This window comes from Pelophylax lessonae, assembly GCF_965119305.1.
Source record: "Pelophylax lessonae genome assembly, chromosome: 5".
NCBI classification, from domain to species: domain Eukaryota; kingdom Metazoa; phylum Chordata; class Amphibia; order Anura; family Ranidae; genus Pelophylax; species Pelophylax lessonae.
In genome coordinates this window covers 439,012,758-439,084,846 of record NC_138772.1, presented here as the reverse complement: position 1 = coordinate 439,084,846, position 72,089 = coordinate 439,012,758, and the positions used below count along the sequence as shown (strand labels likewise).

Genomic DNA, 72,089 nt, shown 5'->3' with positions numbered 1-72,089 from the left:
CCATACCACAATGCGTGGTATAGTTGGGGGATTATATATGCACTAAGAGCACTTTTCTGATATGCACTTTTTGATATGCACAATTAAGTATATATATAGAATTTATGATATATTGATATTAACTATAGTTTTTGTATTTGGTATTTAATTTATATTGTATTGTATTATATATTATTAATAATTACACGAACTCATCACTTTATAAGGTAATTACTTTTGCACACTGAGTTTTGTACATCATTTGTTGCACTACATATTTGGCACGTTTCAATATTAGGCAGCGCCATCACCCTACCTTTTTTATACCAACATCTCTTGCTTGTTTGAGATCGCGATGATATCATGATCACTCCTCGTGCTTCCCACAGCTTGCTGTGTGCTTGCAGGGAGGAAGAGGGACAGGAAAGGAGCCGACTTAATACAACTACTTGTAAATGGACACTGGCAGCCAATTAAGACAGGAAGTACCCCTCTATATAACAATAAGTGAGGAGCGGGGGAAGAGGAGCGCTTGGGGTTAAGGCTCTCTGATCATGAGCAGCATAGGGTTAGTGATAAACCATAATAAGCATTAGTCTGTAATACTCAACTGTAGGATGTTAAAATCAGTACTTTAAAAAGACTAAGAGAAGGAAGGGGGAAGGCAGGGGTTAAAACCATCATACAACCAGCAGAACTCAGTGGCTATAAGGCACAGCCTATGTACTTGCTTGTGGTTCCCGCAGCAGTCAGATCACAGGGAGGTGTTGAACAGGGAAGCCTCCTAGGCCACACATGCTAGCCAGCCAAAAGACAACTTTGTACTGCATCTGTGTGCCTGGTAGGGAAAGCCGTGTTCAGACCAGCATGAAACACAGTATGCCGATGTGGTCGCAGGTGATGACGTCAGTCACATGCACCTGAAAGCCGGCTAGAAGACCGCTGGTCAGAGGAATGCACGCCAGGAAGAAAATGCTCCCATCACCATGACGACATGTTTCGCACTACTGCGCCTTGTCAAAGTCAGGTCCTATTCACGCTGGGCGCCGAGGTTTTCGTGTTGTTCTTTTGCCGCTCTATATAACCCCTCCTATACAGGAAGCACCTCAGTTTTTTCGCCAGGGTCTTAAAGGTGATGATGGTCACGAATTGGAGAAGCTCTCCTTTTTTTTTTTTTAATGTTTTTTTCAGAGAAGAAAGAGGATTATGCTACAAACCCCAATCAAGATCTTTGAATCTAAGGGGATTAGCAATCAGATCCATCCCAAAGTGGAAGACTAAAAAGGATGGTACCTGAGCCTCGGTAAAGGAGAAACAAGGTTTTAACTGTAATGTGACTTTTTTCGGCACTGGATCCTGGGATCCAGGCCGTTGGTATAAAAACCAACCCCAAAGGCGTTTGGGCAGGGTGCTCTACAGCAGTGGTCCTCAGGGCCCACTAACAGGGCAGATTTTAAGTATTACCTTGGGGAGATGCAGACTAGAGTACTGCAATCACTGAGCAGCAAATTATATCACCTGGGATGTATTTCAGTTATCTTGCAAATCTGGCCTGTTAGTGGGCCCTGTAGGCCAGGGTTGAGGACGACTGCTCTACAGGTCCAAGGGAGTGGCCTCTCAAAAACAAGGGGACCCAGTCCTTGATGGTCCGCAAGTGACAGAAACCCGCCGTGATGGGTGAAGATTGGGTTGTTTTAAGCAGGATCCTGCAGCAGGAATGGTAAGTCCACTTTAAAAATATTTGTTATTTTGAGGACAGTACTTGAAATATTTTTTACAGATACCGAGTGCCAGGTTTAGGTCTCCACCAGAGACAGTAGGTATATCAGCTATGACAAAGCACCACCTTATTTTGCTTAAACATTTTTACCTCACCCTAGGTTGTTCACCTGAGACAGTAGGTATCCGCTGTGACAAAGTGCATTGCTTAAACATTCTGCTCTCACCCCATGTTTGGCGTGCAGGTTTTCGCCTGGGCACACAAGCGCCCGTGCATTAGTCCCCTCTGTGGCTCCAGGTCAGGGAGTGACCTTGTTGGCTTCCCTATGAAGGATCATACGTGCACGAATAGTCGCCATTTACAGGCACAAGCGTGCACGTGGAGCCGGGAGGGGGCATGGCATGACACGATTGGCATGCACGTGGATGTGGTCGTGCACGCCGCACATGCGCAGTAAAAAGAGCAAACGGCAAGACTTTTAAGGAACTGTTCCGAGTGCGTGAGCTTCTGTCAGAGGCTGGAGGAGATGCAGAGCAGCAGCTGGGTGCATGTTTACATGCACAGACAGGTACTGTTACTTTGGGATAATCAGTGCTGCGTGTGATAACCTGTAAAGCTTGGCACAAGCCTTGAGTACAATAAAGTTAGTACCTCATTTTCTTGCCTAGAGCAATGTCCTCCCGAAAGAGGAGTGGGGGCACAGCTGGAAGGGACACTATGGTGACACCGTCAGGATGAGAAGATCCTAGCCGTGCTTCCTCTGTGTTTACCTCCCCTGAAGGGCCAGAGGCATCTAGCCACTCTGAGCCAATACAGTTGTCAGGCAATGTAGGCGCATCCAGTGCTTCTGTCTCAGCCTACGTCACTAAGGACGATTTGGCATCGGCGTTAGCCAGCCTTGAGGGTAAAATTGCTGGCATGATTACCGCATCACAAGGAGGGAGAAAATGGAGTATACCTACTGTGGATGCTGCCATTTCTTCTGTTAGCAAAAGCTTAAACTTGTCCTGTGCATAATGCCCTGGCTTTTAAAGATCCAGCTGCTAAGAAGTTGGAATCTTTGCTAAAGCTTCCTTTGCTATTGCAGGGTCTGCAATACAACCGGCAGTGGCAGGTTTAGGAGTTTGCCAGTCTTTAAAAGACCTTATTAAACGAGTTTCCAGGACGGTTCCTTCTCTAGGAGTCTGTGGAAGACTTGGCAGATCTACCTCGAACTTTGTGTTTTGCAGTAGATGCTCTTAAAGACTCCATACAACAAATGTCACGGTTTGGGCAGTAAATGTGCGCAGAATCCTGTGACTAAAAAGCTGGTCTGCGGAATTACCATGTAAAAAGTTGCTGGCTGGCTTTCCCTTTCATGGGCAATGCCTATTTAGTGATTATCTGGATAAATATATCCAAAAGATTTCGGGGGGAAGGGGGGAGAGTGCGTTGCTTGCAGTTAAAAAAAGGACGTTTGCTTTTCCATTTAAGGTTTCCACTCAGACACTCAATCCCAGGCAGTTGCAATGGCCCCAGCCGTCTGGTCTTAGAACCAAACCTTCAGGTCAGTCAAGGGCAGAAGAAACCCAGGGCCCTAGTCTAGCTTCTAAATCTGCCTTGTGAAGGGGCACCCCCCACTCAGTCGGATGGGGGGAGAAAGCTGCTATGGTTCTCGGAGGTCTGGGTAGAAATAATTCAGGACAACTGGGTTTTTCTACTATCTCGCAGGAGTACAAACTAGAATTTTAGGGGTTTCCTCATCCTTTGTAAAGTAAAAAATAGCTGCAGCTCTTCTAAAAAGATCTCTCTATCTGGCTCTGGACCATTTATGGTCTCAAAGAGTGATTAAAAAAGTTCCGGAGGATGAAGGGGTTTTCACGCAAGCATTTTTAGTCCCCAAGCCAAACAGACGTGAAACCTATTCTGGATCTCAAAGCTTTGAACTAGTTTCTAAACATTTGCACTTACCACTCTATAATTTAAGGGTCATTTTCCTCTGGTTAGCAGGTTTTCCTCCTGACACAGTGGTGAAGTGTGCTTTCAAGAGTTACGACATTTGGCACTGCACCCCATTGTTTATTGCTTCTGTACGTCTTTCTATGAGGTTATTGGGGAAGATGGTGTCCTCATTTGAAGCAGTGCTCAATTCCATGCCAGACCTTTACAGAACAACATTCTATCAGCCTGGAGCAGAAAGATTCAGGCCTTAGATTGGTGCATGACTCTGGTACCGAGGGTACGTCAGAGTCTAAGTTGGTGGTTGATGGCCAGTCATTTGGAAAGAGGGAAATCCTTTCTTCCAGTAGTCTGGAAGGTAATGACTACAGATGCCAGTCTCTCCGGCTGGGGAGCGGTTCTGGAGGAAGCCACTGTCCAAGGAAAGGGGTCTTGGGTAGAAAAGTCTTCCCATTAATATCCTGGAAATCCGAGCAGTTTGGAAGGCTTTAAAGTACTGGACACTCGGGGGTAATACGGATGGACGCTCCTGATGGCGTCAAATGACGAAACGCATAGAGCATCCTTCCGTCACTTCCGCTTGCTGTACCTGTGAACCGCATTTCCGGTGTTTGGAGCGCATCGTGTTCCGGAATTAACCTGGGAACGGACCCACGATACCTGTATTACGTTCTGCTTACTTTTCATCACTAACTTGATCTCCATCTCATGTATGACTGTTATTCCATGAGGGTTAATGGAACAAAGGACATGATGCATATTCCATATTGATGCTGTCCGAGGAGATTTACCCTTAATATTTACCACGCGAGTTACCCCTGTAGGGGTACCAGTTTCTGGTGAGTGCGCAATTCATTAGGGGGACACAGGATTCACCTGCACGCGTCACCTTCAGAAGATTGTCACCTTATTCCATAATTGGGGCCCGGATGGTGGTCACCCTCTTCATTTTTGTGAACTCTTTATTTCTACACGGATTCACCTATACAGTTACCTTTTTGTTACGTGACACATATCATTGTATACAAGTGTCACTGGACTTCACCTGCTTTTGAACTGCTGTTTTAGTTTTATTTTCATTTTAATTTTTTATTATCTTTGTATTACTTTTTTGTTATACTCTATTTTGTGGCTATTATCAAATTTGTATTTGCCTTCATCTTTGTCCATTTTTTGGGGACATACTTCACTTTTTATACTTAGCTCACCTTATCACTTTATGTGATTTGCTATAATTCACTATTTGGCACATTTTTTTTCTATTTGCCATCTCGGGGGACGCCCCCACATTCTCTTCTCCGTCTAGGAGCACCGTCACTTTAATTTCTCCCATATGCTATAACAATTTTTAGCACAAGTCACTTTAATTTTACCCCACCTGCTATATCTTTTAGCACCTACTCACTTTATATTATTGCACATATCACTATTGCACTTTATCGATCAAGTTGGGGATATTGTGTATTATTTATTTATTTGTTTACATATGTATTTATTGTGCATTCCTCTTTAGGACACTTTTCAGTTCATTGCATCATATCGCATTCAGCACTTTATCAGTTATACCACTCCTTTGAGAGATATCTATACCTTTTTATCAATCCCCTATATTTATTTACACCCCACCATTTTGGCAGCGCCCAGTACCTCCCCCCCCCCCCCTTTTCTGTAAAGTGAAACTTGGTAAAGAGAAGCACCTTGAATGCAAAAGCAGAGTCAGACAGCTTCTGGACTATGGCATTCAAACCAGAGTCTGGAGAGTCTGAAATTAGTTCTGGACACAGCTTCATAGCAGTTTGTTTTCCAGAGAAATAGTCCTAGGGACTCAAAAGTGCATATTCGGTTCAGGATCCATCCAAACTGCTGTAAGATCCAGACAGTGAAAGACAGGTTGGCAGTATCCCCGATGACTGTTCCCCTAAACAGGAGGTCTTCTGAGTATCCCACAATGGAAATGCAGCAGGGCTAATATTGGGGCCCTGCACCTATGCATGGACATGAGACATAAAATTACCTTCTTCCAGCAAACTGCTACTGCTGAGACTTAATACAGCCATCTGCTCCACCAGTTCAAAAAAAAAAAAAAAAGGGATCAACCCCAATGGTGATCAGATCCCTTTCCTTTTAAGAGATTTTGAAGTCAGTTTTATTTGACAAAGTATTGTCACAGGCAGGGTTGGGTAAAGGGCAGGACCTGCCAGAAAAGTTCTAGAAAGAGTTGAGTCCTTGAAGACAAGGGCGTCTTCTGCCAGAACTATAAGCCCCTTTTCAAGAGAAGACATGGCTGAATCTGCAGTGGGAAAGGGCCAGGTCTGCACAAAATCTTCATTGAATAGATAGGCGGCTAAAAAGTACTTATGGGGCGTAAACAACTTATCAGGATGCTTCCAATTCTCACAGAGGAAAATAGAAAAGCGGGAGAAAAAAGGAAAGTCTTTGCGACCCTGGGTATTTTAAACAATTCAGGATTGGAAACAGCACTAGTAGACACAACAGGCTAATCCTCTTATTAATGCAGTGCACCACACTCAAAATAGAGTCAAAACAATTTTAAATTTGTAAGTATTGGCAATCAATCTCAAAAAAGATTCTGTCTTATTGTGGCCAAATAAGACCGAATCGGCAGGGGAGGACCCCTGTAGCATCTGTGCAAAACAGAAGGATTTTGGCCATAACGTTTTGCATGGTTGTGGCAAAATTGGTGAAAACCTCAGCCAAAAAGAGAAAGGATTCAGCCACACCCAATAGCACTAAAGAGGACTCCCAAGGAGTAGAGGACCACAGTACTTGGCAATATTGAAAGCCTGTTCTATTAGCAGACAGACATGTTTAGAGATGCTCCTCTACTTTCCTTGGATTTTTTTTTTGCTAAAAAAAAAAAAAAAAGCCTTATGTATGAAATTATGAGTTATGATTATGCATAGGTTATAGATTGGTACAAGGATGAACAAATTCATGAATCTAAATTCAATTACTAATTGTTTGGACAATTTTTTTTTCTCAACGAACTTGTGGATTCATTTTGGCACCCCATATCTCTACCACAAATTCCCTTTAGAGTGGTTCTAAGACTTTTTTTTTTTATTTCAAAACAACAAACATGTTACACTTACCTGCTCTGTGCAGTTGGTTTTCCACAGAGCCGTCCAGATCCCTCTCTTCTCGGGCCCCTCTTTGGCCCTCCTGGCCCCACCCTCCATGTGTTCATGAAGCCCCCGTTCACATCGGCGTTATTTGACAGGTCAAATCGCAGCCCATATCCGGCAATGAGTCTCAAATTGTGCGCCGCTAATATGGCGCCGCACCAATTTCCAAAAGTAGTTCCTGCACTACTTTTGCCCACTTCAGGGGCGATTGTAGTGGATATCTGAGCGTGAGCCCGCACAGATGTCTTTCAAGTCGCCCCCGAAGTTAGACTGAAATGCAGCTTTAAATTCTTGCAAGTTCAGATGAACTCGCAGGATTACAAAGTTGCGTTGATGTGAACAAGGGCTCGGACATGGAGCCACAGCCTGGCCCCCCTCTCTTTCTCCTTGGCTCACTGGCTTTGACAGCAACGGGAGCCAATGGCGCTTGCTGCTGTCTGAGCCAATGAGGAGGGAAGAGTCCAGGACAGCCGAGGAGGCTCTCGTGCAACATCGCTGCATAGAGATAGGCTCAGGTATTAGGGGGCTGCTGCACACAGAAGGCTTACCTGAATGCATTAAAATAAAAAACCTTCTGCCTTCAAAACCACTTTAATTTTAGCAATAGCAATTTTTAAACAGGAACAATCAGTTTCTACATATCTATATCATAGACACAAAAAGTGGCAACAATGTAAATGAGTAACTTGTTTATTGTTTGAAAATCCATTAGTGAACGGCACACAATGCATACAACTATTTTGTTCGGCCTTCCAACTTTTCAGACTTCTAAATTATACATTACAAATAAAACTAAATATACATATTATATTAAGTTACCAATCCAAAATAATATACAGAACCACCTTGTGTTCCAGTTTTGTTTGCCATTGGTAAAACGGCAAATACAATTTAAAAAAATGCAATATCTAAACTAAAATAAAAGCAGTCACATGCATTTATAGTAAAGCTCCAATTTGGTTGAGAAACGACAATAAATATACCCTAATTGACAAGATTTTACCAAGCTACTGCAGATTTTCTGCAGTTAAAACTCAGCAAAAATGAGTGCTAGGCAGGAGGGTTTGCCTGCTAGTCACATGGGCAGTCTGTGTTATAAGAAACATGGTATCCCTTTATACATGCAGCATATTTATGAATACATCACCATCAGATGAAACTCTAAAATAATGCCAGAAATTTCTCCTTAAGAACACCTGTTATGAGAAAAGTTTGGGGGCTGTTGAGGCTGACTTCTTGAAAATGCCAGTTGTCTGCCTGCAAGTAGTTTGAGATCTTTAACGTGTACACTTTAAAGTCACAGAATTTTGTATCTCTAGACTCATTTCAAGTTAATGACTCAAAACAAAGGCATTCTCAAAAGAAGTCAGCAGTAGCAGCTTACGCAGTTCACTCATGACAGGTGAAGTCTAAGCTGAGAGCAGACTTCTATGAAAAACAGAGAGCAACAAAATTTATGAAGTTTGGGAAACCCTGCCTACAAGCCAAGTGCTGCTGATATAGTTACAGAAAAAATAAGTTTTGATAGTTATGGAAAAATTTCTTGTCAGAGTAGAAGGGAAAAATGCAGAAAACTATTTAACCAGATCTGCTAAAATTGGGGGAAAAATTATATTGTTTGCTGCAGGCTTACAGTCTATTCCTGACATTTAGGATATTGCTGAACCACTATTTAAATACTGCCATTTAGTAATACATACTGCAGAGGCTGCAAGTTCATTTTGACCTATTTATGGTGGTCCAGCAATGTTCACTTTATAGTCTGCACCTACCTGCGGCACAGTATTTAGAAGATGCATTCTACTACTAGCAGCAATACCTCGATAAACGGGAGCAATGAGATAGGGAGCTAGGTGCTGGGGTATATGACATTTCACCTCTCCCAATGCTTTATCAACACTTGCAATAATGTGTTGCTACCCACAAGTGTAAAAAGGGCCTGACACAGGGCTCAACAAATCCCAAGTTGCCACGGCAACAAGAAATTGCGTCCTGGCACCTGAGCTGCCACCCCAATGCTTCCACCCCTGCATGAAGTAAAAAATATGTTTTGGGGATTTTATGTAATCTAAAATGGTTAAAGAATACATTCACCTTGGAGAGCATGGAACATGTTCTACCCGTAAGCTTTGTTATGCAACATAAAACCTGGCTCCTAACATTTTTAGCTGGCTTTTAGATTGAAGGCAAAATTTGTCAAGACCTAAACTAACATATTGAAAATGGCAGGTGCACTCCTACTCTTTAGTAAGGCAATAAGCACGGTTAGGCCCCTCTCACAATTCCATTCAGGTACGCCTGTCAGTTTTTCAGGAGGACCTGATCGGATGCTCCATGCACCCCTATGGAGCAGTGGATATTAGTGGTGACATGTCTTCTGACACCCACTGCTATCCGATCTTGTCCATGAAATCCAGACGGATGGTAACCCTATTTTCCATCCGTCTAAAGAATCGGATGAAAACAGACAGGCGGCCCGTTTTCATCTGATCTCCCATAGAGTAGAGGGGAGATGGACCTGTCATCCTCCTGCTAAGCGGGGGATCAGCAGATCGATCCCCACTGAGCAAAATCAGGGTCTGTCAGGCAGAAAGTCCGTGTGAAAGGACCCTAAATGCACTTCCTAGTGCCATTATGTCAGATAGGTCTGGTATAGACCAGTAATTTCTATAAACCAATGTATAGTGGTCCTCAGGATTCTACATAGCTTTTCATTTTTTTTTTTTAAATAAGTGCTGCAATGTTGTTTTCGAACATACAGGTTCATATGCGCTGGGAGGCAATAAAAAAAAAAAAAGTATGCAGGGTTTAGTGCCCCGTACACACGTGCAGATTATCTGAAGACTTTTGTCTGCAGACTTACCAAAACCATATAATATGAGGTCAAACCTAAACACTTTCAATTTGTATGCAATCCGGCAGGCCCTTGCACTACATAGAAAAGGTAAGTCTGCAGACAAAAGTCTTCAGATAATCTGCACGTGTGTACGGGGCATAAGGAGTTCTGCAGTTATATACAGCAAGTTCTGGCATTCATTTTTAAAATACAAAGCAAGACATACCCTTAATCACTTGGCCAATGACTTGTGTCTTGAATGAAATTCAAAATCTAGGGTGTCACACGGAGGAAAAGAAGCTATTCTATTCCTCTGTGACATCACAAAGTATCTTCCAATAAGACATCACTTAAAACATTGAGGCAAAAAATTCTACCAAAACTAGTAACAGTTTTACCTCGGTCACAAAGCATAAACTTGTGCACAATATCAGACTGAAACATGCATATGATGTCCCTTCTCACATGCACAATCAAAGTAATTTTGGCACACTTGAAGGCTTAGGCATTGCAAACTGGGTAATGCACTGGCTTTTAGATAAGGAAAGGAAGAGCATGTTAACCAGAGAGACACTATCACCTCCCCTTTCTGTTCCTTCTGATATAGCCCCATCCCATGATAATGTACTCCTGTATACTATGATCCACACTTCCCACTGTAGGATACCACCCTGGTGTTGGAGTTTACCTTGATGGATGACATCATAGCCCCATTTACATGACAGTATGTGGCCCAGATTGGAGAGGTCACATGATCTACCAAAGCATATTCTGTTAAGAGATGCAGAACAAGCGCTCTGACGAGGAAACGGCTGAGAGAGTATACCTCACTGGGGGGTATTGGTATAATGCAATCAGCTGCACATTGCCAAAATAACACACAAATAAACCTACGTATGAGATTACTTTGCTTTCTGTAACTTGTGCTTTAGGCACCACTGTTAAAGTGTTACTAACCCCACAACAGTAAAATCAGTCTGTATATGCAGTAAAGCATGCTTGTTATAATCACTGTGGAACCTAAGGTGTTAATCCTGTGAATTGTGTAAAAAGGCTGTTTGATCCGGTCTTTTTTCAATCCTCCCCTTTTTCCACTGTCCCCAATCCATCTGTTGATAGTACAGAGCCCAATTAGGCACTCTTCACATGTTCAGTTTGGGGTGTATTGCTTGAGTTTTTCTTTTTTGGGGAGGGTGCATGTGATCAGCCAATCAGAACTGTCAAGAAGGTCAGGGGTCATATAGTCCCATAAGACAGTAAGAGAATGAAAACTACTCTTTACAAGCTTTAACCAGTGCTCGGCCTGACATGGATAGAAGTCAGAAGACTGGTATATACTGCTATGAGAAGGTATTTAGCAGTTTATATTTACTAAAATAATTAGATTTCCATGTTCTGTGTACTTTTGGATATCCAATATAGAGAATGCAGAGTCCTGGGTTTAGTAACACTTTAAGATGGATCGATCTCACTTTATATAGACACAATAAATTTATGATTTAAAACCCTGAAATATTCCACCTTCTTGAAATTACCAATTACAGTTTTACACACTATTTTAATGCAGACCATAACATCATTATAGTACCAGCTATATACATCATCCCTGTTACAAACCGAACATCTAGCTAAACATCCGTTACTCTTCTGCTAACATTCTGATCCTTCCACTTAACACTTATGCTCAACTCCAGGAATATAAAAAAAAAATGAATTCTTGCAATGGCCTCCCCCCCCCACTGCAAGGGTTAAAGGTTAACTGAAGCCAAAAATGCTTACCAATCATTGGACGCTGTGGCTTCATATTCTTTTTCCAAGTGTTTTTATTCCTTTATTTTCATTTGGTGATCGGCCAGTAAAGAGGGCAATGAAAAAATAAATAAATAAAAAAAAGCTGAACGAATTTTCCTATCTACACACTCAAGGTGGATAGTTAAATCCTGCCCGCTGCGTCTTGGTATTCTGACAGTGGGACCCTTCTGTCATCAGAACACACTGATCAGTACTGAAACCAATTGGCTGCATGCGCTGACTAAATGCTGTTTTTCCAGCAGGACTATTTGACAAAAGTTGGCTTCTATTGAACAGACAGGGCTACACAGGGATTGAAATTTGGCCGGTTTCTGCTCAAGCGGACAAATTTTGACCCATATATGGCCAGCCTAACACCTCCTGTCTTAGAACCGCTACATCCTCTAACCACTGTATAAATAAAGGAACAACATAGCCACCCTTGGGACAGTAGCATTGACACTCACTTCCCACTGTATCTATAAAGAAGCAATGTAGCCACCCTTGGACAGTAGCATTGGATGGACTAGTAGATTGAGATGGACTTTACATAAGTGACTAACAATTTAAAGTTGAACTCCAGGTAACACTTACTAGGGAGTTACAGCAAAAGTTTCATACAGGGACATTAACCCTGTATTGTACTTTGAGGGGGCTGGAGTGTGACCACATCCCGGCTTACAGCAGCCAAGGAGGACTGGTCACAGCACTTGTGGGGGCCTGCTAGAGTGAGGAATAAGGCAAGCATGTCTCCTTACTATGCTCCCCCTTGCCATAATAAATATTTAACTCTTGCAGTTGGAGGAGGGCACTGCAAGGGTGGATTTTTCCATATTCCTGGATTTGGCATTAAAAGTGCCAGAGAACCACAACAACCTTTACATCAGGGTTTTTCAATAACCATTTATTAAACAATTGGCAAATATGCCAAACTATGTCTAGTTTTCACAAACAGCTGCTCTTCTTTCATAGTAGTTATTCTAAATGTGTTTGCATGGCTATACTTGCCGTTTTATAATGGATTATGCAGAATATAACTCAAAATCAGCCCTTACAAAGTAAACCTGTCACACCTGAGAAATTCAAGTTGAGATCATAAGGCATTTATGCATAAGTATAGGTCATCTTAAGTAAAACCTACAAGCCAACATAGTCAGTAAATCCAAACATACAAGCAGTGGCAGCTAAAGGTTTATGCAGATCTCAAGTTTTCCTGTAAATGTCCAACTTGCACCTACTCCTTCCCACACTATTTTTTCATTAATGTGATCGGTAGCCTCAATGACCAGCAGTAAAGCTGCCCATACACTACATTTTAAAATGAAGGTATGTATAAAAAATTCCCAGTACATTCAAAGAATGTGAGAAATGAATTCAAAAAATGTTATTTACTTTTTATATTCAATTTTGAAATCAAATGTAATTTACTGAAAGAAAACCACAAACACAGTTTAGAAATTTGAGAACAACATTTATATCCTGCTCCTTTGACCTACCAGAGCAGATTTGTAAAACAGCTTGGTCAGAAATGGGTGACTCAATTTTAAAAAGTATAAATTAAAAAAGTTAGAACCATGGTGACTAGGCTCACATATAAATCCATAGAAGATGCCATCAATCAATCTCCGGTACCTGTAGTACATACTATGACTGCAGAACAAGGACTTTAATAGCAGTGGGCTGCATTATTCATATGGGGGGGGGGGGGGCAAGGTCAGCTTTAGCTGCCTTGATCTCAGGGTGTAAATAACATAATTGCAACTTGAATGTGATGACTATTTCTTCTACACTCCACTGTACTGACACTGGGGGTATGTATTAATGTAATAGAGATTTAAATACTGGCCAACTCTATGCATGTGCCAACACTTCCGTTAAAATAGAATTTTGGTCAGAAAATTAAGTCCTGCTAGATCACTTCAGGCTGGCCCATTTTGCAGGTATAGCTATGTAAAATATTACAAAGAGTGTATACTGTTTAAAATCCAGTAAAAATACTGTCTTACCCTGCTCTGCACATGCTCAGCATTTTAAGGCACTGGTGAGATTAGAGGCCGATCTGCTGACAGTCTTAAAGTGAAATAAAACTCTTAACCTTTACAGCCATGGAAGCTGGTTCGGTTTAATCTGCAACTGCCATGTTGCTTCACGTGATCAGTTAGGACACCAGCCATTTGATGACACTTAAGGAAACAATCAAATGTGATAGGTAGCAGCTTTCCAAAAATGCAACTTTTTTTTAAACTCTTAGTTCCGCTGTATGATATACTTCCGCTTTAAGTTTCCCACTTGCAGGGCCATCTTAGCTGTCCTTATTATACTTATGCTTTGCTGACCTCCAATTAGAGACCTTGCGTCTAGTAGAAACGGAACTGCACAGTATAAAAAAAAGGGTAACTATCCAACTAAATAAAATCAGGGGCACAACAAGAGTAGCAGGGGTGTAACTGTATGCACTCTAAAACCCAGTGGGCTAACACAGTACTAGTATTTGTGTTCACTTTAGGACTTGACCAACACAAAGCAGTACAGCCAACCAGATTAGTAGTTAATGCATATTTCCATTTTTGCAGTCAAATTTTGGGAAACCCCACTATACAGGTGTTTGTGATGCATTTAAATTTACTCATCATACTAGAAATATATAATACACTCCCTGAACAAATTTTTTTCATGAGTTGAACTCATAGATCTATGACTCTGCAGTTTTATCCCCGATGGGGACGACAGGCATGCAGATGAGCTTCCCTAAGACGGTTTCTGACAGTTTGTGCAGAAATTCTTTGGTTATGTAAACCGATTGTTGCAGCAGCTGTCCAGATGGCTGGTCTCAGACGATCTTGGAGGTGAAGATGCTGGCTGTGGAGGTCCTGGGCTGGTTTGGTTACACGCAGTCTGCGGTTGTGAGGGTGGATGGTGTACTGCCAAATTCTCTAAAACTCCTTTGGAGACGGCTTATGGTAGAGAAATGAACTTTCAATTCATGGGAAACAGCTCTGGTGGACATTCCTGCAGTCAGCATGCCAAATGCACGCTCCCTCAAAACTTGCGACATCTGTGGCGTTGTGCTGTGTGATAAAACTTCACATTTTAGAGTGGCCATTATTGTGGCCAGCCTAAGGCACCCCTGTGCAATAATCATGCTGTCTAATGAGCATCTTGATATGCCACACCTGTGAGGTGGATGGATTATCTCAGCAATGGAGAAGTGCTCACTAACAGATTTAGACAGATTTGTGAACAATATTTGAGAGAAATAGGCTTTTTGTACACAGAAAAAGTCTTAGATCTTAGAGTTCAGCTCATGAAAAATGGGGGCAAAAAAAAAAGTGTTGCGTTTATAATTTTGTTCGGTGTATATGAACTTTTAGATGTTTCTAATTAGTTGTCATGGCTAATTCTAAGAAATTCTGGACAGTTCCAAGTGTCTTAAAATGGTAACTAAGATTTTAAGTTATGCAATGTTCATGGGAACATCCAGTATAAATATAAAAGTAGGCATTATGCCATTTTGGCTGCCAAAGTTTTTCATACATGCATTGCTGTAGTGCACAAGGCCAAAGCTTGTTTTGTTGGTACAAAAAAAAAAAAAAAAAAAAAAAAACACCTGCTTGTGAATTAGGAAACACACTGGCTTCCGATTACCTAATGTGATTGTTCTATAAAAAACAAAAAAAATGAACCTGTACAAACAGGTCATACTTACCTGCTCTGTGCAATGGTTTTGCAGAGAGCTGCCCCAAATCTCTTCTGGGGTCCCCTGTAAGAGTTCCTGGCTCCTCCTCCCTTTCTAATGCCCCCATAGGAAGCTGCTTGGAATAGGAATAAAAAAGATGGACGGCAGAAGAAAATATCCACAAAGGAAAGTGAAAGAGTATAGATCGCAGGAAATCAAGAAAGAAAGGGTAGAAGCAGGAAATTTACAGAGATTCCTATAAATACAGTTCATATAACGGTCTTAAAGGGATAGTAAACCAAGAAGTGTTAAATGCCGTAATTCAAAAAGAAAACCGTTCTAGAAAAGCAATTTAAATTAGATTATAAATATCAATTAACCATTTTAAAGCTCCCAATAATTCTTTATTGAACATCAAATGTGTACTTTTTGTGCAATAATATGGTGCGGGCACAGTCAAAGATGGCTGACACTACCTTTCATTTTGTTCAAATGGCATCTGCATCCAAGGGTCTTTTTTTTTTTTTTACTTTACACAAATTAGTAATTGCATTTGATATATTTAATACCCATTTATATTAAAATAAGCTTTTTGTGAGTTTTAGTGAATGTACTCTATCAGCATATTATATACCACCCCCATAGTGTTCCGCAATAGGACAACATTGAGAAGGGAGGAGAGTATAATTTACCACTGTGTATACACCCCTATGTGGTATAACAAACCTAGGTATAAAGTTGGCAGTAAAATAATGTCAGTCGCGGAAAATGTACATATAATTGACGTTGATGACATTTCCTTGGTTGAATATGTACATAATAATAAACAAGAGCAGCATATTCATACTTCAAAATGTATGGATCTGCAAGTGAAATCCAAAAAAATGCCATCTACAAGATTAGATGGGTATTTCATAGCTTAAAATTTGGTGGACATATTTTCTATGTTTTGGGATGTTGAGCTTTTATTCAACTTGACTCAACTGCAGCAGCAATTTTAAAAAGGGGACTCTCACTTTTCAAATTGTAATTATAGTATACTATAAGTTATGGAGTATGAACCATGAAAGAGTATGTAGTATGTTTGGAAATCCCTCTTACACAATCAAAAATATGTCAAAGACTTTATCTACCGACATTGTACCTGAATAGTTGAAAAGTACAAAAACACTATAAAATATATTGAAACCTGAGAAAATCATCATACTGCAAATTACCAATCCTTCGATGGTGGCTTTATTGGTTTCACCCCCCCCCCCCCTTCATTTTTTGTCTTAGAGTGGCTACACTCACTTCTCTACTGTAAGAAGCAACATATCCACCCTTGGACAGCAGCACTGTCAACCTCTTGAGAGGGTAGTGTTAGATGAACTTTACACAAATGACTAACAAAAAGATACATTTTTCTTCCTTTTGGGATGAAGATTTTGACTATATCAAAAAAGTGGATCACTTAAACACCCCCGTCAGTGTTAAATGGTTTGTCCCAGCCACCTCACTGTCATTTTTACTTGACATTTTGGCATGTTAAAGGAAATCAACAGACTTGTAGGTAGGATCAACAAGTAATACAACATTTTTCCCCTTAATCTAAAGACTGCTGTGTTAATGCCTGTGATAGACTGGCATTATATGTAATATATGTAATTTCTGATTTTGCCAAAGTACCTTTTTAATTTCTCAGAACCATATACTGGCAAGCTGAAACTTTACACAAAAGAAAAGAACAGCTCAGAAAATATATCTTACAGTATTATGAAATACATTTCACAGACTGTCCATGTGTACCTGTATTAAAGCTAAAACAAATACATTCCTAGGATTCATGTTATACTAGAAAAAAGTAGCCCATTTCCTAATTGATGAATTCTATGCAACAATAAATACAGACGATTCCTGTAACATAACTGGCAAGATATGACATAATATTTATGGTCAGTATTACAGAATGAAAAGACAATTCTGGTAGATTAAATGGATGGTACAAAGGAAACTATTCCTAAAACAATCTGCTGCACAAATATAAGTTGGTGCCTACATAATCTGAGTTATCTGTTGGAGATTTGGGCAAGCATAGCTAACAGAATGTAAGGCACCCCATCAGAACATGCTTTTTAACTCAGATGGTCATTCAAAGTCAGTGATGGAGAAGGGAACTGGTCATCTCTACTACACCAACTCCTAATGCCTGGTTGTAATGTGCAGCTCATACTAAGTATTTCATAAAAAACGTCAAACACTCTTTAGAATTCTATTGCTTCTTTGCGTGGCAAAAGATGGCGAGGGCAATGATTTGTGTACCCGTTGGAAACGGATAGCTAAATCTATCACAAGGAGGGAGGCACACTGAGGCTGGAGTGGCCATACTGCCATCCTCTGTGCATCTCCAACTCATTTTTCACTGGGATACTGTCGGCTTGGTTACCAAGCCGACATCGAATGTAACCGAAAAAGGGGGGTGAGGATGCTGGTGACAAATATGGCCATTGCGCTTGCAGAACTGTACAGCCGTCTGCCTGCCACTGATTTTCGCAGGATGCCTCCATGGAACACCAAGACGACCCTTTGCACAGAACAGTATGCTTGTGTGAATGAGGTGTAAGTAAGCAGTACCTGAATCTGGTGCACATGTCAGTACTGGCACACACCTTTCATAAGATTGGAACAGGCCATGTTAAAGAAATCATACTGGGAACATAATGTCCTGATTACTGAATTCCCCCATAGTCTTTTGCAGATCTAAAGAACCCCAAAGAAATATCTAATGGAGGAAAAATTTCTCCCTATTCTGAACACCTATCTAACTGCTATCTGGAAGGGGGGGGAGAGAAATAATGGGTGTGGCCAGGCAAGGAACATCTAAACAACCCGTCCAACAATTTAGGGAACTGAAAAAAAATGTGTACATTTTATAGCCAATAGTATGGGCTGCAATATGACTGGTTACAAACAAACAGAACACCACCATTGGGTGGAGATGGACACCAGGAAGGTGAGCTATAAATAACCACCCCAACAGTTACAGAACATGATAGCATAGGATAAGGGGTGCATGCTCAGGGGAAACGCTGCTATTTAGATACCTCTATGAGCTCTGGAGTGAATCATAAGCAAAGTAGGCTTAAAAGAACACTCCCGTATACATATCTTTAAAATTCTACCAACAGTTAAACTCTCAAAGCTCCCACCAATGTAATGAGCTTCAAGGAAGTAAAGTGTGGTTACTAACAAATACTTGCTAATCAATTCAATTATAAATATGCATAAAGCTGCTTTACAGAACATTTCCTGAGTTCTAAGAATGCTTAAAAGCACTTAAAAGTCTTAAAAAATTAAGGAACTTGTAAATTCCTATATTTGGCAAAATAAAAAGATCTACTATATATCTCCTGAACACTTCATAAAGTGCCATATCAAAAATGAAGGGGGAGTCCACCCCTCAAAGTACCAAACACCTTGTAGCATTGTATAGTATTGCTAAAACTAGAATAACTACTTTACTTTGTCATTAGTATTGTATATTCAAGCCATTGCTCGTTATCTACCACAATCTGGCACTGCAAGATTTAGTGTTATATGGATTGTGATCAAGTCACAAGATCCCTTTAGAAGAAAATACATTGCACATCTCGTTTTGATCCTTCAAGCCCTAGTTAAAAAACAGGAATCAGAGAAGAGTCATGTATTTCAGGAATGTGCCGATTGGATGAGGGTCTTCATTTTTCCTGTCGATTTCAGCATGTGAGGTCCAAACTGAAAAACAAATAGTTGTTACAAAGATAATTATTTATTCTCACTAGGCTTAAAAAGACACTCCCACTTCACCCATTGACATGATAGGAGGCAGCAATGTCTCTGCTTCCCTTTGCGTTGAATAATGCCAACACCCATCTTAGGCCTCATGCACACTGTATGCTCAACAGCAGCAAAAACATGGTAAAAAGCTGCGTTATGCATGGGCAATAATGCGCGTTAGCACAAGTTCCTGCATCTGGCATTAATACATTCTATTGGGCAGAACTCTAGCTATTTTAATGCATTAACGAGGGAACGTGCCTAGAGTTAAAGTGTTGCTAACCCTAGGACTGCGTGTATTATATCTGGTCTCCCACAGTACATGGAAATGTAATTGTTTTAGTACATATAAACTGCTAAACACCTGTTATCATAAGCAGTGTATAGCAGGCTTGTGACTTCCATCAGCGTCTGGCCGAGCACTGGTTAAAAGTAGGAGTTTTCATTCCTCTGACTGTCCTATGAGGCTGCAGGACCCCTGACTGTCTGGAGAGATCAGATTGGACCTGTGATGATCACATGCATCCTCAAAAAAACAAACAAAAAAAAAAAAAAACACAAACAGGACAGAACGTGTACGGGGGAAACCACATGACCCGCAGCCATCTTGTTACACACATATATATATATATATATATATATATACATATATATATATATATATATATATATATATATTTTTTTTTTTTTTTTTTAAATCTCATTTTTGGCCAAAATTTCCATTCAGTGCACCTTTATTTATCGCATACGATTTTACTGTTGAGGGTTAAGTAACATTAATAAACATTAAAGAGCTTTTTTTATGCTCAAAAGTTCCTCTCCTAAATGCACAAGTACATTTTATGCCAATAAACTACTGAATATGCCTATAGTGTGCATGGACAAAAAGCCTAACAAGGAGGGGAGTTTACGGGGAAAAAAAAAAAAATCAAACACTCAAAGAAACATCTTCTTTAAGCTGCTTTGTACTTGAGGCATTAAAATAATTCTAGTGATATTTACATACATAAAAAAATAAAACAAAAATTATCACATACCAATGGTGTTTCTGCACCCTTCTTTGGCTCGGTTTTTGGAAGAGGTTTGTCTGACTCCCCTTGACTGTCACTTCGATATCTGTATGCAAACTTCTTCTTTAGAGCTTCAGCAATAAGAGTTCCTGGGTCAGCTGGGTCACATGGCTTAGGTTTTGACTCTTCAGGTATTCTGCAAGTAAGATTTTATAAAATGTCTTAGGCTCTGTTTGTGCGAGTGCCAGTAACCTTCTCTTTGACAATACAACCACCACAGCCAAGGTCTGAATGTTTTAGTAGACATGGATGTGTTATCCAGTAACCATTTTAGCAAAATGAACGTGCCCAAATAAATATGTACGAGATAAACGAAACAGCACAAACTACATCCAGACAGTGAGAAATCTCCTATTGAACACCGAACACAAAAGCACAGCAAGATGATGTCCTGGTAAAAGGAAGGAAAGAGGGGATAGGATTTAAAAAAAAAACACCCGATTTTTGACTTACTGTAAAATCTAATTCTCTGATGTTCACTGAGGGACACAGCTCCTGATCTTCATAACCATTGGGTTATACTGCCCCTACAGGAGTAGGACACTAGGCAGAAAAAAAATCTGGCTACACCTATGGGCAGTCCCAGGGGGTATACTCCCTCTCTCTGCTATAGGTACTCTGTTTTGTTACAAGCAGTGTCAGAAGAATTACAACTCCACAGAGGGATGGGTGCTGTGTCCATCAATGAACATCAGAGAAATGGATTTCACGTTAATTTAAAAATCCCATTTTCTCTTTTGTGTGAGGGACACAGCTCCTGATCTTCATAACCACTGGGATGTCCCAAAACAGTGTTAAACATGAGGGGTGGGAACAGCAAAAAAATTCCCAAAGCTAAACCCTAGCCAACCAGGCAACAGGAGTTCAACCAAAACAACTGGAGCCCACCTGAAAAAAACAATACACCCTCGAAGAGGATCAAGTCCTCTAAAACAGCAGCTTGCAAAATGGTCAAAAGAAGCATCCGCAGATGCCAACACATCCGCTTTATGAAATTTTGTGAAAGTGTGCAACGACAACCAGGTGGCCGCCTTACAAACCTGCGTCACTGACGCCTGATGAAGAAAGGCCCAGGAGGGACTAAGCACCCGAGTAGAGTGCACCTTAACAGGGAGAGGAGGAACCTAACCCTTGATAGAATAGGCCTGAATTACAATCTGTCTGATCCATCTGGAAATGGTCGCAGGGGTGGTAACAGCAGATCAAACTCTCCCAAGGCTAAACATAGCCAAACAGGTAACATGGAGCTCACCAGAAAAAAAAAAAAAACACCCTCAAAGAGGACAAATCCTCTAAACCGCAGCCTGCAAATCTTTGCGGCCAAAAGCAGCATCCGCAGATGCCAAGACATCCACTTTATAAAACTTTATAAATGTGTGCACCGACGACCAAGTGGCCGCCTTGCAAACATGCATCACTGACGCCTGATGACGAAGGCCCAGGAGGCACTAAGCGCCCGAATTGAGTGCACGCTGACAGGGAAAGAAGGAACCTGACCCTTAATAGAATAAGCCTGAACCACAGTCTGTGATCCATCTGGAAATGGTCGCAGCCGAAGGAGCCAGCCCTTTGCAAGGTCCATCCTTAAGGACAAAAAGTGAATCTGACTTCCTAAACGACTCTGTAGCTGCCAGGTACACCCTGATAGCCCGAACCACATCCAGGGAATGCAAGGCAGCTTCCTTAGGATGCAAAGGCTTAGGACACAGGGAGGGAAACACAATGCCCTCAAATGAAAATCGGAGACTACCTTTGGAAGGGAGGCTTTTTTCCAGGTAAACATGCATAATGTTATATGTAGTTGTAACATTTTAAAGGAAGATTTTTTTTGTTAAAATGAATGGTCTGACGACAGGGTTTCTAAGTTTTCATTTACAAATAGTGAACATTTTTAAAGATGAAAACACTTCTGAGTAGCAACATTCTTTATCACGCTGAATGTCACTAATAGAAGAAGCAAACACAGTGAAGCACACCACTATAAAACAATCACAATCCTTTCTGGAAGCGGATATAAAGGTTTTTCCAATGATATAGTTTTAATGAATCAAATGACTGTTTGTTTCAGTAGAAGATTTCTAATCACAAATTTTTACCCACTAATATTCCTCGATAGTTTTGCTTCCAGAAAGTATATTTATTCACAGCAACACAACTTCTGCCTTGGATAGTAAGAGGTGTTAGATAACAAAAAAAAAACCCAAGTCAAACAGAGAACCAATGCAAAGGATAAGATACCTGACAAGCCAGCACCGTGCTACTGATTCAACAGCAAGAGAAAAGAAGCCTGAACTGCTTAAAAAAAAAAAAAAAAAAAAAGGGGGTCTGTCAAAAAAAAAAAAAAAAAACTCCAGGCCAAAACTGTGACCAACTATGCCAAGAGATTTTACAGCATCCTCTGACAGAATATGCATGTTCACATAATCTACTTCAAATTATTCACAATGTACTTCCCAGTTCCAGAATTTTACATAACTGATCAGCAGATGGAAAGAGGGGAACAGAGAAACGCAATTTACACATTCAGCTTACTCCTCTGCAGACACCAACTATAAAAATGTTAAATAATAAGCACACACAGGAGAATAAAGGGGCATAGACAGGAATAAGTAGACTATTGTACTTTCTCTATTAAAGTATGCTGTCAGCATGTGTTACCTTTTCACAGAGCGTAACTTCACTTGGTTCATGTCTTTTAGAACATCCAACATGCTTGGCATTTCTGGCTTCTTTGGTGCGCTGTCTACCACAGTTGTTTCTATATTGTTCTTCTTGTTCTTTCTCTCCTTAATGAGGTCAATTGCAGAGATACTTCTGTGAAGACCAGGAGGAGGTGGTGGTGGTGGAGGTGGAGGAGGAGGAGGGGGCAGAGGTGCTGTGCAAGGTGAAAGAGGTGGTGGAACAGAACCTATAAATTTGTGTAAAAAAAAAAAAAAAAGAAGACATATTACATACGCAATGTAAAAGTGAGAATTTTGACTTCCGTGGAAACGACATACCTTGCAGTACAGCACAGGAAAGACCAGACTTGTTTTGAGATAGACCCTGTGTTATATATGCTGCTACCTTCTTTAGGCAATTGGACACTTAAAGCGGTTGTATACTCATAAATAAAATAAAAAAACAATCCCTATAAGACAAAAGGCATAATGAGCTAGTATGCATCGCATACTAGCTCATTATGAAATACTTACCTTAGAACGAAGCCCCGGCACGGTTGTCTGGACAACGCTGAGGGAGCCGACATGCTCCCTCGGCGTCTCTTCCTGGTTCGGCGGCTCAGACGCTGCGAGTGGCCGGAGCCGCGATGACATCACTCCCGCGCATGCGCACAGGAGTTTCACTTTCCGGCAAGGAGCCGGACCTTCAGAGCGCATGCGCCGCAGACGTCAGTGGCTGCATGCAGGTTTAATATCTCCTAAACCGTGCAGAAACATGAACAGAGGGGAGGGATGTGTGTCCTGTGCTGTACGCCAAAATATGGAATTTACTGCAAGTCAAAAACCTGCATATGTAAAATTTTTCACACAACAGGAATTAAGAAATGTATCATGAATGTAACTTTTTTCTATGTACACTGTAATTTTTGGTAAAAGGTGTTACAAAAATTAAACGCATCAAATTTTTTTAGGGCTTTACTAGACAGGAATTAAACTGTACCCCCGTTTTCTTAAAGTATAACTACAGGTAAAACATTTTTCTTCGTTTCAGATAGAGTGGAGAGGGATTAGAACACCTGTCAGTTTTAATTGTGGTCGGTGCCCCCATTAGGGTGATTCACTCTTTCCATTTGTGTTGTTTACCGTTAACAATGAAAGTGAAAGTAAAAGAAAATCCCATATTTTGGGTTTTCCCTAGAAAAGTCATTGATGGGAAATCTTCCAATGGGAACACTAGTTTTGGTGACCTGTTGGTCCCCAAGGAATTTTCTCAATTTGAAGGGATTTCTTCTCACTTACTGTTTGGCTATGGGACAGGAAGTGAAGGGAAATCTCTGCAGATGGAGGAGAAAAAAAAAAAAATCTGATAGGGACCCTTCCCTTGATCTATCCAAAATTAAAAAAGATTTGCCTATAGTTCCATTTTAATAGTACAGTACAGGACTTGTACTTATAGACCAAGGAATGTCCCCAAAGAAAAGGGGTGAGCAACAGCAGCAAAAAGGCCCATGCAAAACAAAGGTCAACAGATCAAAAACAACCAGATAATGGCCTGAAATACCTTGTGGTCAAGTTCATATCAACCAAGACGTGGAGATCCACTCGGCAAAATTGTGAAAACATATCCAAGTGTCAGCTTTACACACCCAGGAAACAGATGTGTGATGCTGAAAGGCCCAGGAAACTGCAACAGCTCTGGTGGAGTGGGTTCTAATAGGGAAGAGGGGCACATGCAAAGGACCTGGAAATGAGCTGCAGATCGCACTACATTCGATTCCATGTGATGTTTTAAATGTCGCTTCTGGATCAGCAAGAGGGTGAAAAGCGGACCCATATCTGCTCAGCTTCCTCCTCTCCACCTGATGGCACCTGCCATGCCAGGGCCGGGCCAACAGATGGGCAAGCGGAGTCCATGATACATATGGTGGCAGCGCCCGTTACTGGGGGAGTTTGGAAGCAATCCGGCGCTTCTGCATTCACCAGATTGCTTCCAAACTTGGCTTGTCAGATATACACCCATTTCTTCAATGTGGGGGGGGGGGGGGGGGTTTAGGGACAGCTAAGATACCAGCCTAATACCCGGAATCTATAAATAGCCAGCCCATGTAACATACAGTGCATTCAGAAAGTAGTCACATCGCTTCACTTTGACATTTTGTTATGTTACAGCCTTATTCCAAAATGGGTTAAATGGGTTTTCCTCAAATTTCTCAATCCAATACCCCACAATGACAACGTGAAAGAAGTTTAGCTGAAATCTTTGCAAATTTATTTAAAAAATCACGTGTACCTAACTATTCACAGCCTTTGCCATGACACTCAAAATTGAGCTCAGGCGCATCCCGTTTCCTCGGATCATCCTTGAGATGTTTCTACAATTTGGAGTCCACCTGTGATATATTCAGTTGATTGGACATGATTTGGAAAGGCACACACCTCTCTATACAAGTCCCACAGTTAACAGTGCATGCCAGAGCAGAGACCAAGCCATGGAGTCCAAGGAATTGTCTGTAGATCTTCGAGACAGGATTGTATCAATCCACAGATCTGGAGAAGGGTACAGAAAATTTTCTGCAGCATTGAAGGGGGAGGAAAGGGGGGTGAGATGGGAGGGTAAGACAATACTGTGCCAGATGTCCAAAAGATTCTCTTGATTTAATGCCTCCTTTTCTTGACCTCGGTCAGATCTCCCTCTCCAGGTGATGATCTCTCTCCTAACGCTGCACCCACCTTTGGTCGGAAGCAGACAGTGGAGGGAGAAAAGTGCAGGGAAAGGAAGAGAAAAAGTATGGCAGAACTTAAATTTTTAACATACATTAGAGGCCTAAACAGCCCAGTAGAAAGACAAAATCTTAAAAGAAATTAAATTAGATTCTCTGCTAGTATAGTTTTTCTACAAGAGACACATATAGGCCAAGATACTAATGTCAAATTGTATTCAAAACACCATCCGATATGGTATTATGGGGACTCGCTAACAAAAAAGCAAAGGGAGTAGCAATATGAATGGCTAGGGAACTGAAGTTATTATTAGAGGATAGAAAAGTAGATCCTGAAGGTCGATATATTTTTTTGAGGGGGAAATTACAGGATATGGATTGCACATTAGCCAATATATACTGCCAAAACAAGAATCCGACAGGCTACTTCAGAGTCCTGGTAAAATTGATGGAATATAGAAAGGGGTCAGCTAATTTTAGCTGGAGATTTAAACTTCTGTATGGAACCGGAGGTGGACAGTTCGTCACATGCACTGGGGACTAGAGATTATCAGGTAAAAAATAAACTATACCAATGTCAACTAGTATATGTATGAAGAGCTCAACATCCTGGAGCGAAGGATTATACTTTCTACTCCCAAGTGCATGGTCATACTCTAGGCTGAATAATATAATAGAGCACAGACTGCTAGTATCAATAGGAAAAACATCAATAGAAATAACGTCAATATCAGACCATGCCCCAGTATTAATGAATTTGAAAATAAGAGGGACTCATGAGAAAAGGAGCACCTGGAGATTAAACGAAAATCTGATACAGGAGAAAGAGGTGGTAGATTAAATAGAATAAGAATTAGAACAATATTTTCTGTTAAATGAAACCCCAGGAGTGGCAGAGGCCACAATTTGGGAAGTTCATTAGGCTTATATTAGGGGAGCACTGATCTCTATAGGGGCAAGGAGGAGGGAAAAAAAAAAGCTAGGGAATATGGAAAGGTCAATAACGGAAATATATGAGCTAGAACATATAAAAAAAAAAAAAGTGGATAAATAGATACAGTGTGTACAAGTATTAAAGAGGAATAAACTAAAAGATAATGGAACAAGAAACAAGACAGTCTAATAGAGAGTGGCCCTTTAAATAAACGGGGAATAAACCAGGAAAACATCTAGCAAAAACTCCAGCCAACACCTTTCTGAAGACCCTAGGAGCAGAGGCGAGAGCAAAGGGTAACTCCACAAACTGATAGTGATCCTCTCCCACGGCAAAACGCAGAAACCGTTGATGTCCTGCACATATTGGGATGTGAAGGTAGGCATCTTAGATGTCTATGGAGGCCATGAAATCCCCCTGATGTAGGGAAGCCACCACCGTGCGAACAGACTCCATCTTGAATTTTTTAAACTCACACAAAGCAATTTAGTGCCTTTAGGTCCAGAATCGGATGCACCTTGCCTTCCTTCCTGGGGACTATAAACAGGTTTTAGTAAAAGCCCCGAAAGCGTTCCGAACATTGAACCGGAACTATTACTCCTTTTTGTAACAGGTCCTGTACCGCCACAGAGAGAGCTGGAAGCGATCCGGGGACAGTCGCACATTAGAAGGGAAGAACATTACCGGAGGGACGGATCGAAACTCGATCTTGTAACTGGACCGCATGACCTTGTGAACCCACTTGTCTTGTATCCGGGATACAGGTTCAGGAACTGGCAAACACGTCCCCCCCCCCCACCCCAGAAACGGGCGAGGGCGCACCTTCGGGCCAAAAGGGTCTTATCCGCAGGTCTGGAGAAACCCGGATTCTGTTTGCCAGACAAGGGTCACTTGCAGCCTCCCGAGGGGGCCTTGAAGAACGTTGATCCCTTATCAATTGACCCTGAGGGACAAAAATACTTTTTGTGTGCTGAAAAGGAGGGACCCCCGTCTACGACGAGGGTCCTTACCTTTGTTAGCCTGTGGGAGAAAGGTACTTTTACCCCCTGTAAGACCTTTGATAATGTCTTCAAGGGTAGGCCCAAACAGGCGATCACCTAGAAATGGTAGATCAGACGAGGCCTTTTTTGAGGTCTGATCTGCAGACCAGCATTTTAACCCAAGTATATGATGGAGGACCACTGCCGATACCGACAGTCTAGCCAATAGTGGAGCCGCATCCAGCGAGGCATCGCAAAGAAATTACAACCCCTGAGCCAACTGGTCCGCCAGCTCCGCAAAGGCAGTAGTAACTTAGCCCATTCAGTCAAGGTTTGTTACACAAGGGCAACAGTAAACACCGGTCTTAGTGCAAACCTGGCCAGGGAGTACATATTGTGGGCCACAGACTCTGCCTTTCTATCCGCCAGATCCCTAAAGGACAGGGAATCCTCCACTGGAATCATGGTAGCTTTATTAAGTCTGGAGATTGGGGGGTCCACCTTAGGTGGCACAGTCCACTTTTTATTAAAGGACTCCTCAAAGGGGTAGCGTCTGGCAATCTGCTTAGGCACCCCAGGAGGACGCTTTGGGCGGTCCCACTCTTTTTGACCATTTTGTCAAAATGCGCGGGAAAGGGAAAAACCTTTGCCCCTCTGGATGGCTTGAGTGCCAAAAATAACCTGCGCCGCAGTCGCAGCTGCGTCCACCATTTTTAGGGTCTAACGCACAGATACAACCAGTGCGTCCACCAGCGCCTTTTCCTGCGCGGTGGCGGAGGGAGAGGTGTCATCCTCACTATCAGAGGAGATAGGCACAAGGTAGTAGACTCGGCAGTGAGACCCACGTCTGCAGTGGCTGAATCAGATTCAGAATCTGACACATCAGTTGAGGTAGGGGTAGGTAGGGGGCATGTTTTTTCCACTTCGCCTCTTAAAGGCCACCTCCACCCCGGGAAAGATTCCAGGAACGCCAACAGTATATCTATGGATGGCTTGGATCCGGGTGGCCTTGCGGCCTCCGAGAGGGGGTCAGGTGGGGAAACGTGTTCCACAGGGTCCATGTCGCACCAGGGGAACCTGCAGAAAAAATTTGAAAAAAACAAACAAAAACACACACTGTTTAGGAACATCCCACTGCGCTATAGCGCCCCCAAGAGGTCAGGCACAAAACACTGAAGACCCCCAGCAGAGAGAGACCCCCAGACTCACCACCCGCACCAGAGATGCACCAGGAAGGCCCAGGATGTCAGTACAGCAAGTGTCTGCCGCGATCTGCTGTTAGCCAGAAACCTGAGTGTCAGCACTAGGGTATAAGGAGGTGCTTCACCGCCAAAATAAAACCCCTCTAGGGACTCCAAAAACATGGCCACTATTGATTTTCAATGGGAAACCACCACAAAATGGCCGCCGGGCTACACAAACTTGGCCGCTGATCTTCTTAGCACATGGGCTACAAGAAAATGGCGGCCTGCGGAGCTTCTGGGGACCCCAAGGGGACTTCCCAGCCTCCTTGAAGGGAACAACAGGATGATAGGCCCTGGTAGAGACAGGCGATTCCCCTCCCTGCACGATCAATCGTTCAGTTGCCGGCGGCGCATACCCCCCTGCCGTCGGCATGACGCCCGGTCCCAACCCCCAGGGGATGTTTCAAGCGTCTAAATAGCCCAAGTAAGGGGAGGAGGGGGGACAGGTAAAGGGGGGTGTGTGACAGGACAGAGGGGAACTCGGGGTCCGACCATCCTAAGGAAGAGTCCGTATCCACCCCAAAACCCACCAGGGGGAGAGGGGGGAACAATTACTCACCATACCTGGAACCGGCGAGCTCCATCTCCTGACAGAACCCCCCTCCACCGAAGTGGGGCTGTTGGCCAATAGGAATGCTGCGACCCGGGCCTAGACCATACTCCTGTCTCCCTCGCAGCACTAATGTTACTTAAGCAAACCCTTACGTGAATATACTAAAATGTCAAATTATATATTTTGGGAGGTCCTACATGGCAATTGTCCAAGATTGGGGCTTTAAAAATCTGTGTTTCTGTGAAGGTGCCAAGTTTTTAACAAAACATTGTTGGGATTTCTACATGCACTTGCTAATCTTCCTACCTTTACTTTGTAACTCTTCTAAATAAACTTTCATGACCATTTACATTTACCCTGAATGGACGTTTTCGCTATCATCCAGAACCAAGAAAACAATGTATCTGGACACCAAGAAGATATGGTAATACATTATACAGCGAATGAAGGTGATAAACTTTATAGAGAGAATTCATCATAGTGATGGACACTATGCATGTATTCCATAATAAATCAAAAAAATATTCCTTAAAATAAAAATTAAAAGTAATATATCCCCTGCGCACACGTTACACAATATAGGATAAATAATATGTCTAATTAAAGACCAGTCGCAGCCACTTTCAAACATAAAACATCAAATTAAATACACAAGTCAAATCCCATATGGATTCTAAAGTAAAAGTATTAGTATTATTCCATAATAAGTGGTTGACCTGGTCAACTTATGATATTTTCTCGACTTATGGTGTTCCGTTATTTAGGAATCGTTCTTACCACCTAATATCCCCTTGATTGTAGTAACTTATGTGATATTTATTTTTTTCATTTTGTTAGAGTAATGAGGCTATTGTCCATTAAATAGGATGTACTTTTCCTAGGTAAAGTTAATTTGGTTGTTTTTTTTTTTTTTTATTATTTCTTATGTTTATCTGCTATGGTTTTTTTTTTTTTCTTTTTTGTATTGTTCTGCTCTCATACTGTATGAGGCTCTTGTACACTGTAAATATCACCGATGTGAGACTATGGATGCATAGTCTTTTTTGTGCCTTTATACCTTAAGCCTCAACTGTTTGTGGTTTTTCTTTTATAACCCTAATATAACATTTGTAATAATAATAAAAAAAAAAAAAAAAGAAGATATAGTAATATAATTGCATAGTATGCCATAAATTATGCATTTAAAATAAATAAAACACACACACACAAGCCTGATTCATATGCTAAAACAGAAACTATTTTAACTAACTTCTAAGAATTCCAAAAGAAAAGTGAGGAATTCCTAAGAACATCCCACCATAATTGATCAGGAAGCCATGTATAGAAATACCTGCAGTCACAGTTTGCTGCTCTTGGAGAGTAACAATCTTGGCAATCTGTGCTCTCAAAGTAGCCAGTTCATTTTCCAATGCATTGATCTTCTGCAAAGCCTCTTCATTGGCTGCTGGCTGCAATCTGATCTCTGGTGCCTCCTTCAAAAGAGCAGGCATGGATACCTGTCTTCTAAGTGGCTGATCATAATGGCTCAACTCGTCTTCTAATGACAGACTTTGGTGCACATGATTCTGTGCCCTAGAAACATATCACAATAGTTATTTTAAGGCAGAAATATATTTTGAAAGAAAGTACAACGTAAATAAATAAAATTAAAGAAAATCAAGTATTTAATCTAACTCAACCTAGTCAGACAAGATCTCCCAACGAAAAAATTAACAATCAATATGATTACAAGCTAAGCGAGATTTGAGGTTTCACAATTTTTTTTTTTTATTTAAAAGGCACACGATACATAAAGGAAAAAAAATAAACATGACAAAATGGTAAAGTACAAGCGATTGTCATCTGTGGGAGACATCAAGATATGAATCTAAAAGTGCATAACATCGCAGCAAATGCATAATAGGACAACATAAGTAAATACGACCAAGAATGATTTCCTGCTCTTTGTCATATAAAATAATGAGATATAGGAGCATCCGGGCAAGATGGGGGGCCCTGGGAGTGACCTCCACCGCACCGCCACTGGCATCTGTCTATTGGCCGACGAACGAGGGTGAAGGAGCACAGCCCGGGGGCGACCACCCACACAGGCACCACAATGTCATCCCAAATGTAAGCATACCCAAGGACAACATTTTTTTTACAAATGTCAAGTAAAAAAGGAGAGCACAGAAAAAAGTGTACAGAAACAGAAAGTTTCACAAATTTGATTGAATACCAGCAACTGGTATTGTGGTCACACATGCTGCAGTTACTAGCCACATGCCCTATCCTGCTACCCAAAACTTAAGGATATTAATTACATTCATGGATTTGAATAGCATTACATTAAGTCAAACTTACCTTAGCCTAGTAAATGCTTCTCCCTCCTCCTCATCGGCGACCCATCCCACATCAGCAAAGGAGGGTACCACAGCACCATTTTGATTGTCAGAATTTAGTGCAACAGGATATGGAATAAACTGCAATTAACAAGCAAAATGTTTTATTTTTGCATGCTATTAGAATACTTTTAGGGCACGTTCACACCAGATGCATTGGGGCTACGCTGGCAGCTAATTCCAGGGTAGCCAACACACAGACAAGGCAAAATTGCCTCGTTTGCAGTGGTGTTCAATCACAATTCTTTGCAAGAAGTACTTTTTTTTCAGCAAGGCAGGTTGCAAGAAGAACCCCTGCATCGCAACATCACTACAGTAACCAGAACGCTACTGAAAATCCACTTGCCATAATTCAATAAAATTCTGTGTAAAAAAAAAAAAAAGTAGGAAGTGTCTCCTGGACCACACTAGCTGCCTGCGATCAGTGTGGCTCGCTGGTGTGAACAAGCCCTTAAAAGAGCAGCTGTTATCTAATAAACACTGTGCTGTTAAGAAGAGACAGACACACCACACCAGGTTCTTCCAACAATAAAGGTTGAAGTACATTTTGAATTTGTTGCTGTTTAAAGTTTAACTCCAAAAAAACCTAATTCCTCTGCAAGGGTTATGTCTATAGGATTTGGTAAGGCACCTTTTACCTGATCGTCCTCTCCTGCAGGCTCCTCTCCCCAATATTCTGGCAGTGTAGTCCACTGACAAAGCCCAAGAAGGGATCATAGCACTGCAACAACCATGAGGCAGTCAAACTGCTAAGTAAATTGCTTTTCTGGCCCCTGGACATAAATGAGCTGTTAACCCTCGCAGTGTGAATGCAGCCCCAACATAAGAGGGTTTTTAGGTTTCCTGGAGTTGGGTTTAAGGCCTTCTCTAATCTTGTGCATCCCCCACACTGTTTGTCTGGTGGTGGTGCTTAACCTACCTGGCGGTCTGATTATGTCCAGATTTCTGTGCTAAAAGCGGTACATTGTTTTGCATAGAAATCTGTTTTACATTTTAAAACTCACCTTCCCCTGCGATCCCCCGCCGTCCTCCTGCTGTGTGCTCGGCCAATGCCGACACCTGTCTTCCGGTTCCCTTCCCTGCGAGCGTTGTGACACAGGGGGGTGGAACCGGCGGCAAATTCAAAAGTGTAAAAACACTAAATTACATGATACCAAGCTGTGATCCTAACTGGTTACACTATATCATGCAATTTCATCCAGTTCTTTGTGCCTGGAAAAATGAGAACGACCATGGTGTTCAAAAAGCATTCTTTTTGTGCAAAAGCGCTCTTAGACGAACTGGAAAATAGCGACAGCGAAACTGAGTTACTTGAAGAACTAAGCGATAGCAATTCATGGGAAAATTCATCACCCATCCACCCACCCCCCCTCCTTGCTCCAGCAGTTTGACTGTCGCCATGATCGTTCAAAATTTTCCAGGCACAAAGCACTGGATAAGCACAGGCAAGGCACTAGAAAAAAGTCACCAGGTGCAATCCTGTGGTGAAATGGCATGATACAGTGTAATCAGTTAGGATCACAACTTTGTATCATGTCATTTAGTGTTTTTACACTTTTGAATTTGCCGCCGGTTCCACCCCCTGCGTCGCAACGCTCGCAGGGAGAGAATCGGAAGGCAAGTGCCGGAAATCGGTCGTGCACAGAGCAGGGAGAGAGAGGATGGCAGTGAGGACGGCGGGGGAGCGCAGGGCAGTTGAGTAACATTCTGGGGTAATCCGAGTGTGGCTCTGGGTTACCGCTTTTGGTACTGAAAATTAACCCAGAGCCACACTCGGGAATACCATCAGGGAGGTTAAAGAATAAGTTCACCTTTTAAAAAAAAAAAAAAAAAAAAACATACATAGAAAAGTGACAGCAGAAAAAAGATCAAATAGTCTATAGAGTCTGCCTTTTTTTGTTTTTATAATACATACATACGCGCACACAGGCGCGCACACACATTTTGCCTTTTGTTTTCATTAACTTTTTTTCAGTGTACATCTAAGTTTTACCCAAGCATGTTTGAAACCATTGACACTCTACCTCTGCTGGAAGCCCATTCCAAGCATCAAATGCACATCTTGTTGCAGGTAAAAATGTGTGCATTTATTTATTTTTTTTTTCAATGACGGTGCAGTGTCAGGCCACTGTAGCTGTCTGCCTGTACCTTGCACTACTAGGCAGTTACTAAATGACAGGAAGAATCAATAAAACTACTAGAGCGTTCACAAACGCTCTCAAAATTCACTGAGAACTAAAAGCCATCAGCCGCAATGGTTGACGGTAGTTGTACTTTTGCTGCCAGAACTTTTAATGAATGACGCAGCGAAGGGGCAGAACCACGCACAGTTACGCTCTTTTCAAATTGTGACAGCGGATGCGGGGAGAAGATCCCCCACTTGCGGTCACAACAGGGGCTGCTGATTTAGTAACATGTACAGGTTATGAAAGGAACTTATCCTGTAAACAAAGTGGGACTTACCCTACAAAAAAGGGCTCAATTGCACACTTACAAAATACTCTCAACCTCATATTAAATTGGCTAATGTCTACCATTCCTACCCACATTCTTTAAAGCATTTTAGTACAAAATCAGTTACAGGTGCTCGTTAATATTTACATCACAAATATTGATTCCACTTCTGGAAATATCAATTATTAGGAGTAAACAAAAAGTGATTTTTGGATACAGTTCTGATAGACATGCACACAAAACAGCAGTAAGGCATGCAGCACTTAAGAGCAAGCACTGACCTAGCAGTTCACAAATGTGTTCCTTCACAGAAATGATGCAGCAGAGGAAGAGAGATCACACAAACATGAAGTTTTTACAAACCACGTCAACTACTTCATTTTTACTTTACAAAATATTTCATTATCATTACAAGGAAAATAAGAGAAAAAACCCATAGAACAACATTTTCTAAGTTACTGTTGAATGTACGCATATTAAATGTTATACCCAAACTTCAGGTAACATCCTTATTGGGGGGATATATCATATTTTTTTATATATATATATATATATATATATATATAAATAAATAATATTACCACTTTAAGAGGATTTGGATTTTGACGGACAACTCCTCCTTTCCCCTTGAGGTTTGAGAAAGATTGGCGCTTCTTTTGACAGCTGCCAGAGCAAGATCCCTGTGTGCCAGCAATTAGAGCAAAAGTTGCTGCAACTTCAGCTTAGCCTGCTTAGGTGTCTGTCCTGGTGCCTTTTGCTTCCCATGCTCATCTACCAGATTTTAACTGTAAGCATGCTATACATTTTTGCTAATAAAGTAGTTGCTTTTATTCCAACTTGGATCTCGTGCTCCTGTTGTACAAAAGAGAACCTGGCTGCTGGAAGTGTCACTTCCACCAATAAGTGGTGTCCACATCGTCCAGACAGTGATGTGGAAACCCAAAGGAAGACTCCAGGAAGCAGACAAGAAAAAAAGGATCCCCACAATATAGTCAGGTAAGTAAAATATGAAATTGGATATATTTTTTTTCATACTATCAGAGGGCATACGAGAGGGGTTGCTATTTCCCTGGAGTTGGGCTGTAAGGAGGAAAATATAAAACTAGGCAAACACCTGCACATTAACCAGGTACAAAACATTTCATAAGAGTTCCAGTCAACTTTTCATGGCCAACGGATTGTGCTAAATACCCTCATTGTTCTATAAGCAACAGGAATTACATAACGAGAACAAAGATATCATTCTCACTACACACTGCAGTCTACAGAACTGACCGACTGGAACACACCGTCTACATATTATTTTGTCTCCTACAGACAGGCTCTTATGAAGATACACTAAACATTACTAACATTATTTCTACCATCAAATTTATTTTGGTTTTAAAATGCCCCATCACTAATGGGCTGCATAAAATATTAAAAATGTCAGTTCATGTAATTACTACAACACCTAGTTTGCAAAAAAAACCCCATTCACTGAAATCTTGCCAAGTAGTAGCATGGGATGCCCTCCATCCATTCAGACTTGCACACAATCCCGAGCAAATATTTCAAAGAAAATTCTACATTCATGAAAATACATCACCTGCATTGTGCAGGTAAACGCAGATGCAAAAGAGCATCAGCGTTTACACAAGTGCAAGTACATACAGCCATGCACTTCTCTGTATGTACACACAAAGTACAGTAAAACATACGTCGGAGCGGGGACTCGTCACTTCTGGATTCCCATGTGACCTCTACCAAGGACCAGAATTGAGAACGAGGCGTGGAGCATACGCTGGCGCTAAACAGACAGACCACATCCACACATGCTGTAGACTCCTAGTGCCAGGCTTAGGCACCGATACATGTGAGTGTAATATTTTTTTTATGCTTGCTTTTTACTTTCTAGCTATAACCTGAGGGATCATTGGAGTGGATTGGTGTGATCTCAGGAACCAATCTGGTTTTTCAAAAGTGCATTTTGGCCTTCTGAAAAAGAGGTCAAACACCTCTGGTGAGTTGCCATCTACCCTCTGAACATCCGTGGTGAAGCAACATCTATATAGAAGCACCTCTTATAATTAATAATTGGTGTTGGACGTAGTCCCATTCAATTTCAATTTGCATTTTTTATTTTTTTTTTATTGCGTCATTAATCTTGTAATGTAGTTTTTTTTACATGCTCATATTCCTTTTTTGTTTGCTAATGAGTACACAAGTGAAGCGCCATTATCTTTACACAATTTTCTTAATTTTTTTGTGTGTTTTTTAAATCAGTTAAAAGGAGCACTTATTCACCTTTCAATTTTACATTTAGGGCGCCATCACTTGTTATTTTGCTTATGTTATAGTGGTTTATGAGACTCCAACTTCTAGGTGGTCAAAACAAAAACAAGCTTGTATGGCGTTGGACTGCTACCTCACCATCTTGGTAGATAACTGCAGCGGACATGAAATATAATGTCAATTGATGGTAGTCATGTAAGTGTTATGGTGTTTTATATAAAATTTATGCTCTCATTCCAGTACAGCTCCAAGGCTACTGCAGGGAATAATAGTATTTTTGACTTACCGTAAAATTCATTTCTCTGATGTTCATTGAAGGACAGCTCCTGATGTTCATACCCATTGGGTTATATACTGTACCCTACAGGAGTAGGACACTAGGCAGAAAAAGAATCTGGCTACGCCCATGGGCAGTACCAGGGGGTATACTCCCTCTCTCTGCTATAGGTACTCTGTTTTGTTACAAGCAGTGTCAGAAGAATTACAACTCCACAGAGGGGTGGGTGCTGTGTCCATCAATGGACATCAGAGAAATGGATTTTACGGAAAGTCAAAAAAAACAATTTTCTCTTCCGTTCATTGATGGACACAGCTCCTAATTTTTATAACCATTAGGACAAAGCAGTGTTAAACATGAGGGGTGGGAACAGTAAAAAAATTCCCAAGGCTAAAAACAGTAGCTAACCAGGAAACAGGAGCTCAACCAACACAACTGGAGCCCACCTGAAAAAAAACAAACCCTCAAGGAGGATCAAATCCTCTAAATAGCAGCCTGAAAAACCTTGCGGCCAAAAGAAGCATCCGCAGATGCCAACACATCCACTATATAGAACTTTGTGAATGTGTGCACCGACGACCAGGTGGCTGCCTTGCAAATATGCTTTACTGACGCCTGATGATAGAAGGCCCAGGAGGCACTGAGCATCTGAGTAGAATGGGTCTTTGAAAAGGGAAAGGAGGAACCTGACCCTTGATGGAATAGGCCTGAATAACTGTCTGTCTGATCCATCTGGAAATGGTCGCAGAGGAAGCGGACAACCCTTTCCAAGGCCCATCAGTGAGCACAAATAGCGAGTCTGACTTCCTAAAAGACTCCATAGCTGCCAGATAGACCCTAATTGCCCGGACCACATCCAAGGCATGCAAGGCAATTTCCTTTGGATGTTTTGGCCTGGGACACGGAAGACAACACAATGTCTTCATTCAAATAAAAATCAGAGCCAACCTTTGGGAGGAACGACGGATAGGGGAGAAAAACAACCTCATTTCTGAATCACAAAGTAAGGTGAACAACAGGATAACGCCGCCAGTTCCGACACCCTGCGCGCAGAGGTGATAGGTGACTTCTGGGACAGCATAAGCAAGGGAATCTAAAAAAAGATGATCAATGGGAGGCATATGGAGGACCAAAAGCACCAAATTGAGGTCCCAAGGCGGCAACAGAGACCACACTCGAGAAAACAAATATCGGACACCCTTAAGAAAGTTACCCACGAGGGAGTGTGTGACCAAGGTTTATTGGAAGAGGACCGACAAAGCCGACACCTAGCCCTTGATGGTACTCAAGGCCAATTTCTGTTCAACCCCCCCCCCCCCCCGTTCAAGGAAGGTCAAGATCCGAGCCACTGAAAAGGAGCGAGGATCACCCTCAAGAGACTCAACACGCAATGTAGATCTTCCTAGGGGTAGATTTCTTAGCTTTTAACAGCGTTGGAATCACCGACTCAGACAAACCTCTATCCATCAGCACCTGGCGTTACACAACCAAGCTGTCAAAGCCAGCGACTGTAAAGCAGGATGAAAGATCGGTCCTAGGGACAGCAGATTCCCCCTGAGAGGAAGCTTTTAAGGAATTCTCAGCGACCACCTGCACCAGATAAGCGTACCAAGCCCAGCAAGGCCAGTCTGGTGCCACTAAGATGACCACAGAATGTCTTCTGCCTCGATCCTGCAGTCTTAAAAAAAAAAATCAGACAATACTGACCCCACCAGCGCTTCTGGGGCGTGTGCCCAGAGGATCCCGTGACCGAGCCACAAACCTCTGCATCTTTCTGTTGAGCCGAGATGCCAACATATCCACCTGGGGGATGCCCCACTAGAGAGACAACGGATGAAACCGCTCCGGATAAAGGGACCACTCCCCTTGGTCCAACGCCTGCCGACTGAGGTATTCTGCCTGCCATTTTTTTCACCCCGGGAATGTGTATGGCGGAGAGGGCTGGAACAAACTACTCTGCTTACCTTAGAATGCCAGCTACCTCTAGAGCCGCAAGGACACTTTTTGTGCCCCCTTGGTGATTGTCATAAGCCACGGCTGTGGCATTGTCTGATTGAATGCGCAATGGACATCCCTTCGAGGACTCTTCCAGTGTCCAGATCCCCTGAGCAGAATTTTCGCCAAGGACGCCTCCCCAGTTGGATAGGCTGGCATTCATGGGGACCCCTGTCAAATACCAGGGCAGGAATGATTTGCCAAGCCGAAGCACAAATCCACCATATCAGGGACTTTTTCGTTCCCTGGCTCAGCTAGATCCAATTGTCCAGATACTTCAGAGTCTTGTCCCTTTTGGCCAGAATCTCCCTTTGCAGTGAACTAGTATGGGACTGTGCAAACAGGAACCGCCTCAAAAAGGTAGACACCATCAGGCCCAGCACCCGCATGCAAGTCCGGAAGGATGTCCCTCTGCTAGACAGCAGGAGACTAATTGCAGCCTGCAATTTCTGGTGTTTGATCAGAGGAAGAAGCAAAGGCTGAGTCCAGAGTCAGAGCAAGATAGTCCAGCTTTGTGGACGGAACCAGAGCAGACTTCTGAAAAATTCAGAATCCAGACGAACTCCCGCAGAGTTCGTATGATGATTTCCAGGTTTTCACCAGAGCAATAGGGGACTCCACTTGCAGAAGGTCGTCGTCCAAGTAGCCCAGTACAGTGATCCCCCATTGGCATAACATTGCTAGCACCGGGACTAACACTTTTGTGAAGACCGGATCCTTAAAGGCTGGGGACTCCAACCAGAATCATGGTTGCCTTGTTCAATCTGGAAACCGGAGGACCCACCACTGGTGGAACAGTCTACTTTAAAGTGGTAGTATACTCCGCCAATAAATTTTTACCTACAGGTAAGCCTATGATAAGGCTTACCTGTAGGTAAAATTAATATCTCCTAAACCTGCACGGTTTAAGAGATATTCGCCCTGCATGCAGCCGCGGAGTTCCACCCATTTTTAATAGGTTGGAATACATAGCTGTATGTAATCCCCTTTAAAACGGCTTTTACCAATGGAAACTTTTTTTTTCTTGCTAGTAAATACCTTAATTTTCGGCTTTATTCCTCCTCTCCTCACTTCCTGGTCCGATCGGCGATGACGTCATTCGGCAATCCGCAGTGTCTGCTGGGATGTATTCTATTCCAGAAATCTCGCAGTAGCTGTATCTGTACTGAGCCGTGCCTGCCCCGCCTCCGCCCCGCCTCCTCTCATTGAGTTGCATTTTAGAATGTATTAAGGCTGTTCTCTGCCCCGCCTCCGCCCTGCCTCCTCTCATTGAGTTGCATTGTATGAATGTATTAAGGCTGTTCTCTGCCTCGCCTCCGCCCCGCCTCCTATCATTGAGTTGTATTGCAATAAAACTCAATGAGAGGGGGCGGAGGCGGGGCAGAGAACGGCCTTAGTACATTCATACAATGCAACTCAATGAGAGAAGGCGGGGCGGAGGCGGGACAGGCACGGCTCAGTACAGATACTGCGAGATTTCTGGAATAGAATACATCCCAGCAGACACTGCGGATCGCCGAATGACGTCATCGCAGATCGGACCAGGAAGTGAGGAGAGGAGGAATAAAGCCGAAATTAAGGTATTTACTAGCAAAAAAAAAAAGTTTCCATTGGTAAAAGCCATTTTAAAAGGGGATTACATAGATCTAAAGTTCCAAAAATGGGTGGAACTCCGCTTTAAAAAGGAGCCAAACAACTGTGTGATATTAAATGGCTTCATACAATCACTATCCTTAAATAAATGAGTTTTTGGCATGATCAGTCAATATTTTCAATATCACTGCCAACATTTCTGCCAAGGTATGCAAACTTTTGAACACAACTGTATATACACAGTATACATACACACAGCTTGCCTACTTTTCTAATCTCAGTAACAACTGTTACTACATGTACAACGTACCTGGAAGTGAACTCTTGGCGACTGTATCATAGGCAGATTTGACCCAATTTTTCGGACAATACTTCGAGATGAGCCATATGGTTTACTTGACCACAGAACCTGAAAAAAATCCTAATATAGGTTACTTCACATTGTAATAACCTAAGACCTTAAGCAGAGCCATATGAAAACAGGGGAAAGGAGTCACTCATATGACTTAACTTAAATGCATTAATATTTTCAGCTATTGAGCTCTGTAAACAGTCTTTTCTAAAATACATGTGAAAAGTACCTGAACCTGCTGAAATGTAAACAATGTCCTCTCCAAGATGGCAATCAAAACCTTTGTTACCATGTCACAATTAAAGCCTTAGTCACAAATGAAAAAATACGAATCAGCACAAGGGAAATAACTTACAGTGAATAGGGTATGTGCTGCTGACACTTGCATTAGCCGGAATCATCCAGTCCGACAGTGTTAATACAGCTAACAGACCTGTGACCAGCACTTGTCAAGAGTGCCAACTATGCCTGTCCTTTCCACCCCACCTCCTCAATTAGGCGAAGCTGCTATAACTTCTGTTGATGAAGAGCAATCTGAGAATGGAGAACAGGCAGATGAAAGAAAGGGCTGCCTCCTCCATTCATAGATTGTGTATTACTTGTAAAAGCTATGTTACAGCTTCTATGAATGGAGGAGGTGGGCACAAAGGGCAGCCCTAGTCGTCACTTCTGATAAGCGCCTGTAAAATCTGTCACCTCTACAAATCTCTGCCACACTGGAAGATTTTAGCAGCGGGAGTGGGGGTTCACCTAATGCTTGAGCCAGGAGCAGAAGGGACACATCCCTATTGATTTTAAATAATGTCCTTTGTACCGAGTTTTAATTTTTCATTTGCACCTCAACTTAGGTTGCATATAGTCACAGTAATCCGAGGATTATTACTCATAAGAATGATTCCCACATTTTGGTAAGAAAGGATAGTAATAGGAGTAGGAAATCAAATTGAAACCTGGAGAAAACATAAAAATGTTAAACTTATGCTTATACAAAATTTATTATGGTGTTACATTGCCTTTCAATCAATCAAGTATATTGTAAGGCGAACTTACCGACTCCATATTATGAGCAACCTGTTGCAGAACCATTCTCACTAAACGTAACAGCCAGTGCAGCATCTGACACTATTAAATCTCTCGACAAAGAGCACAGTATAAACAGTCAACTTCTTCTTTTCCATAGTCAAGCTGGAAACATAAAATGTAAACGGTTAGATGTAGCTGCCCTATAAGGCAAAGCAAGGCCAGTTATAACAACAAGTGCAGTTATGAAAGGGAAATTTGCCTGGAGAAGCACCTGCTATTTTTGGATCAGTGTACATAGACAACCTGGATAAAAATACATTAATTTTATACCATCAGTGTTTTCTCCTACTGGGAAGATGTCAAATAAAAAGCACAGGCACAGTCGGTACTTCAAACACAACAGGTCCTGTGCATACAACTGTCCTGAGCCAAGCAAAGCTTGCTGTTTGAAGACAGTTCAGGTGTTTACAGCATACCTCAGGAATCTTTAAAGGAATTGAAAATGAAATGCGTGGCATGAAAATGTATGAGGCCGTTTTTAAGAGAAAAAAAAAGTCCAGACCTATAAGGTCTCATGCACACTGGACGTTCAGCTGCTCCTAGGTGCGTCAGGCATTTTCTTTTTCCTGCCTCTAAACTCCTCTGCATATTAGGCCCCTTTTTTCAGGCGGACCTGATCGGATGCTCTATGCATCCCTATGGGGCAGTGGGTGTCAGTGGAGACATCTCTGCTGACACCCGCTGCTATCCGATCCTGTCCGTGAAATCCGGACGGATAGAAACCCTATTTTCCATCCGTCTGGAGGATCGGATGAGAACGTTCTCATCCGATCTCCCCATAGAGGACAGCGGAAATCTGACAGCTCCGTCTCTGCACACAGAGCAGAGACAGAGCGGTCATCCGCCTGCTCAGCGGGGATCGGAGGATTGATCTCCCGCTGAGCATAATGTGCGCCCGTGTGAAAGAGGCCTTAGCCTATGTGTCAATGCATACATAAGGGCTTATGTACTAAAGCTGAAGTGCACAAAAGTAGACTCACTTTGTAAAGAAACCTGCTTCCAGGTTTTATTGGCAAAGCTTAATTGAACAAGCTGAGGTTAGTAACCAATTGGCTACCATGCACAGCTGCACCAGATTCTGAGTGCACTGTAACGGCTCTTTCACACGGGCGATCCGATCAGATCCGCCTGTCAGTTTTTTAGGTGGATCTGATCGGATCCTCCATGCAGCTCTATGGGGCAGCGGGTGTCAGCTGCCATCCGCATCCGATCCTGTGCTTGAAATCTGGACGAATGGAAACCGTATTTTTCCATCCGTTCAGTAATCGGATCAGATCTGATGAGAGCGGACAAGCGGTCCGCTCTCATCCGATCCCCCATAGAGGGCAGCGGGGGCTGAGACACCTCCCTCTCCGCTCTGCAAGCGGAGACGGAGCTGTCATCCGCCCGGCTCAGCGGGGATCGCGGATCGATCCCCGCTGAGCAACACGGATCCGCCTACGGAGCGGACCGTGTGAAAGAGCCCTAGATGTGTTTACACTTAGTGAACACATGCGGCCAAGGGAAAATATGATGTCTCTTCCCAAATAAAAACTTCACAATCACACCTTATTCAAGTCATCAGTTTTCAACAGCACCTATATGTTTGTGAGCAACTATTTGCAAAGTATGAAGCACACAAACAAAATTAGAACCAAAATATCTGATGAGCATATTGAGAGATTATATATATATATATATATATATATATATATATATATATATATATATATATATATATATATATATATATATATAATAGATAGGATTTTATATTTAACCACTTCCCCACTGGGCACTTTCACCCCCTATCTGCCTAGGCCAGTTTTCAGCTTTCAGTACTGTCACATTTTAAATGACAATAGCGTGGTCATGCAATGCTGCACCCAAATTAAATGTTTATCCTTTTTTTTCACACAAATAGAGCTTTCTTTTGGTGGTATTTAATCATTACTGAGGTTTTTTTTTTTTTTTTTTTTTTTTTTTTTTTACGCAAAAAAAAAAAAATTTGTGGGGAAAAAAAAAAGTTTTTCTTAGTTTGTCAGTAAATGTTGATGATGGGCACTCATGAGGCGGCACTATTGGACACCGATAGGTGGCACTCATGGGCACTGATAGGCAGCGACTGGCATCACTGATGGGCACTGATTAGTGTCACTGCTGGGGCTTTAATCAGTGCCCTAATAACCTGGCCTGGTCACCCCTTCGAGGAGGAGCCACTGATCGGCTCCCCTCGCCATACACTCAGACAGTGTGAGACGAGGAGCGCCAAAAACAGGCACTTCCTCATTTGACGGTGGGCAAGCAGCAATTGGTAAAGACACATTAATAAATTTAGTTTATTCAGCATGAAACGGAGCTTGGTTATGTAGCATGAGGCTGTATACTCTGCAATATTTACATTCTTGATAAACTCACTCAATGAATCCAAGCTCTGCAAGTGGAGATATCATGCAATGCATTGATGTATTCACACAATTTTACAGTAACCACCAGCAAGAATGAGTTTAAAGAGCATCTGTGATTTCAGATCCATCATAGCAGCACATGTTAGAGGCATCCACTCACCAGCTGCGTCACTGCCGCATCACCAGCAGTCCCATTAAAGTGAAAGGGACTGTTGGTGAGTCAACAGCGGGTCAGAGGAGTCGCCGCTGCGGGACAGAGATGACAGTTGCTCTTTAAATCAAATCCACCCTGATCAAACCAAAATATTGATGTGTTAGTTTACCAAAACAGTGTCAAATATCGCACTAGTTTTAGGTTGCACTTTACTTTTAGGGCCGGTTCACACTTTTGCGAGTGCGCCGATCGCATGTAATATCGGAGCGCACTGCTCCTTCATTACATGCAATCGAAGGTGCGGATGCGAATTCAGCCATACACTTTGTATGGCTGAATTCGCACTGTATCCACACCAAAACACGCACAGACCCTTTTTTCCAGCCGCATCAGGATCGGATCGCACAGTGGTTCACACTTGTGCAATCCGATCCTGTGCGAACTGTCAGATCGCACTGCGATATGCGATTAAACTGGGGGTGTCGTTAACATTCCATTGACACCCCCTGCGTATCGCATATGGCAGTGTGAACTGCCAGGAGTGCGTTTGCGATGCGGGAACAGGCTGCGAATTCGCAGCCTTCCCGCATCGCACAAGTGTGAAGAACAAGTGTGACGAAAAAAAAAGTTTTATTATTTAGCTAGGTACATCATCTAGAACGTTGATAGTTAACTTGTGATCTGCCCAGCTTTTTCTGCTCATCAGCTATCCTAATATGGGGTACACAAGGGTTTTTGGGAGATTGCCGTAGTAACACGAGCGGTGGGGAAGGCCTCCGGTCAGAACACACTACACACTAATCAGTGCTCTCAGCCACTGGCTGTCAGCGCTGACCAGATGCTGGTTTTCCAGCATGACCATTCCACAGGAGCCTGACGCAAGACCAGCTTCTGTAGAAAAAGACAGCTGTAAAGATGGGCTGAAAGTTAGCCAATTCATGCAGAACTGACCATGTTCTGCTCATATGTACCCAGCTTTATCATTGGTGTAAATTATGTGTGGTCCAAGACAAATCCACTTCTTCCAATGTGACCCAGGAAGGTCAAAAGGTTGGACACACCTGCTGTATATATTACCCACAAGTTTTTAAACTGTCAGACAACTTGCAGACTTACCTATTTTTCATTTCTGTTTGTCTCACTGTTGCAGATTTCCCTTCATTCCTGTTCTATGAAACTGTTGACAGCAGGACAGAAAGTAGGGCCCCTTTGGAAGCTAGCTGTGAAACCGCAAGGAGTCACAGCCAGCTTCCCAGAGTAAACATGCTGGCACTAGGGACCTGAATACCAGCGAAGAATTGGCCTAGGTGAGGACAACGCTGAAACCCAAGGCAGGTAAGTATCCTTTCATGAGAAAAGTAAACAGCTACAGTATTTGTAACTGACTTTAAGTTCATCTTTCTAAGGTGAACAACTAAGTATTCCAGGCGTTGAATCGCAACTAGTGCCAATTTCTGAAGGCTCAGTACCCAGTCAAACTTCACCAGGACTCATCTGCTGGACATTACAAGTCAGTTTCGAAGCCAACTGCTCCCTTAGAAGCAAGTCAACAGAAATGGCGATACCCTGGGCCCTCAACAACCTCAGAACCAGAGCCAAAATCTTGATAAACAGCGTGGGGGCTGTTAATAAGCCGAAGGCTAAGGCCCCCTTGTGACGACCTCTTGGATAGCAGTCTTTCCAGGAAAGAAAACAAAGAAAACCCACTCTCTTTTGCGGATCCAAAGATACTCTAGCTTGTAGCCTTTTGATACAAAACCCAGTCCTCAAGACTTTAATACCAGGCATTAACGAAAACCTTTAGATATTCCCCCCCCCCCCCCCATGCATGCGAATCGGCAAGCCCTTTCTTTGTGAGAATTTTTACCCCCATAACTGGAAGGCCTAAGCGTTTAGTTCTGCTTACAAAACTGGGTAGGGTATATGTGTGGGGCTCAAAGCTGGCTGCTTACAAAGGGAACTCTACTAAGACTCCAAAGACATCACTGGTTTTGACCAGTCACCTTGGCCTTCTTATTTAGCCCTAACTCCCTGTAGAATTGTTCCTCTATGGAGTACTGGTGAGCGAAAAACACTTCGGCAGTGAAAACACCTTCTCTGGGTGAACCCAATTCACAATCACTACATTTTAAGTGGAGGTCCACTGAAAAGGGCTTTGGAATTTTAGCTAGCTGCCATGACCCAAAGTCAGTGACTTTGCAGAAAAAGAAGATTCCAGTACAGTTAACTTAAGGTTAGTGCGTACATGCCACCAATGAGCTACCAAGGTCTTGTGTGCATGTCTCACCGAGGATTTCTGATTCTCAACAGTTCCCAACTCTTCCTCATCCTTCCAATGCCTCATCCACCCTCAAAATGGGAGGGCGCGAAGGAGAGCACCCATGTTTGCTTCCCAGGCATTTCAAATCAGTGAGAACACCTGAGAGTGAGAATATAGCTACAGTAAATTTTTAAAACCAAAGAAGTGGAGGACTGTGCTCCTGAAACACCAAAGATACCAGATAAGAACAGGGATTTAAAGCTTACCTGACCCTCTGTGGAGCCACTGAAAAGCGCCTTTGAAGGGTATCCTCCCTTCCTGATTAAGGAAATCAGAAGCCCATCCTATTGTCATTCTCCCTACCTCTCTGCCTGAGGGCTACACTGACCTTCAGTTGTGCTCATAAGTTTACATACCCTGGAAGAATTTTTTGATTTCTTGGCCATTTTTTTGAGAATATGAATGCGAACACAAAAACATTTCTTTCACTCATGGTTAGTGTTTGACTGAAGCCATTTATTATCAGACAACTGGGTTTACTTTTTTAAATCGTAATGACAAACAGAAACGACCCAAATTACCCTGATCAAAAGTTTACATACCCCAGTTCCTAATACCATGTATTGCACCCTTTAACATCAATGACAGCTTAAAGTCTTTTGTGGTATTTAGGCTTTATCTTCTCAGATGGTAAAGCTGCCCATTTTTCCTGGCAAAAAGCCTCCAGTTCCTGTAAAATCTTGGTCTGTCTTGCATGAACTGCACATTTGAGATCTCCCCAGAGTGGATCAATGATATTGAGGTCAAGAGACTGAGATGGCCACTCCAGAACCTTCATTTTGTTCTGCTGTAGCCAATGACAGGTCGACTTGGCCTTCTGTTTCGGATCGTTGTCATGTTGGAATGTCCAAGTATGTCCCATGCGCAGCTTCCAGGCTAATGATTGCAAAGTTTACTCCAGTATTTTTTGAGAACATACTGCATTCATCTTTCCGTCAATTCTGACCAAATTTCCTCTGTCTTTGTAGCTCACACATCCCCAAAACATCAGCGATCCACCCCCACGTTTCACTGAAGGAATGGTGAGTAATTAGGTGAAGGCGCCTATTTTTCCAGTAGATCAACACTATACAATGACCTGCTGCCCCTTTTAAATGTGTGTGCTGCCGAAGTCTGCTTCCTGATGACGGAAGCATTGTTGAAGTCTGCTTCCTGATGACGCATCCTTGCGAAATGCATTGTTATCTAACCATTGCCCGGACATCCTGAACCAGCGCCGTCATTTCCGGTGCGGCCATGGAACGCACGCCGACCGCTGCCACACTACAAGGCTATCAGATGGGAACATACTGCCATAAGCTGAAGCTCCAATATAGCAACTTAAGCCTTTCCTGTGCCAGGTAAGCACTTATATATGTAAGCATCCATTTTTACTTTGTCTTACAAATTAAATAAAACAGGATTACACTATTGTTTCCCATTTATACTAGATTGAGGTAAATATCCAGGGGAGATATCCAGGGGACCCTAGCTGAAGGAGTGAGGAGGAGGAGTTTGTGCTTCCCAGAGATTTGGAGTATTGATATGAGCGTTTGTAGGTCTGTGTGACCTGCCATTTACTGGCGAGCATATACGTTTTTCACAAGCTCACGAGGTGTAACACGGATTTGCACGCCTACCATTGGATATATTGCATGGACTTTTATGTTTTCACTCTGCTGCACTGAATATTTTCACATTTGCTATATTGATTATATATCCACTTTGTAGCACAATTATATTTTTTCTTATATTTTAGATCTGCATATATATGTCACATCAGTTATATATTAAAAGGGGACTAACACCAGAGTCCTGTTTATTACTTGGAATTTTTTGGTGCACTTACCTGTATATATAAAAGTTTTGAACACTGAATTTTACACAAGCACTTTTCACTCTATTTATTTTTATTGTTGGATCATTTTACAACACTAGTACCAGCGCTTACTTTATTTATCTTTCATTCAGTAGGAATGGTGAACCTTTCATCATAGGCCTTGTTGACTTCTCTCCAAATGTAGCGTTTATGGTTGTGGCCAAAAAGCTCAACTTTGGTCTCATCACTCCAAATGACTTTGTGCCAGAAGGTTTGAGGCTTGTCTCTGTGCTGTTTGGTGTATTGTAAGCGGGATACTTTGCGGCATTTGGGTAGTAATGGCTTTCTTCTGGCGACTCGACCATGCAGCCCATCTTTCTTCAAGTGCCTCCTTATTGTGCATCTTGAAAGCAGACACAAAACATGGTTTCAGAGTCCTGTATTTCCCCTGAAGTTATTTGTGGGTTTTTCTTTGCATCCCCAACAATTTTCCTGGCAGTTGTGGCTGAAATTTTAGTTGGTCTGACTGTCGTTTGGTTTCAACAGAACCCCTCATCTTCCACTTCTTGATTCGAGTTTGAACACTGCTGATTGGCATTCTCAATTCCTTTGATATCTTTTACTTTCCTGTTTTATACAGTTCAACTACCTTTTCCTGCAGATCCTTTGACAATTTATTTTGCTTTCCCCATGACTCAGAATCCAGAAACATCAGTGCAGCACTGGATGAAAGATGCAAGGGTTTGTCAGGAACCAAGAAACTCATTGACCTTTTATACACACACTAATTACACACAAACAAATCACAGGTGAGGATGGTTACCTTTAATAGCCATTCAAACCCTGTGTGTCAACTTGTGCGCATGTTATCAGGCCAAAATCACCAGGGTGTGTAAACTTTTCATCAGGGTCATTTGGGTAGTTTCTGTTGTCATTATGATTTAAAAAGAGTAAACACAGTTGATTGATAATAAATGGCCTCAGCCAAACACTAACCATGAGTGAAAGAAAAGTTTTTGTGTTAGCATTCATATTCTCAGAAAAATGGCCAAGAAATTATAAATTCTGCCAGGGTATGTAAACTTATGAGCACAACTGTATCCCAGGAGGAAGTGACTATTCAGCTTAGTAGAGTGTCAGCCCAAGCCAGAACAGAAACAAACTAAGTCAAGCCCTCATAAAGACAAGTGTCCCAATACTTGCTTTGCCCAGACAGGTATGTATCTGAACAGTGTGAACAAAAACAAGAAGGGTGAACCAGCCTAGCCATTATCCTCAGCAGGCTTTTATTAGTAAAATATTAAAAATGTCTACTCACAAACATGCAATGTAAACCAGCATATTAACTCCATCAAACAACTTCCATGATGTTAGAGTCCAATGTTCTCGTTGCGGTGAATGGCTAACGCGTTTCGAGGTAATGCCTCTTCCTCAGAGCCTTCGCATAGGCCGTACCTTGGAGGAAGGAGGCAGCTGAGACACAGTGGTGGTGGTGGGACACAGCAGTGAAGCGCGTTTTACTTTGAAACACTATGGGCCCACTGTAGGGTTGATTTTCTAAAACTGGAGAGTGCACCTCCACCTTTAGGCCCTGTTCACACCTGACCGTTTTCCAGCTCGTAAAACGCTCATCTCTAAAGTCTCAAAAACGCCCAACAAGCAAAATCCCATTCATTTCAATGGCCTCTGTTCACATCTGAGCGTTTGGTCACCTGAAGCTCAAAAAAGTACACAAGCCTTTTTTATTTTCGTTTTTGTTGGATGTCAATGCCTGCCTCCAAACACTTGAAAAAAAAAAAAAAAGCCTGAAAAAAAGCCTGAAAACAATACGCTCAGGTGTAAATGGAGCCCAAAGCCCTGTTCACACCTGAGCGTATTTCAGCTCATAAAACGCTAATCTCTGAAGTCTCGAAACGCCCAACAAGCAAAATCCCATTCATTTCAATGGCCCCTTTTTTCGCAGATGACAAGCGTTTTTGTTAGAGGCCAATGCCTGCCTCCAAACGCCCACAAAACCACCTAAAAAAGCCCCCCCCCCCAATAAAAAAGCCTAAAAAAAGCCCCTCCAAAAAACTGCCTGGAAAAAAAGCCCCAAAAAAAACTGCCTGAAAAAAAGCCCCTGAAAAAAATTGTAGTTCCTGAACTGGAGGGCCATAGTTTGAAGACCCCCTGCTGTACATGAACCCTTACAATTACAGCAACAGACAATACAAATCAATACAGTTGTTCCAGGTCAAAAGAAAAAAAAAAACCCTCACCTGTTTAAGAAAGTGAAAATAACCAAAATGAGAAAGCAAGCAAATTTTCATTAAAAAAAAAATAAGTGTATTTGAATTAAAAATAAGGGAAACATTGCAGCTTTCTCAAAATTGAAAACAAATAAAAATACATTCTCAGGCTTAAGCTAAACATTAGGCCTCATGCACACTGGACGTTTTTACAGCTGCTGTTTTTGGCGTCAGATGTTTTTTTCTACAGCCAGTAAACTCCCCAGCATGTTTTCCACATAGGCCGTTATCAGCAGTTGTTGGCAGGAGGGCTTTCTGGCTGGAAAAAAAAAAAACAACAAATAGTGGGCTTTGAGAGGAGCTTTTCAGCAGTAAACTGATAAAAGCTTAAAAACTCTGAAAAACGCCAAAAATGTGGCTATTCGGCGTTCATCAAAGTTTTTGAGCCATAAGCTGTTGTGGGAATATAGTTTTGCTAAAAAAAGAAAATAGCTGAGAAACTCATTCTACAGCTTTCTACTGACGTTTTGATAACGTCCAGTGTGCATGAGGCCCAAACGTAAACTGCTTAGGTTAATGATTGCCAACAAAAATCTCAGATATGTCAAGGTTATAGCAACCAGGAAAACATTTGAACATTATAATGTTTCAATTTATGTGCACTACAGTATAATTTTTTACAGAGTGCAAAGAAAAGTGACATCTTTTAGCTTATACCCAACAATAACGATAGTGGGATCAATGCTGAATTATGCCTGGCTATGCGCTACTCCACATCATATAACTCAGGGAGGATCGAGCAACAAGGGAAGCGCTGAAAATGTTTGTCCAGAAAACCTACATTCAGGGCTGGTTCATAAAAGACGAATTCCACTGCGTTTTTAACCACTTAAGCCCCGGAGGATTTGGCTGCTCAAAGACCAGAGCCTATTTTGCGATTCGGCACTGCGTGATTTTAACGGACAATTGCACGGTTGTGCGATGCTGTACCCAAATGAAATTGACGTCCTTTTTTTCCCCACAAACAGAGCTTTCTTTTGGTGCTATTTGATCACCTGTGTGATTTTTACTTTTTGCACTATAAACAAAAAAAAAAGAGCAATTTTGAAAAAAAACAACAATATTTTTCACATTTTTTTATATGAAATTCCCCCCCCAAAAAAAAAAGTAAAAATCAAACTTTAACATTTTAGGCCAATTTGTTTTCTGCTACATATTTTTGGTAAAAAAAAAAAAAAAACTCAATAAGCATATTTTGATCGGTTTGCGCAAAAGTTATTGCGTTTACTAACTAAGGTTAAGATTTTTGTCATTTTTGTTTTTTTTTTTGTTTTTTTTTTACGAGTAATGGCGCGATCTGCGATTTCTTTTGAGGGACTGCGACATTGCGGCGGACAGATCGGACCCCTGACTGACATTTTTGACACTTTTGGGGGTACCAGTGACATTACTACAGTAATCAGTGCTATACATATGCACTGTTACTGTAAAAATGACACTGGCAGGGAAGGGGTTAATTTTTATTGGTGATCAAGGGGTTAAGTGTGTCCCTAGGAGCGTGTTTCTAACTGTAAAGGGGTGTGGCTTTTGATCTAACCACAGACACATACGATCCTACATAGCAGGATCATATGATCTCTGCATTTACACCAGGGAGAATGACAGGCGGCTTTGGTTACATCAGCCGCCTGCCTTTCTCCCTCTCCACCGGGAGATCGCGAGTGACCGGCGGACATCAGGTCCGCCGGTCACACGCGCGGGGGATGCAGGGGAACGAGGGGGAGCACGCCTCCGGCGGCGCGCGCTCGCCCCCTGCAGGCTCCTGGGCGAGCGATGTAGTACTATGTCCCTTTGCCCAGGAGGGGCTGACCGCCGCAGTAAATATACTGTGGGCGGTCAGCAAGTGGTTAATCTACACGAAAAACACAGGCAGTGTTTTGCATGTGCTCTAATGGTCCTAGGTGACGCCAGTGCAGTGTGTTACAGTGCAACCAACAAAAAGTAGAACGTTGCATTTTCTCCATATGGAATGCATTTGGAATGCACCGTAATTCACAACACAAGTGCAATGTTAAAAAAAAAAAGGGGGGTGGGGACAAACATGATGCATTTTTCTGTATACAACACATCGAAAATGTGGCGAAATGCATCAAAAATACAGAGAAATACATTTAGTTTGCTGAAATTGTGGTCTGAATTAACCCCTAATGTGCAGGTGTTAACAGATTTAAATGCACAAGTGTGCTTAAGAAAACAAAACGATAGAAATGAGGTGCACTAACTGCAGCCCTCTGTGCCTGCTGTATTATCACATTCAGTAGAAGTCATTTATACTCCCCTATATATTGCATGAGGTTTAATTATACTTTAGTCAGGAGAAATTGGCTTTAGTACCAAAACCTAAATTTCTCAATGTCACAGTATGAGATCCGTGTACTACACTGACCACAGAAAAGATGAGTCTTTTAAGGCGTTTAGAACTAGCTATGGATGAATCACATGGGTGTAGGCAACCATCCTGATGTGCGAGTCTGCAATAATAACAAATTAAGAATGAACAGACTAGAAGGAATTCTCTCTCTCTCTCTCTCTCAACTGCCCACTGTGGTATTATCATGGGAGGGGAGAAAACAACAAGGTGCCTCCCAATCCAGGATACCCTTCAGAAAAGACAGGAATATAATTATTTTCAATGATCTGTTAAAGCCCATTTCCATCCTTCATCACCCCCTCCTATCACAGTTGCACAGCCGAAGAGAACTCTTCACTATTTATCTCCAAATTTCCTTTAGAATGTCTTTACAATACATCTGCTGGGCTGTTTTTCTGCACTCATGTATGTAAAGAATGTGCTCAGGTTTTCCACATTTGCTGCCATACTATACATACAGTGCCTTGCAAAAGTATTCACCCCCCGTGACTTTTTACCTACTTTGTTACATTTCAGCCTTAGGTTCAATGTTTTATTAATCTGAATTTTATGTGATGGATCAGAACACAATAGTCTAAGATGGTGAAGTGAAATGAGAAAAATATATACATAAAACTAGTTTTTAGAAATAGAAAACAGAAAATTGGCATGTGCGTATGTATTCACCCCCTTTGTTATGAAGCCCATAAAAAGCTCTGGTTCAACCAATTACCTTCAGAAGTCACATAATTAGTGAAATGATGTCCCCTGTGTGCAATCTAAAGGCCCGTACACACGTACCGATCGTCGTCATACAAACGTCGGCGGACGAAAGATCTGCCGATTGTACGCTTGTTAGTATGGTGCCTCCGACAGCTGTCTGCACACAATCCGCGGACAAGAGTCTTTCTTGCAAACATAAAAAATTTTGTATGCCGACACCAGAACGGACGATTGTTCGCCAGTCAGTATAGAAATCAGCCGACAGACCGCAGATTTGCAAGACTGGGCATGCTCAGAAAAGAAAAAACACAGGGAAAGTTAACCATTACATGACATCACTTCTGCAGTCAGCTGAAGTCGGCAGACAAAATTCTTGTGCTGTCTTTGCACTTTTCAACAGACATCGACATCCCGGGGAGAAAAGACGAACGTTTGTATGACGACGATCGGTACGTGTGTACGGGGCTTAAGTGTCACATGATCTGTCATACACACATCTTTTTTGAAAGGCCCCAGAGGCTGCAACACCTAAGCAAGAGGCACCACTAACCAAACACTGCCATGAAGACCAAGGAACTCTCCAAACAAGTTAGGGACAATGTTGTTGAGAAGTACAAGTCAGGGTTAGGTTCTAAAAAAAAATATCCAAATCTTTGAGGATCCCCAGGAGCACCATAAAATCTATCATAACCAAATGGAAAGAACATGGCACAACCGCAAACCTGCCTGAATTTGTTTGCTGTTCCCACCCCTCATATTTAACACTGCTTTAGGACATCCCAATGGTTATGAAGATCTGAAGCTGTGTCCGTCAATGAACGAAAGAGTAAATGGGATTTTTTGCTTACCGTAAAAATCTATTTCTCTGATGTTCATTGACGGACAAAGCACCCAGCCCTCAGTGGAGTTGGATTTCTTCTGACACTGCTTGTAACTAAACTAAGTGCCTATAGCAGAAAGAGGGAGTATACCCCCCCTGGGACTGCCGATGGGCATAGCCAGACTTTTCTTCTGCCTAGTGTCCTACTTCTGTAGGGGGTAGTATAACCCAATGGGTATGTAGATCTGAAGCTGTGTCCGTCAATGTACTTCAGAGAAATGGATTTTACGCTAAGTCAAAAGATACAAATTTTCTTGCATCTTTAACCACTGTCTAGCAATACACACTACACGGAGCATGTGCAGCCTGACTCCACTCACTGTATCTTATCCGGACTTGTCCAGGGGAACAGTGCATGAAGGGGAGGATCTGTGCATTCACGATCAAACAGCCTTTTTACACAATGCAGAAGATTAAGTCCTTAGTTTCCACAGTGAGTATAACAAGCATGCTATTCTGCATATACAGACTGATTTTTCTTTTGAGGGTTTAGTTACACTAAGTATTTTTTACCTTAAAAAACTGATGCCCATATTTCATGTCACTTTAAAAAGTGTGTTTGGACCAAGCTGGTCCAAAAAACGATTTCCTTCACTAATGGCGCTTTTCCACTGCATGGAACCGAACGGTTCGGCTCGCTTTTGTGCTTTTCCACTGCTGGTACCGCATGGTACAGTGTAGGAACGGTTCGGTACGGTGGCGCTTTTCCACTGCATGGAACCGAATGGTACGGCTCTCAAAAACAGTACCACCTCGACTGTGGTTCCAAGAGGTACCATACCCGGTACCATATCCCACAATCCTTTGCATGCAGTCACTACCTGCCACTGATTGGTCAGAGAATCGTTGTTATCCCACCCACTTAACTTTAGTACTACTTTAGTGGAAAAGCAAACCATACCGTACCGTACCAACACCGTACCATGCGGTACCAGCAGTGGAAAAGCAAACCGGACCAAGCAGGGCCGAGTAGAGCCGAGCCGGTACTTGCAGTGTAAAAGTGACATAAGTGCTGCCGTGTCTCTAAGCACTGTATGTACTGCAAGTAAATACCTACATACAGTACACAGTGCTGGCTTCTGGCTGTGAGATCGACTTCCCATCTCACACCCCGAACAAAACTGAGTGTGGCGCTCAGCTATTCCTAGGCAGTTGTGTATTCTGTGAATGAAAATAAAGCTTCCTCTGACTGTCCGAGTCTGAGCGCGTGACACCACAAGCCCACCCCTACCACTCAGCCAATTTTCGAGACTATACATATAGAATCTTTTAGGACGTGACACGGTTATACCATTAGGGTTGGTGGGTGTCCATTCTATTTCCTAATTTTAAGCTGACCATGGAAGGTTTACCTTAATGCAGTGAATGCATAAATGTAAAAAAAAATGTAAAGTGATTTTAAACGACCACCTTGTAAAACAACCTAATCAGTTTAAAATAGAAATGAAAGGAAAAACATTTGTTTATAGATAAAAAAAAAAAAAACACATTATAAATGCTTTTTTTCGCTTTTGATCACATTTCCTCTGTTCTCAGCTGTATAAGAGATGGGGAAGGAGAAACAGAAGCCCACTGAAAGTCCCAGTGAAAGACTGTGCAGGGGAGGGGGTGTCATGACAAGTCAGATTATTGGATGAGAGCAGGCCGAATTACCAGCACAGCTAGAGAACGGACTATGGTGTGTTGTGCTTAGTATGGTCAGTTTTTTAAAGGAAAGCAAAGCGACTGGCAGGAACACCAGGGATTTCACACAAAGCAATACAAAGAAAAGGATACATCATTTTTACAAGTACATGGTACAACAGGCACATATCAGGAATATGAAACGTTGGGTTGGAATATTCTTTAGGCCTTTAGAGCCTCTTTAATGTTAAAACTAAAGAAAGCTAGAGCAGTTTGCTCAAGAAGAGTGGGCAAAATTACGTGTTGGTAGGTACAGAATTCTCATTCTTAGGGCTCTTTCACATGGTCCGCCTCCGTCGGCGGACTCTGTGCTGCTCAGCGGGAGATCGATCCACCAATCCCCGCTGAGCAGGAAGGTGACAGACCCTCTCTGCTCTGTGTGCAGAGAGGGAGGTGTCAGAGCCCCGCTGCTCTCTATGGGGAATCGGATGAGAACGGACCGACTGTCCGCTCTCATCTGATCCCCTGGACGGATGAAAATAGGGTTTCCATCCGTCCGTATTTCACGGACAGGATTAGATGCGGATGGCAGTGGGTGTCAGCAGATCTGTCACCGCTGACATCCCCTCCCCCATAGGGATGCATGGAGGATCCGATCAGATCCGCCTAAAAAACTGACGGGTGGATCTGATCGGAGCGCTCGTGTGAAAGGACCCTTAGAGCTACAAAAAACACTTGTTTACAATGATTGCTTCTAAAGGTTGTGCAACAAAATGTTAACCACTTGAGATCTGGAAGGTTTTGCTCCCCTTCATGACCAGGGCATTTTTTTGTAAAGTCATTGTTGTCTATGCCATGTTTACTTGTTTACCGTTCAATATTGCATAACTGCTCTAGAGATGCCTCAGACTGAACGGTTCAGTTTTTATCATATTTCTCACTTTCTGATCCTCCCTCCTTGACGACACATGAACAGTGGTGTACACAGCACCAGGGAGGTACGTCTGTTCTATACACTCACCGGCCACTTTATTAGGTACACCCGTTTCATTGCTTGGTAACACAAAAGGGGGTGTAAGAGACTTTGAATGTGGCATTGTTGTTGGTGCCGATGGGCTGGTCTGAGTATTTTAAAAACTGCTGATCTTTTTTTGCACAACCATCTGTAGGGTTTATAGAGAATGGTCCAAAAGAGAAAATGTCCAAGGACCAGCGGTTGTGTGGACAAAAATGTATTGTTTACGTCAGAGGAGAACGGGCAGACTGGTTCGAGGTCATAGAAAGGCAACAGTAACTCCGCCACTTGTAACAACCAAGGTATGCAGAATACCATCTCTGAACGCACAACACATCCAACCTTGAAGCAGATGGGCTACAGTACCAGACAACCACACCATGTGCAACTCCTGTCAGCTAAGACTAGGAAACTGAGGTTACAATTCGCACAGGCTCACCAATATTGGACAATAGATGATTGGGAAAATATTGCCTGGTCTGATGAGTCTCTATTTCAGCTGCGACATTCAGATGGTAGGGTCAGAATTTGGCATAAACCTCAAAGCATGGATCCATCCTGCCTTGTATCAACGGTTTAGGCTGGTGGTGTAATGGTGTGGGGAATATTTTCTTGGCACACTTTGGGTTCCTTACTACCGACTGAGCATTGTTTAACCACTTCCCCCTGGGTGGACGTCATATGACGTCCTAAACTTTGCGGGGGTATACCGGGATGATGCCTCTAGCTAGAGGCATCATCCCGGTACCGTGGTTTAAAGCCGACGGTCGGCTTTCCGTAGGTACCGATCGATGCGGCTCGGGAGCCGCTCGATCGTTACCCGGGGGGCGGGAGGGGACGCCCCCCCCCTCCCACCGGGAGCCCCGAGCACCCAGCCGGCGCATCCGCCGGCTGGATGGAGTCCCGATCAATGCCGGAAACGGCATCGATCGGGTCTCCGATGACGTAGCCCAGAGGCGGCGTCCATGACGTCACTTCTGGGTTAGTGTGCTGCAAAACGGCGGCAAATTTAAAAAACGGCTGTATGCAAAAACGCCGTTTTCTGCGTTTTGCATACAGGGAAGTGTAGTGGAGGGGTCTAGGGTCTTTTAGACCCTCGATCCCTCCATAAAGTGTACCTGTCACACATATGTGCTGGAACTGGAGAAAGTCCAGAGAAGGGCAACAAAAATAATTAGGGGAATGGAGGACATCGGCTATGAGGAAAGACTACAAGCACTGAACCTATTCTCTCTGGAGAAGAGACGCTTGAGGGGGGATATGATATCAATGTACAAATACTGTACTGGCGACCCTAGCATAAGGAACAAACTATTTAGAGTAAGGGAATACAATAAGACACGTGGCCACTCACTAAAACTAGAGGAAAGGCGGTTTAACCTTAAAGTGCGTAAGGGGTTCTTCACTGTAAGAGCGGTAAGGATGTGGAATTCTCTTCCGCAAGCAGTCGTATCAGCGGGGAGCATTGATAGTTTCAAAAAACTATTGGATGGACACCTTAAAGACCACAACATACAGGGGTATACAATGTACGGTTAAAAGCAAACACACACACATAGGTTGAACTGGATGGACTTATGTCTTTTTTCAGCCTCACTAACTATGTAACTATATGTAACAAGGGATGTTTACATTGCTTGTGACAGCAATAAAAGTGATCAGATTTTTTTTTTTTTTTTTTTTAAACTGCAATAAAGTTAAAAAAATAAATAAAATAAATGGGAAAAAAAAAAATAAATTTAGCCGCCCCGGTCACCGTTAGCTCGCGCACAAAAAAAAAAACGTATACGGAAGTCGAGCCGCGAATGAAATCGCTGTTCAAACCACACATGAGGTATCGCCGCGATCGCCAGAGTGTGAGCAATCATTTAAAAAAAAAGAGCTACACTCTAACTCTAAACTGGTAACCGTTAAATAAATTTAAAATGTCGCCTATTGAGATCTCTATTGACCGTAGTTTGTCGCCATCCCACAGGGGGGGGCGCAATTTTAAACCATAACATGTTGGGTATCTATTTACTCGGCGTGACATCTTTCACAATATACAAAAAAAATGGGCTAACTTTACTGTTTAGCATTTTTTAAATGCAGTGAAATGTAATTTTTCCCCTAAAAATGGCGTTTTAAAGACCGCTGCGCAAATACCGCATGACAAAAAATATTGCAATGACCGCCATTTTATTCTCCAGAGTCTTTGCTAAAAAAATATATATATAATGTTTGGGGGTTCCAAGTAGTTTTCTAGGAAAAAATACTGATTTTAACTTGTAAACAAAAAGTGTCCGAAATAGGCCTAGTGGTGAAGTGGTTAAATAAACAGGGGACGGGATCCCCTCTTGTTCTGGGCTGATGTCATATGACATCGCCCAGTCTCAGCATAATCACGCACAATCAGCGCGGCGATCGTGGGCACGCTGTGTCCCTGGGACATGGCCAGACCCGAACTCAGTAAAAAGCCAATGATGTAGCTCTTTGCCCATGTGATACTTTGTGTCCAATCCCAGCCGATCACATGTAAACACGAGTGCCATTAATCGGCGCTCCTTGCCTCACACCTCACACTGACTGAGAAGAGGAGAGCTGATTGGTGGCATCTCCTCACAGAGGAGACCTGTATAGATAATCAGGGCACTCATTTTCAGTGCAGCCCCAACAGTGCCCATCAGTACCTGCCCACCCATGCTTATCATTGCTGTATATTAGCGCCACCTGTCAATGTCCATCAGTGCTGCCTCATCAGCGCCCAACAGTGAAGGAGAAAATTTACTTATTTACTTTTTTTTTTTCTTTAAAATTTTCGGTCTTTTCATTGCATGTCCGTGCAATTGCCATTCAAAGTGTGACAGCGCTCTAAGCTGAAGGTTGGCCTGGGCAAGAAGGGGGTGAAAGTGCACTGTAGGCAAGTGGTTAAACGCCAAAGCCTACATGAGTATTGTTGCTGACCATGTCCATCCCTTTAGGACTACAGTGTACCCATCTGCTGATAGCTACTACCAGCAGGGGAATAAATCGTGTCACAAAGCTCAAATCACCTCAAACTGGTTTCTTGAACATGACAGTGAATTCACAGTACTCCAATGGCCTTCACAGTCACCACATCTCATCCAATAGAAGGTTGGTGGTATGGGAGATCGCATCATGGATGTGCAGCCAACAAACCTGCAGCAAATGCTTGATGCTATCATGTAGGGATGCACCGAAATTTCGGCCACCGAAATTATCGGCCGAAAATGAGCCTCTCTCATTTCGGCCGATAATGGGTTAACAGTGCCGAAAATAAAAATGGCCGCCGTGGGGAAGGAGGAGGGCGCAGCGCAGCGCAGGGCAGGTTTCAAAAGTCCCGCCTCTGGCCGGCCGTCCGCCTCTTAATAATGTCCCTACTACTCTGTGCATTATGAATGGACATACTAGGCGGGGGGCGGGGCGAGCGGCCGCTATAGAGAGAACTATTGTGATCCTTCACTGTCAGCTCCTCACGTCTATGTATGAATGAGAACTGAACTGAGCTGACACCGGGCGGGGGGGCGGGCGGAGCGGCCGCTATTAGCTGTGACTATGTGAGAGTTTCACTTCCCTGACAGGCACGTATCTCCGCTGACAAGGAAGAGAAGCTCTCACATAGTCACAGCTAATAGCGGCCGCTCCGCCCGCCCCCCCGCCCGGTGTCAGCTCAGTTCAGTTCTCATTCATACATAGACGTGAGGAGCTGACCGTGAAGGATCACAATAGTTCTCTCTATAGCGGCCGCTCGCCCCGCCCCCCGCCTAGTATGTCCATTCATAATGCACAGAGTAGTAGGGACATCATTGAGAGGCGGTGCCGCCGGCCAGAGGCGGGACTTTTGAATGCAGGAGAGGACACCCGAGGAGGAGGACGCTGAGGCAGTGGGGGAAGGGGGAGGGGAGCTGAGGCAGCTTACCAATGCTATTAGTATTATGAGGCATGAGGGGTTAATGTATTGTCACTGCTGGTCACTCATCTATTAGTGACTGACCAGTGGCAGTTAATTAACCCCTTTTGTGCTGCATTAGTGCAACCAGTGTCAGTGTTAATTAACACTGGTTGCACTAATGCAGCACAAAGGGGTTAATTACCTGCCACTGGTCAGTCACTAATAGATGAGTGACCAGCAGTGACAATACATTAACCCCTCATGCCTCATAATACAAATACCATTGGTAATTAAATTAACCTCTTGCCAACCCATCACAGTACATATACTGTGACAGGGTGGCAGCGACAGGTGTAGGTGTACGTCGCTGCCTGTTTTTGGTTTATGTCCCTGTTCTATCCATTTCAAATTTTTTTTGGGGAAAAAGTCATTTTCGGTTTTCGGCCAAGGGCATCCTGCATTTTCGGTTTCGGTTTCGGCCCAAAATTTTCATTTCGGTGCATCCCTACTATCATGTCAATATGGATTATGCTCCATGAGAAAATTGTGAGCATTATCAATGATAAACAGCATCAATTTGAGCAAATCTGGGAGCCATGGGCTGTTTATAATGAATGTTTCCATTGCCTCCACAAGCAAAGTCCTTTCTTTTATTAAGAGGCATGGACTCCAGAGAGAGAGAAATTTTGCCTCCCTGTACAAATCACTATTAGTAAGACCTAACCTGGAATATGCAGTTCAGTTTTGGGCACCAGTTCTTAAAAAAGATATCAGGGAACTGGAGAAAGTGCAGAGAAGGGCAACCAAACTGATAAGAGGCATGAAGGAACTCAGCTATGAGAAAAGATTAGAGGAACTGAATTTATTCTCTCGAGAAGAGGAGATTAAGGGGGGATATGATCAACATGTATAAATACTTAAGGGTCCATATAGTGAACTTGGGTTTGAGTTGTTCACTTTAAAAGTCAACACAGAGGACAAAGGGGCACTGTTTACGTCTAGAGGAAAACAGATTTCGTCTCCAAATACGGAAAGGATTCTTCACCGTAAGAGCTGTGAAAATGTGGAATAGACTCCCTTCAGAGGTGGTTCTGGCTAGCTCACTAGATTGCTTTAAAAAAGGCCTGGATTCTTTCCTGGGTGGACTTCACACAAGTGGGTAGTAAAATTTTGTTAGGTAAAGTTGATCCAGGGAATATCCGATTGTAGCAAATTGGATCATGCTTTGCTGGGGGTTTTTTGCCTTCCTCTGGATCAACTGCAGGTATAGGATTGTGTATATGGGATTGTATGGTTGGGTTTTTCAATACTGTTTTTTTTTTTTTTTTTTTAACCAGATGTCTTTTTTCAACCTAACTATGCAACATCTTCTCAGCTGTTGATATAGAGTTTCTTCTCTATTATTTCTGCTCTTTTTTTTGTTTATACCTTACTTGTAAGATTTAGGTGCTGCAGATTGCGAAGCGCCTGAGTTTTTTTTTTCTGTTTTATGCTGTCCTGTATTTGGGTACTAACCCTGTGTAACTCTGTGGAGCGTTGAAGTCTTGGTTTGGTGTATCTATATATGTTTGGAGACCCATGGCGCTAGAGAGCGATGTTATTTTAACGCATTGTATCTCGTCTTGTTACCCAGAAGGTTCAGAGCCCATTCACACTAGCACAACTTGTGATGGGACTTGTGTTGCCCCAGGTCGCTTAACATAACAAAAGCAATGTTAATCAGTGTCGCTCCGACTTCAGAAAAGGGTCCTGTACTACTTTGAGGTGACCTGTGATCTGACTTGTCCCATATAATTCAATGGGAGTCGCCTCCTTATCTTAATTGACACGACTTATCAGACTTTCCAGGAAGAAGAAAGAGATAGCCAGGCATTCCCCACATTGCAGCCATGCCTATATGGTGTGTGTGTGTGTATATATATATATATATATATATATATATATATATATATATTCCATTATCTCTGCTTGGTCTGTGTGAGTGGCACTAGTGGACACAGATTCGTGGCACTGATACGTGGCACTGGTGGACACTGATTCGTTGCACTGGTGGGCAGTGCACTGGTGGACACATACGTGGCACTGGTGGGCAGTGGCACTGGTGGACACATACGTGGCACTGGTGGGCAGTGGCACTGGTGGACACATACGTGGCACTGGTGGGCAGTGAGGAAATGAGTAAAAAAAAAAAAAAAAACGAAAAGGGGAATTAGGTCACAACACATCATATTCTGATTGGCCAAACACAAAGTCGTCTGTCATATAAGTCGCGCAAAATAATTCACAAGTCGCGCTGAAGTCGCGGTAAAAAGTCGCTCCGACATGGGGCGACTTATGGTCGCGGCAGTGTGAACCGGCTCTTAGGGTTCTTTTTGTTCTCTGTTCTTGCTTCAATAAAATATATTGATAGAAAACATTCCGCTGAGAGCCGGTTCACACTACCGCGACCAGAAAGTCGCCCAATGAAGGAGCAACTTTTTAGCGTGACTTGGAAGAGACTTGTGCACTACTTTGAAGAGACTTAGGCGACTTTGTCTGTGGGGAATGCCTGGCTAATCTCTTTCTTCTTCCTGGAAAGTCTGATAACAAGTCGCTTGAAAATAGATAAGGATCCAACTAGGGCTGAACGATAGTCGATATATCGACTATCGTTCTGTGGCCGTAGGCGATATTCATATCGCCGAGGTCACGATATTTGCATAGGCAGGGGGAGGGACTTGGAGGAGGACAGGAGGACTCGCAGACTTCCGTGTTAGGTCGGAGGAGAACTCGCACATCCAATCCACTGCAGGCTGCAGCCCGCCCCACACGTTCAGTGAGTCTCACTCTCCGCCCTAGTTTTTTCAATGGCACATTCAGGCAACCAATCACGCCGTGAACAGCTGCACAGCTAACCAATCACGCGTGCCTGCACACCTGATTGGTTCGCTGTGCCGCTACTCACGGCGTGATTGGCTCCCTGAATGTGCCATTGAGAAAACTAGGGCGGAGAGTGAGACTCACTGAACGTGTGGGGCGGGCTGCAGCCTGCACGAGACGAGTGAGTAATGTAATGTATGACATGCGGCTGTGCTCCTTTCTAATCCACCGCTCCAGCCTCCTACCACCACTGCCAGTAGCAGTATATATGTGAAATACAATAATCTATATTGACATGGTGTGTATACAAAAAGGGAAAAAGTAGATGTATGTATATGTAGAGGAAAATAAATTATTATTAATTCAGAGGTGATTTATATATTAATAATTTATTTTCCTCTACACATACATGCATCTACTTTTCCCTTTTTGTATACACACCATGTCAATATAGATTATTTATTGTATTTCACATATATACTGGCAGCACCAATCACTTCCTCTTCCTTTTATAATCTATTATATAACCCCTTCCAGGGTTATATTCTGAAGTGGGCTGCAGCCAACCTCCTTTATATTTATATAGGACGGGTCCCACAATATCGCAATATATATCGTTGGAAAAAAAATATCGCAATATATTTTTTTTCCAATATCGTGCAGGCCTAGATCCAACTTAGGAGCGACTCCCATTGAAGTCTATGTGCACAAGTCGGATAGACGTCGCCTTGAAGTAGTACAGGAACCTTTTCTAAAGTCGGAGCGACTTCAGTAGTGCATATTAAGACTGCTCTCATTAATTTACATTGAATTTGTGATGACAAGCGACTTGGGGCGACTTGAGGGCACACAAGTCTTGTCCCAAGTCGGAGTAGTGTGAACTGACTCTGAATCAAAAGCAAGTGACTTGTTAATAAATATGGAACAAACAATGGTTTAGGGCGGTTCTTTACTTGCAGAAGGGTATCACAAATGTATCCACAGGTAAACACACACACACACTAAAAAGTGGCGAGACACAAATTAAAAGGATAATTAGAGGGTTTACAGACATAATCACTCTGTGGATGTCACCAGCTCTATTTCAAAAATACTTCCAATATGTTCTTACAGAAAAGTCACAAAGTTACCATAATGCTACAGAACCAGAAAGCACTGGACAAAAGCAGACAGCCTACAGCTCATCAACTGTCATGAAACCAGCATATTCTGAACCAAAAGCAAAAACTGCAGATCTCTTCAGACAAATCAAGTCTGCCGGCATACAACAGTCTGCAGTGTCACCTTTTGACAGCATAGATTTATTTATTGGCACATAAACAACTTAATACAACATAAATCAACTATTCACTGAAAGGATTACCCGCTTTCTCTGGTGAGGATCTGCTGGAATGGGCCTTTAACCACTTTCCTACTGGGCACTTTCAACCCCTTCCTCCCCAGGCCAATTTTGAGCTTTTAGCGCTGTCGCGCTTTGAATGACAACTGTGCAGTCATACAACACTGTAACCATATGAAATTTGTATTTTTTTTCACACAAGAAGAGCTTTCTTTTGGTGGCATTTAATCACCACTGGGTTTTTTTATTTTTTGCTAAATAAAAAAAAAAAAAGACTAAAATTTTTGGGGGAAAAAAGGATTGCAAACAGGTAATTTTTCTTCACTGATGTCCACTGATGGGCACTTTTTGGGGTGCACTGATAATCAGGACACTGATGTTTAGTGCCAGGATTAATATCAGTGTAGATGTCCCCTTTCACACTTAAAAAAACAAAGGGGGGTAAAAAGTCGCGCTAGGTCACAACAATGATGTAACAGGCCGATGAGACCAACAGCACCTAAAAACAGGGGCTGAAGAAAAACTACTAGGCTGCCAGCACCAAAGATATGATTAATCAAAAGATATAAAAAAAAAAAAACAGAAAAGTGCAGCGCCAAAATCATGTAAACACTGAGTGCACTAATCGCTCAAATAACACATTAACATGTCATCACAATGTAGCGGTTAGTAAGTGTATACAAAGTAAAACATTCCCAATAATGAGTCCATATAAAAAGGAAAATGGAATAGAATCCATGCCCGGGTCACAGGACCCTGGCCGGACAAAAAGTCCTTCAATAGATTGGTGTCAAAAGCAGAAGGTATAAGGAGAGGTCCAGCTCCCAGGGTTAAATCAAGATTCCACTGCTGTGCTCCACACAAACAAAACCCTTACCAGAGTGAATGGACCCTCAAACGAATGAGCGGTCAAACAGGTGAGTGGTATGGTGCAGTTGTCATAGCAGCGTATATGAAGTGGTCATCCAGCTCTTCCCCCATCTCCAATTACAGTCGATGATTATAGAATATATCCCCCTCTTAAGCTCCACCAATCATCAGCAATCAGTTGTATACCTCCAAAAAAGAAGAGGAACTCCAATCGCGTAGTATGTAATGACTTTATTGAATATAAAAGAAGTGCTACTCCCATGTCAGCAATGATACACAAACAGGTCTCAAAAAGAAGGCCGCAGCTGGTGCATGCATGACTGACGCGTTTCGTCATAACAGACATTTTCAAAGGCGCCTTTGAAAACGTCTGTGATGACGAAACGCACGCAAGAACGCACCAGCCACGGCCATCTTTGAGACATGTTTGTGTATCATTGCTGACATTTTATGTTACACAACAGATGAAAGATATATATAAAGTTTTTAAAAATGTCTTCTCTTTCTTTTTTCATGCTTCCACCACCCCCTTATTTTTATTCAACACCCCCAATTGCATCCGAAGTGACTAAAGCCCCCCAAACCACTCCAGCAACTCCCCCCCCCCCATCCCACCCCGGGGAAAGAAGGGGGGGGTTATTGCCCACTTTGGGAACCACTTTTGTAGACCCTTCTTGGCGATTTTTACACGATTCCGTGCGTCATTCATAAAGCAACACATTCACTTCAATGGGCTGCTCTATGCATGTTTGTCACCCAAAAGAAGCTCCTGCTCCTTTTTGGGGGACAAGTCATGTAATTTTAGAAGGCGTGTGCAGCACAATTCTGTCATGTGACAATCGCAGCAAAATTGCACTGTGTTTGGGGATGATTTTTAGAAGGAATGGCACCAAACGCACGTCACATGTTCTGCAGCCACTGCCACAAGACTTAGAATAGTAGGCAGCATTGCTGTGATTCCAAATTGCCAGGTGTTAATGGAGCCTAAACTTTATAAATACCTCATTTCTTTTTTTTAATAAGTGATCACAATCTCTGTTCTCAGTTGCGTAAGAGATGGGGGTGGGAACTACAGGAGGTATGTGTCAGCAAGAGGCAAACAGCAGCCCACTGATCTTCCCAGTGAATGGCTGTGCAGGGGGACATATCAGCACAAAGCTAACCATTGGAGGACAGGCAGGCTGTGCTCCCAGAACAGCCAGAAACCTGACTACGCTAGAATGGATGCGCTTCCATGCCCAGCATGGTCAGTTTGAAATAGGAAAGCAGGAAGATTAGAAGGATCACAGGTATTTCACACAAATGAAGCAATATATAGAAAACAGGATACTTTTTAACACAAATACATGGCACAACATACGGAATATGAAATATTGGGGATAACAATCACTTTAACCCTTTTGCTGCCAGGTTCATACTCCATACAGACCTGACAGCAATCTGATGCCTCCGGCATTGCTTTCCTACCCGCCCAGTAACAGGAACACCCCCGCCGCATGCGTGCCCTTGCCACAGGACATGTGATGTCTTCCATCGCACCGATGTGAACCGAGCTTTCTCCTGCTCCGTTATTCTGTTATCAGCATGATAACTTCTGACAACAGATAAAACCAGGCTGAATTTTGTGTTGGGGTGGGTACTATAGATTAGCAGGGAGCTGGTCTATTCACAGCTCAGCTCTGCAAGCTTCTGCCTATGTGGAGAGGGGGTGTGTGCCTTTCCTCCAATCAGCTATCTCACAGTGTAAAGCCAAACTCCCCTCCCACAGGTGAATCAGGAAGAGAAAATTCTAACAGGATGTGCATTTTCCAAACAGCCTAGAAAGCTGAAGACAGCAGATATAGAAGTAAAACTTATGTAGGAGGATTTGTTTCATCTTTGTATCATCTGAGGCTTTTCACTTCACTGGGTATATGTGAGGGTTTACATCCACTTTAACACCTTTAAGACCGCCCACCGCAGATTTACTGCGGCAGGCAGCCTCTACTGCGCGAACCGACATAGCCCTAAGTCGGTCGTGCGTGTGGTGCTGGGGGGCGAGCTCCCGCCCCCCACTAGGCAGCAGGGATGCCGATGCACGGGGGCCAGCGGTCGCAATTGCCACCGGGCACCCGCGATCGCTCCCCACTGAGAGAGAAGGACGGTCTGCTGTTGTAAACACAGCAGACCGTTGTTCTCCCTGAAATGATCAGAGTGCCTGTGATCCTTCTATATAGGATCACAGGTCTCTGGTCATTTCACAAGCCCCTCCCCCTACAGTTAGTAAACACTCCCCTAGGCTCACACTTAACCCTTTGATCACCCCTGGGTTAACCCCCTTCCCTGCCAGTGTCATTATTACAGTAACAGTGCATATTTTTAGCATGTAGTAATGTCACTGGTCCCCCCAAACGTGTCAAAAATGTCAGTTAGGAGTCTGATCTGTCGCAGTCCCACTAAAAATCACAGATGGCCGCCATTACTAGTAAAAAATAAAAATGACAAATCTTTCCCCTAGTTTGTAGACGCGATAACTTTTGCACAAACCAATACGCTTATTGCTATTTTGTTTTATTAAAAGTTTGTAGCAGAATACAAATTGGCCTAAAAGGGTGAAAAATTTAGATTTTTACATTTTTTTTTGTTTGGGAATGTTAGATATAGCAGAATGTAAAAAATTGTTTTTTTTTTTTTCAGAAATGTCACTGTTTGTTTATAGCGCAAAAAAAAAAAAAAGAGGTGATCAAATACCACCAAAAATAAAGCTCTATTTGTGGGGGGAAAAAGACATCACATTTATTAGGGTACAGCGTTGCAGGACCGCACAATTTTCCATTAAAGCAACGCAGTGCCGAATCGCAAAAAAATGGCCTGGTCATTAAAGTGGAGTTCTACCCTTCCGCTTTAGGTAGTCCTAACCCCCCGACATGCCACATTTGGCATGTCTTTTTTTGGGGGGGGTGTGGGTACCTAGTTTTAACAGGTACCCGCTCCCACTTCCGCTCGGAGCGCTGTGACGCCCTAAACGGAAGTTCTCCTCTTCCCCTCCCTCTCTGCAATCTTCTGGAACATGTCAGAGGTCCCAGAAGATTGCCGGTGTTCCGTGAGAATAACCTACCCCGTGAGAATCGCCCCGGATACGTAATGGAACAGCTGAGGAGCTGACTAGTGCGCATGCGCAATGCGCACTAGTATGAAATGATCACGGCAGTGTGTGTAACGCGGCGGTTACATTAAAACAGCTCGGCTGAAACATGAGTCATCTTCACTCCTGTCACTGTCACTACCCTGATCTTGGCTAGTAAATATAAAAGCGGCTCTAGGCTCCGTGATTTATCTTTTCATACACCCGCCGCCGCTTTTATATTTACTAGCCCAGATCAGGGAAGTGACAGGGATAGGAGTGGACTCATATTTCAGCCGAGCTGTTTTAATGTAACCGCCGCGTTACACACACTGCCGTGCACCGGAAGTGACGAGGGTAGGCATTTCTCACGGGTAGGTTTTTTTCACGGAACACCGGCCAATCAGGATGCACAGCACAACTCACGCATGCGCAGTGCGTACCCGACTGTGAAGCCGCAAGCTGTCACAGCCGGGTGCCCACACCAGTGATGCCAGCGCCGCTGAGACCAGAGGGAAAGGATCGAGGCTTCAGGTGGCCGCATCGCTGGACTGTGGGACAGGTGTGTGTGTTTATTAACCACTTTACCCCCAGCCCTATTTCGGACACTTTTTGTTTGCAAGTTAAAACCAGTATTTTTTCCTAGAAAACTAGTTAGAACCCCCAAACATTATATATATTTTTTTAGCAAAGACTCTGGAGAATAAAATGTCGGTCATTGCAAAAATTTTTGTCACGCGGTATTTGCGTGGCGGTCTTTAAAACGCCATTTTTTTGGAAAAAATTTGAAAAATCACATTTCACTGCATTTAAAAAATACTAAACAGTAAAGTTAGCCCATTTTTTTGTATATTGTGAAAGATGATGTCACGCCGAGTAAATAGGTACCCAACATGTTACGGTTTAAAATTGCGCTCCCCCGTGGGATGGTGACAAACTACGGTCAATAGAGATCTCAATCTGCGACAGTTTAAATTTATTTAACGGTTACCAGTTTAGAGGTAGAGTGTAGCTCTTTTTTTTAAATTATTGCCCATGCTCTGGCGATCGCGGCGATACCTCACATGTGTGGTTTGAACAGCGATTTCATTCGCGGCTCGACTTGCATATACGTTTTTTTTTGTGCGCGAGCTAACGGTGGCGGCTAAATTTTATTTTTTTTTCCTATTTATTTTTTCTTTTTTTTTAACTTTATTACAGGTTTTTAAAAAAAAAAAAAAAAAAAATCTGATCACTTTTATTGCTGTCACAATGTAAACATCCCTTGTGACACCAATATGCAGTGACAGGTACTCTTTATGGAGGGATCGAGGGTCTAAAAGACCCTAGACCCCTCCACTACACTTCCCTGTATGCAAAACGCCAAAAACGGCATTTTTGCATACAGCCGTTTTGCAAATCTGCCGCCTTTTGCAGCACAGTAACCCGGAAGTGACGTCATGGACGCCGCCTCCGGGTTACGTCATCGGAGACCCGATCGATGCAGTTTCCGGCATTCATCGGGACTCCATCCAGCCGGCGGACCTGCCGGCTGGGTGCTTGGGAGCCCCAAGCAAAGCCACGGAAGGCGGCGGGGGGGGGGGGGGTCCGTCCCTCCCCGCCCCCCCCCCCCGGGTAACGATCGAGCGGCTCCCGAGCATCATCCCCGTATAACCACACAAAGTCAGCCGACAGATCTACGTGGCTGGTCGTTAAGTGGTTAAAAGTCAGCAGCTACACTTTGACTTTTAATAAACACAGAAAAGGCTGAAACTCCGCTTTAAGGGGGCAAATCCTTCCGGTCCAGAACTGGTTAAAGTATAATTAAAGGTAGAAAACTTTGTGTGGTGAGGAAGAATTACACCTGTAAGGTTTTTATTGCGTTCTATGCCTCCATTAGGGAGATTTGTCTTATTTGTCCTGGTGACTATAGTCACCGAAAGTGACAGAAAATCCTAAATTTTGGGTTGTCACCAGAACAGGAATAGAGGGTGAATCCTGCAACGGGGACACCAGTTCTGGCAACAAAACAGGTTCTTCTCACGATGTTTTGGTTATGGGACAGGAAATGAAGTGAAATCTGTGCAATGGGACACAGATTGCAAAAATAAAACTGACAGGGGTTATAACCCCTCATTGACTTATCCAAAACGAAGAGGAGAAGAAAAGTTTTGCCTATAGTTAGTTGTACTTGAAGCTAGAACAGAATGGTGTGTATGTGACAGGTTCTCTTACAGATGAATCAGCCAGCATTCCCAATGGCCCCGATCACACAGGAATGTCGGACATTCTCCCAGAAGCGGATTGTAGTAGCGGAGTCCCCTCTATAGAAGAAGGCCGCTGACTGGGAGCTCCATAGAGAACACATAGAGCCGGGCACACCGCCTCATCCTCCTACCTACTCTCTACATACCTGACCTTCAATGCGGCTCTCCTCCGCTCCTCGCCAACAGCTGTCACCACTCAGCACAACTCTTCCCTGACCCCACAGCACTACTTACCGGAATCCCTCATACTCCCCGCCCTGCCGGTAACACTCACCTCCACTTCTAACATCAACCCCGACGGCGGCAAACTCTCCCAACGTCACCGGCCGTGCGCCATGCTGCCAATAGAGTGAGTGGGCAGTGCCTGGAACAGACGCTGCCTGTACGTGGCACATGAAGCGGCCATCTTTGATCCTGGAGTCAGGCCCACAATACTACCGTGTCACCTGGCCAGGCTTAGAAGCATGAACGCACAGCATGTTAAAGCAATCTTCCAGTCATTTTTAGCTTTATTAAAATATAATAGATAAACATAAAAACATTTTTTTCAACCTGAAAGAGAAACACATAATGAGCTAGTATGCATCGCATACTAGCTCATTATGAAATACTTACCTTAGAACGAGCCCCCGCCGTGCCGCCCGCTCACCTGTATGACGGGCGACATGTTCAGTCGCCCCAGTGTTGCCAACCCCCGAGAGGGAAATTTACTGACAGAACGTCCAAAATTTACGGACGGCACCAATTTTTTACTGGCAGTGCAAAAATGTACATAAACAGGCTGTTTTCAG

The 72,089-nt window shown here is 42.8% G+C and overlaps 1 protein-coding gene across 1 annotated transcript; it reads right to left on the bottom strand.

Annotated features, from left to right (window-relative positions):
* Positions 1-18,517: 18,517 nt before the first annotated feature.
* MTFR1 (mitochondrial fission regulator 1) lies at positions 18,518-71,681 on the bottom strand. Its single transcript, XM_082259878.1, has 8 exons — positions 71,573-71,681; positions 41,419-41,553; positions 40,327-40,425; positions 31,386-31,504; positions 30,373-30,614; positions 22,610-22,859; positions 19,919-20,087; positions 18,518-18,839 (listed from the first exon to the last, which is right to left on the bottom strand). The coding sequence occupies exons 2-8, from the start codon at positions 41,482-41,484 to the stop codon at positions 18,774-18,776; spliced, it is 1,011 nt and encodes a 336-aa protein (XP_082116004.1). The 5' UTR covers positions 41,485-41,553; positions 71,573-71,681; the 3' UTR covers positions 18,518-18,773.
* Positions 71,682-72,089: the final 408 nt, after the last annotated feature.

Coding starts and splice junctions, on each gene's coding strand:
- MTFR1 (XM_082259878.1), bottom strand. CDS start 41,484: ATGCTGCACTGGCTGTTACGTTTAGTGAGAATGGTTCTGCAACAGGTT. Junction 40,426..41,418: donor TTGCTCATAATATGGAGTCG/GTAAGTTCGCCT, acceptor GATTTTTTTCAG/GTTCTGTGGTCAAGTAAACC. Junction 22,860..30,372: donor GCAGCAAACTGTGACTGCAG/GTATTTCTATAC, acceptor ACAAATTTATAG/GTTCTGTTCCACCACCTCTT.